We start from the raw sequence: 71,888 nt of genomic DNA on the forward strand, positions 1-71,888 counted from the left end.
ACCCCTGCTATAGAAGGCTCTGTTTGGCAATACACCTGGTTTTTATACAATCAGGTGCAGTGAAAATAAAGTGACATAAGAAGGGACCTCGCAATAGGCCTGATCCCCCCAGGAAGCTGCATTTCTAAGTTGGCATCTCTAGGGTTTATTTATAAACAATGGTTGGATTTTTCTAGCCAGCTGCAGGGTGAAAACAATTGACAGGTTGCCGTGAGTTACTGCCCAGGTGCAAATTTGCCCAGTGCTTATAAAGACCTCAGTCATCATAAAGTATTTTATATAGCCTTAAGAGCAGCTAACAGAGAACACATTATTAATTTATTATCATTTGTGCCAACATCATCCAAACTGCTGCCTTTAGACCTTTATTGTTCTGGAAAGGGAGTGAGGGTGAAGCCATCTGTACTCTTCAATGAATCTCCCTACCATGCTTTACTTGCCCTTTACATGTAATTTTTGCTGTTGCATCCCAGATGCTGATAAAGTTTCAGATCCAGGATCCTTTGAGAGCTTATAACTGTATACAACATGTTCATATAGAACTGAGGTTTAAGGCAACTGGGCATTGTGGGAAAGATCTACTTGCAGGTACTTAGGCACCAATGTTCTATTTACTTGGCCCAGTCAGCCATTCTTTTGTCTATCTGATAAGCAGACACAGAAATGTACTGAAATAAATAATTCATCTTAATGAAATATATTTAAAAATCTCATAGATTCCTCAAAATGGATGTAACGTGCACTTCCTGCAAAACCTCTCATTTTTTCCTACATTTTACTATAGAAAAGTTTGATTGTTTATGTAGCTGAATTTTCTTAGGAAAGTTACTGTGTGTGCAATGGAAAGCAATAACCACAGGAATCTATACAGTGAAACATAAATGTGAGGAATGAGAGTTATTTTAATCGACACCTGAGAAATTATTCCACAACAGATATAACATTTCACTCGATTGTAGATGTAAGAAGAGATGATCCCAGTGTCATGTTTGCTGTTAGGTAATATTTCTGAAACAAACGCTGTTTGTTGTTTTGTGGGACTGGTCAGCGAGTAAATGATGTCCTGCCACCTTACACGAGGTGGTGGTGGATGGGAACAGCCCTAAATAATAACAAACGTCACAGCAGGGCCACCTACCTGGCCCAGATAAAACCTGAGCTGCTGGGGAAGTGCTGTGCAAAGCAGGACATACAGGTGAGAGCTGCCACTAGCTGAGGACTGGGAGCAGTTGAACAGAGAAAGAGGAAACCATAAGGACTGGAGGTAGAAGAAAGATAAGGATAAAGAAAGGGACAGGTGCATATCAAGTACTTCAGAGAAGCGGAATCGTCGTTTTTTTCCTCCAGATCCACTGGTGGAGTCAGGTTTTGATTCAACCTACAGAGGGTGCTTGCTATGAAAAGAACATTTCTACGCCATCAGGTAAATGGGCTGTATCTTTATAAATATCTGCAGATTTACTGTATTTAAATAAAACTGTATGTATGCTAGAGAAAGCAGGATTCCAAAAGCAATGGTGCATGTTACCTTGGTCACTCTGACATCTGTACCTTTCAACTGAACTTAGATATTTGAGAGTCCTGCCAGGCTGTCTAGTAGATTGAATCAGGGTACTGGGAACTGTAGTTTGACAACACTGCTAATGACAAAAGCTGGCAAGAAAATCAGAACTATTGTCCCCAGGATCCTGGCTGATGGGTTGAAGTGTGCAAACAGGCGATAAACTGCATTTTACATATAACTGAAACACTTTATGCATATGTTGAAATTGGTAATAATGGGCAGTACGGTTAGACTATTTCTAATCAAGCAAATAGACCTTGGGTTTAATGTAAAAGAACAGAATTTTGATATGATCAGGGTAACTACTATTTGCCAAGGATTTTGTCTTGAAACTGAAGTTTTGTTAGCGACTGTAATGTAGCAATGTTAAGGAATTGTCTGATCTATTTTTTTTTCTCCATTAAATCAGGAAATCAAGTAAATATTTTGATTGAAAATGTCTGAATTGTGGTTAATTTCGGTGCCTGGTGATAAAACCAACTTAACAGCTTTGGATAGAATGAATACAGTGACTTCCAAAGCTAACCTGTCCAGCAATGCCAAGTTTGTCATACCAGAACTAAAGGTGAGTGGCAATGCAGAGCATCTCATCATTAGAACTTAAAAAATTGTTTTGGGAAGGGAGGGAAGGTCAAGCCCTCTGTCTGTGCCCTCTGAGTATTTTCCTACCATGCTTTACTTGCCCTTTAAATTCTACTATTGCATCCCAGATGCTGATAAAGTTCCAGAATCCCATGAGAGCTTATAAATATAGATACATTTTTGGAGCTGTAGATCAAAAACACATAGTGGACAACGTATTAGAGCCCTAGGTGTTGTAAATGCAGGTTGCTTACATAGTATTTAATGCAACCTTTTTTCTCAATGTTGATTTCATGGCAAGAGATTTGCTGGTGGGCACAGAATGTTTGTTAGAACTTCTTAGGAAGGCATGGTCAAATAGGACAGTGATTTAAAACAACTGAGCCTTGTGGGAAAGATCTACTTGCAGGCCCCCATCTACTTGGGCACCAATGTTGTATTTGCATGGCCCAGTCAGTTTTGCCTATCTGATAAGCAGACACAGAAATTTCTGGAAGATATTTGTAAGCTCTGACCTTAACTCCCCTAGGGCATTTGGTAGAGACATCACAAGTGGTTGGAACCAGCTCTTTCTGAGCAAAGCAGGCAATAACCTAGAGATAAATAAATACATTCTCCATTGGTGAGGGCTATGGTATAGCTTGGTCTGTGTAGGATCATTTCCTATTAACATTTGTTGTTCTTTTATTTGATATATTATATGCACATTTAATTAACTTATATTAATTGAATTAATAAAAACAGTTTAATTATCAGAAAAGAGGGGCTCAGTGTTTAAGTCATAAAGGATACAAATCCTTCATCTACTGGAGCCTAGTATATAATAAGTCAGTGACCCTGAACTTTTCTGTATATTTTGAGTCATGCTAATGTTACCATATGTAATTAATCAGAAAGGTAAACAACACCTTAATAGAACATCTAAATGTTGAGAGAAAACTTTGCATAAACAAATAAATAAGTGGGTAATTTTGAAAATTGAGCCAGGTTTGCACCCCTATAGTATATTCCCCCTGCTCAACAAACATAGCCCTTATATCTATTATGCCCCACAAAATATAATTCTGTTTATTTCAAGCCAGCAGCATGTAGCAGCTTCTAATGTTCTTATGTAGCATAAGCTTTACATAGTATGAACTTAGTGAATACTGTGCTGCCCCATTGTTTTACCTTGTCCTATTTTAAATGCACTACTGCCCTATAAAGCATTTCGGGCTTTATAAAAAAAAATGATATATATTTCAGGTGGGGACTTTGGATGCCCTTGTTGGACTTTCAGATGAATTGGGGAAACTCGATGCGTATGCTGAAAGGTAAAACAACTCTTATTTACTACACACAACCCAGGAGCTGCTTCTGTTTTGAAATATACACCGATCCTGTTTGAGCCAAACGTAGACTTGCCCCTTTCTGGATTTAGGACTAAACAGAAACGGGCAGGTTTGGCCTCAGCTTAGTTTATTGCTGTGTAAAGTAACTACAAATGAACAGCTGAAGAACAATGAAAACCTCATTGTGTTGACAGTATTTCCATTTATTACATACTATCAGTCTTTATTCACTACTAAAGCACAAAGGAGTGTCAGAACAAAATCATATGGTGTACATTTATTGGGTAATATATACCTTTATTTTGTGTATGTTGTGTTATTATCATTGTGTATAAAGGGGAGGTTCACCTTCAGGTTTAATTTTAGTATGTTATAGAATTGCCTATTCTTAGCAACTTTTCAATAAGTCTTCATTTTTTTATTTATTGTAGTTTTTGAATCATTTGCCTTTCTCTTCTCACTCTTTTCAGCTTTCCAATGGGGGTCACTGATCCCAGCAGTAAAAAACCTAATGCTCAGTGAGGCTAAATTTAATTTGTATTTTTGTTACTCTTTATTACTTATCTTTCTATTTAGGCCCGCTTCTAATTTTATTACTGTCACTTGTCTGTCTCAAGTTTAATTGCAACCCTAGCAACCAGATAGCTCCTGAAATTATAAAGTGGAGCGTTGCTGAACAAAGAGCTAAATAAATCCAAAACCACAAATAATAAAAAATGAAGACCAACTGCAAATTGCACTCTCTACATCATGCTAAAAGTTAATTTAAAGATGAACAACCCCTTTAATAAACATAATGGGAGTGAGCTTCAGTGTATTGCCTTTCTGTTGTTGCTGAACTTGTTTGTATTTGTAGTTCAGTGACGACTTGAGATCTACAGGCCTATTATCATTGACATAATGTGTCTCTATAGGGCTCACTTATGTGGGCCATTTGTGCTGTTCCTCACACTGATTTGCATCTAAAAACACTTTCATTAAAGGCAGTTGCGTACAACTGTGCTCAACACACTTCCATATAGTTGCAAGAGTCAGAAGTGCATGCAATCTCAACACCTGCTTGCGTGAACAATGACATGTTAATTCTGGGTAAAAATAGTACATTGGTTAAAAAAATATGTCAGTGGCTCCCGATATTGCACTTTGCTCACTGCATCAGGAAAAGTGAATGTGCCCTAATGTGCCCTAAATGCATTTACCTTTACACAGGGTGGGTGATGCTATATTGCTTGGCTCAGCCTTGGTAGATTTAAGCAGAACAAAGAAATAATTAAAAATGGGATTAAGTAAAGAGAAATTATTCAGTGACCATATCCCTTTAGTGGTTTTCTTTTACAAACTGTCCTCCAAGCTTAATGACCTCTACAATCAGTGTTAATGGTTGTAACACAACCTTTGCCAATAAATGATGTCACTGCGCTGCAGCTTTTGTAAATGTGGCGTATTGTGCTTAATGCATGGTACTGTGATATGGGTTCCAGTCATCCAAAATTGGCATTGCTGAAAAACAGCCTAATGTGTGGTAGGAAAACTTCACATTTACTAGGTAAAAAGGTTTACTATGGAGCTAGGGAGCAAGTGCTGGAGCGTTTCACACCCTAGACAAACATTTCCCACTGGATACCTGTTCCTCCTTTGACCAGCCCTGTGTGTAAGTACGTAAGTATGGGGCTCTTTATTGCTATTCATCCCCCTTTGCTTCTGGCTTGCTTATTCTGAATGATGCACAATTTTGGGGTGTGCCAAGAAAGTGTCTGGAAGAAGAGTGGAATGCATGCAGCTGCCAGCTGGCCTGTTTGTCAGGGTGAGGGTTAATGGCCTTCTCTTATGAGCAGTCACCTATGGATAAGGTATCACATTGCCAGGAAACAGAGCAGACAGGCAACTGAACTCTGCCTACCCTGTTCAAAATGGTTGCAACGAAAGTAGAGTACTTAATATTTCATAAGGCAAATATTCACTGAAGGTCTGTATGTGGGAAGGAGCCAGATAAGGTCCTGGGTTCCATTAAAGTACAGTCCAGTACTACAACTAACGCCCAAGGCCATTATGTATTTTTGGCTTTTTTTTAAGGGGTTGTTCACCTTTAAATTAACTTTTAGTATGATGTAGAGTTTGATATCCTGAGACAATTTGCAATTGATCTTCATTTTTTATTATTTGTGGTTTTTGAATGATTTAGCTTCTTATTTAGCAGCGTTCCAGTTTGCAGTTTCAGAGTCTGGTTGCCAGGGCCCAAATTACCCTAGCAACCGTGCATTGATTAGAATAAAAATATGGAATACAAATAGGTGAGGGCCTGAATAGAAAAATTACTAATAAAAAGTAGTGATAACGATAAATTTGTAGCCTCACAGAGCATTTGTCTTTTAGATGGGGTTGACCCCTCTTTAAAAGGTGGAAATATTTTTTATATTCACTATAAAAAATGAAGACCGATTGAAAAGTTGCTTAGAATTAGCCATAACATAACATTAGCCATAACATAACATACTAAAAGTTGACTTAAAGGTGAACCACCCCTTTAAAGATGAAGACACTTTGTACCCTTTCACTATCACTCCCATTAATTTTCTTTGCCATTTTCATGGCTTTACCCAAGAACTTCAACTTGTTTCACATTGCACGAACAGAGGAAGGAGATTCCCCCCTTAGCAGATCATTTGAGCCCAGGCAGGGATAAGTGCAAATGTTTCAGGTTACTGTCCCTCTAGGGATTTTTACAGAACAATAGCTTTATTAGAACGCTGAACTGACTTATTATGTTACCCACAGTTGGAATGTTCCAGCCTGAAATGTTTTCTAGAAACTGTAGCCACCTCATTATAAGGAATGTATCCCAAAAATATACATTGCTGTTCTGCAAAATGGAGCCAGTACTGATTTTGGGCAGTGCCACAAAGACTTTTCTAGAGCAGCCACTGCAACTTGGTGGGAAGTGGGCAGTAGGTAGACAAGCTCCTCCTAATTATTACTACCTCTTACATTGCCAGGGGCAGTTTGTTATTGGTGTGAGCTATTAATGCCTGATAGTGTGACTTGTAAGAGTAGTGGGAGTTGTACTTTACCAATGGGGTAGAGGTTTGGGGTAGAAAAGTGACAACGATGCAGTATAGTTCTACTTTCGCCTTGTTATACCAGCTATCCATTCCACTAGGTCTGGGATTTATGCCCTGGCATTATAAGTATACAAAGTATATTTATAGTATACAGAGGCCCAAACAGACACTCACCAACCCAATAAATAGAGTCTATGGCATCTTACAGCAGCCCCTCTGACATTTGCCAGAATCCATAGATTACCAGTCTGGGCCTGCTTTCCACTTCTCTTAAGTACCTACAATTACTGTTCTGTAAGCCCGCAGTATGTATAGAGCTCAGGTTAGACTCCCCTGTTTGCATCCCCCCAACAAATGCAGGTCTCAGAAAAGAGAATTTATAATATAACTCTTGAAATACAGGTATGGGACCTGTTATCTATAATGCTCGGGACCTGGGGTTTTCCGGATAAGGGATTTTTCCGTAATTTGGATCTCCATGACTTAAGTCTGCTAAAAATCATTTAAATATTGAATAAACCCAGTAGGCTTGTTTTGCCTCCAATAAGGGTTAATTACATCTTAGTTAGGATCAAGTACAGGTACTGTTTTATTATTACAGAGAAAAGGGAATCATTTAACCATGAAATAAACCCAATAGGGCTGTTCTGCCCCCAATAAGGGGTAATTATATCTTAGTTGGGATCAAGTACAGGTACTGTTTTATTATTACAGAGAAAAGGGAATCATTTAACCATTAAATAAACCCAATAGGGCTGTTCTGCCCCCAATAAGGGGTAATTATATCTTAGTTGGGATCAAGTACAGGTACTGTTTTATTATTACAGAAAAAAGGGAATCTTTTAATCATGAAATAAACCCAATAGGGCTGTTCTGCCCCAATAAGGGGTAATTATATCTTAGTTGGGATCAAGTACAGGTACTGTTTTATTATTACAGAGAAAAGGGAATCATTTAACCATGAAATAAACCCAATAGGGCTGTTCTGCCCCCAATAAGGGGTAATTATATCTTAGTTGGGATCAAGTACAGGTACTGTTTTATAATTACAGAGAAAAAGGAATCATTTTTAAAAATTAGAATTATTTGCTTATAATGGAGTCTATGGGAAATGGCCTTTCCATAATTCGGAACTTTCTGGATAACAGGTTTCCGAATAAGGGATCCCATACCTGTACATCAAATAAAAATGAGTAAGGAATGATGCTAAAGCTTCTAAAGTTTGGAAAGTTCCATTGCAGAATATAGGCTGCCCATTTTGGCCTATTACTGTCAGATACACTCAGTAACTTGGTAGTGTGCAACTATCAGCGCTGTGCCAGCTAAGAATAACTCTGACGGGCAGGAGTATTTAGAGCAAGCTGTGTCCTTATTGTGTGATCTTTTATTCATGTCCCATCTGTCTTTAACTCTGAGCCTTTTTCCATGTCTGCCTTGCTGGGTGGTTTTATCTGTTCTAGTTTAACTTGTGTCTCATACGAATACTGCTTGTGCTTATATATTTGTAGAATATCTGGCATGGGCTGGTTTTAAACTGAAGTGTGAATCCCAAACTGTAGCCGTCTGTTGCGCTGGTTGCAGATGTAGGAAAATATAGGTTTCAAATCCTAGAGGGCCACGGTTTTGATAACCGTGGTCTATAGTGTAACAGGGCCTGTCCAGCCCCCCTTAGAATACAGTATACAGTAAGTAGTAATACCTGCCAGCCAACTTATTTTCTTCATGAAACTGCTTTCCTCGAATTTAAGTGCAAACTATGTTGCCCTGTTCAAAGCGAGCTGGTCTCAAAAAAAGGGAAAAAAAGGGAAACTAAATCTTAAAGACTAATACTGACGTTACTCTATCAGCCAGAGGTTCAGCAGCCTCTAACAGTAATTATCCAGGCCTCCCTCAAAGAACTTTTTTTATGCTTGTGTGGCTCACCAACACGTTATACATCTGAGTGTGGCTCATGGGTAAAAAAGGTTGGAAATCCCTGTTGTTGGGGCCATCTCTCGGATGTTAGTGACAATGCACAAGCTCAAGATGATGTTCCAGGGCTGATTATAAATCATTTCTGGTGGTTTCTATGCTTTCCTGTAACCTGAATTCATTATAATTAATTGGCCAGGTATTTTGAATGTCACCTGGCTGGTAAAAATGATGCTTCATGCCAATTTCATTATTAGAGAAGAAACATAAAAATATAGGAAAGCTGGTACAGGTATGGGATCTGTTATCCGGAAACCCATTATCTAGAAAGTTCTAAATTACAGAAAGACCATCTCCCTTAGATTCCATTATATACAAATAATTCAATTTTTTTTTTCTGTTTTAATGAAACAGTACCATGTACTTGATGGTGACTAAGGAAAAACAATCCTGTTGGGTATATTTACTGATTAAATTATTTTTCAGTGGACAGTAAGGTATGGAGATCCAAATTACAAGATCCAGAAAACCCCAGGTCTCTAGCATTGTGGATAACAGGTCCCATACCTATATTTTACAGAACGCTGGCAACCCAAACTGAAGATCTAAATCACTACAGGCTGAGGATAGCCACTCCTGCTTTTAAGCTGGCTAATCAGTGACACAAAGCAAAATGTTACTGCAGTTAATGATGATGCCACAGGGGTCTGTGGATTCTGGTAAATGCCAGAGGGGCTGCTGTAAGATGCCATAGACCAGTGATCCCCAACCAGTGGCTCTGAGTAACATGTTGCTCCCCAATTTGAATGTGGCTCACGGGTATAAAAGGTTGGGGATCTCTGCCATAAACAGTCACTATTTATTGGGCTGGTGGGCCTCTGTGTACTTGGAATGCCAGGGTCTGTTTTTAAACCCCCATATGGATCTGGATGATGCCACAGTAAAACACACAAAACCAGTGCCAAAATCAGTTAAGATATGACACCTATATACCCAAATACCCTGTTGTATCACAACTAATTATCTGCTTTATTCTGGGTGCAACATTTTACAATTTTTTTCTCTTGCTTTTCAGCTTGATTAAGAAGATTGCCCAATACATAGGAGAAGTCATGGATGATTCAACTGACAAAGCCCAAGAAAATTTGCTGGCAAATGGAGGTGAGCTGCAAATGTATTGGATATTCTGCTCTAATGATACAACATCTATTGCAGATGGGCATACACAGGCCAAGGTGGCCATACACAGACCAACTTTCCATGGGATTTTATGGGGGGGGTCCCGGACTGGGATTCAAAATAGGCCCTGGCATTTCAAGTACACAGAGGCCCAAACAGCCCCCCACCAGCCCACTAAATTGTGACTGTCTATGGCATCTTACATCAGCCCCCCTGGCATTTACCAGAATCCATAGATTGCCAGTCCAGGCCTGTTTATGGGCCAGTCATTGGGATACCATGAAATATTGGCCTGTGTATGGTCACCTTTCCAGTCTGGAAACCTGTGTTATCCCTAGTAAGCCTCTTTGGTAAGCAGAGTCCCATCTCAAAAATACAGCACCTTTCTTATATATCAGATAAGCTACTGAGTTGGTGAATAGGGTGCATCTCCATTACCTGCACAGTTCATTTCTGTTTTAAATATTTGACATTTTATGCCCTGGAGAATTGAGCTTATTTATACCTGTGCCAATCTGATTCCTTTTCCACATGTAACCATGAGCTTCAACCATGATGTTCTTTCAGGGAAGAAGAAGAACAATAAAAACATGCACAGTATGTAAGAATTGCATTTGTTTGTGGTGCATTTATTTTCAGCATGGAATTTACCGGTTCCTTCTTTTCGAGACCTATCAATCTAGTTGTAGGGGTACAGTGATCAGGTTACGATGGATTTCTGAAGTAACGGCCTCGTAACTTGGTCACCATATCCATATGACTCAGATAACTACGCTGTTCTGTCTTATGAAAGTTGCCTTTCTCTCATTGCTGCTCTGCATGTGCCAAAACTGTTACACTGAGTATTTACACCACGGCGAGAACAAAAATAGTTGCTATGTTAGTGACAGAATAGTTTCAAAATCTATCTGTAGTTATATTAAAAAATGAATTGCTCTTAGGTGGACCCCTCTCCAGTGAGGATCTGTCACATACTGGAAAGTTAGGTCTATGGAAGTCATTTCAAATACTATTGTAATTTAATTTCCTTTTTCTTTTCATTGGACTTAACTGTTATAGCCGAGGGTGTAACAAGAGGTGAGACAGACCCCATGACTTGGGCTCAGGAATGCAGTAGACCTAGGGACAGTGGAGTAATTAGAACTAAGTGTGATATCTAATAGGGCTTATTTAAATACTGATTTGGGATGGGTGTAAAATTACGTTAAGCAGGTCACCAAACAAACTAATCGGGCCCTTAAGCTAGATGAATCTCACCTAAACATGCTTTTGATTATTCAGTAATCGGTTCAAAAGAGGGGGCTTTGCAGAGCTGCCGCCCAATAACCACATCAACATTTTGATTCATTGTAAGTTTTCCACCCCATCTCTCTAACAAGGTCACTGATATAGCAGTGGAGGTGGCTATAAACGGGCTAACAAAAGCTGCCATCTAGCTCCCTCCACAAGCCATATGTGTATGGGACCTACCAACAGGTCTGACTGACCGATATCTGGCCAACAATTGTCCAAGTATCAATTTAGCAGTTTTGAATATTACATTGGATGAAGAGAGCATAAGCACATTGATGCTGTTCTTGTCCAGTGGGTCTCCACAGGCCCCAGTCGATGAACTGATCATTGGCCTTAGGCCCAATGATCCGATTAGCCCAATGTGGCCCAGGTTGCAATTGGCCAAATTGGGCCAGGATACACTAATTTGAGGACATTGCCAAGTGATGTATGGCCAGCTTAACACTGGTTTTTCAGACAATACCTAGGACAGCTAATACATTTCATCCCAAAGCTTGCCTAATGTATCTTCATGCTTAGCTTTTTCACCTAGGAAATCAAATAAGCATTCCTCCCAAATCTCACCCCAAATGACCAGGCTGATGCCCACCATCTTACCAGGAACATGAAATCAGTTATAGGAAGGATTAAATGACACTATATATCCTATTTAGTGAAAAATAAATTGTCATCTATAAATCCATCTGCCTGTAGTTCTCTTATTATCTAGGTCTTGTTCCTTCTTCAGTACAGATGAAATTACACTCCTTGGTGAGGCCAGACACTGAAGTCTAGAGGTTGTCCCTGCCCCTTACTAACAGAGATGCTCCGTCACCCTTTACTATCAGTAGACCTGGCGGTATAAGGAGAACACTAGCCCCTATGTGATCCTTAGTTGAATGGAAACACCGACAACTTTCCGCCCTTTGTAAGGGGTATCAGTTACACGGCTTGTAGCACACGAGATGGAAAGTAACGGCTAGAGTTAGTTATCAGTGAGCACAGAGAACTAATATCATGCTCAGTATCCTACACGCAAGGCCTTTATCTGTCCCTTTATATGAAAATAATCCTTCTGCTGTCCTTCAACAACGCTTGTCCTAACCTGTGTCCAGCATGGGCCATTGTTCTATGGAGCACAGGGATAAGCAAGTTGATCCTGTTCCTTAAACACTAAACCATCATTTTCTACTTGAAAATAATCACCGTTCATTATATTTAATTTTTAGGGAGGTTTAGGAAGAAACAAATATTAAATAAATATTTAAAATCCAGGATGCTTTACCTAATCTCAAGGGGGTTGCTGTAAGCTGCCATAGACTTTTTATTATAGGGCCTGTGGGGGTGGGGGGAGGGTAACTGACCATCAGGTTGCCAGAGTGGCTGAGGATTTGTGTAAGTATAGACCAGTGATGCTGAAAAGGCTTCTCAACTTCATAGCTTCTTTATGCTCAGCTGCCACTGTATAGTTGGACCCACCAGAAACCCATTGCCTGCTCCATGCCCAAAGTGATGCTTTATGCAGCTAGATAACATATAATGTACCACCTTTTTTAGTAGTGACCAGCGACTAATCTAGACATTGAGCTCTCTGTGTGTGTACAGCTCCCTCTGTTGGTTGAAATCACTTATTGATACGGTATGTTTGGTCAGCATTTTGTTGCTAAACTTTCCTCTTCTGCCTACAGTGGACCTTATCAGCTACTTAGCTCGCTTTGAGTGGGACATGGCTAAGTATCCAGTCAAGCAACCACTGAAGAACATAATGGAAGTATTAAGCAAGGTAAATGGGAGGCAGGAGATGTCACAACATGCAAGTTTTTACATTCACCCCCACAGGGACCATTTTCCATTTCTACCCACCCTAGGCTGGCAGGGTCATTCAGCCCCAACTTCACCTTGTTCCATGTTGAAGTGATGGATTCTAGGACCTGGACTTGTGGTCCTTTGTTGGATGCCATGCTATCATTATTTAAATGAAATCCATTTCTTAATGTTTTTTTTTATTTTCATAATGATTTACTTAAGACAGGAAGGATGAATCCTAATTATTATTATTTGTTCCTTTTCAGCAAATGTCACAGATAGACACAGATTTAAAGTCCAGGTCTTCTGCTTACAATAACATTAAAGGGAGCCTGCAAAGCCTGGAGAGGAAAACTGTGTATGTATAGCAATTTATGTGAGTGACTTTTATGTATAATCCAATAAACGTAATGTTCATGTAACCCCTGCATTGTGCTGTATAGATATAAGGACTATAGCACACTTGGCATATTTAGCCAGTGGAGAAGCACCTAAACCAAGTCATTGAGCTTGTTGTATTCTTTGACTGGAAGTTTCTGTTAAAACAAATGACAAGTTGGTTTGGGGGCTTCTCCCTCAGTCTGTACAAGCGCCCAAGTATTTGCAATTTATTCATTTCCCTCACTGAGCTTAGTATTTAATGATGTTGCTGCTAGGAAGATCCTGTGGGTAGTTGTTACTGGGGTCGTCAGGTCTGCCTCTCTCTTCTAAGTGCTGTATTTGGGGAGTGGAGTGGGAGCTTCCACCTCTGTGAGCCCTCCAATATACCTGCCTTTGTGTCCCTGCTGATATATTTGCATCGCTTAGCTCTGCTTTTGTTCTACAGGGGCAACCTCTTGACAAGAACCTTAGCTGATATAGTGAATAAAGAAGACTTTGTCCTAGACTCAGAATATCTGGTCACACTACTTGTGGTTGTTCCAAAGTAAGTTACAGATGCCTCTCACCATGGATTTAACAGTAAAGATATATCTGAAGCTGACTATAAATTTGTGTACCTGTCACTAACTGATGCTCACTATAAATATATGTGTGTGCAAGAGAAATCAACTTTACCATGCTCTGAGGACAACATACTTACTGTGGGGCTTCTTTATTCATAGAAGGTAGGGCTGTCCCACCTAGGGCTTGCTGCTGCGCTGTAAAAGTAATAACTCCATTTTCCTTATAGGTCAAGTTATGGTGCATGGCAAAAAACGTATGAATCGCTGTCTGATATGGTGGTTCCACGCTCGACCAAGTAAGTTATATCAATTGAATTTTTGGTGAAAAGGGGATGAAGCAGCCATTTAATCATGTGACTAACTGCATCCATTTTCAGTTCAGTTGTACTTTAATAAACCATGAATCACAAAAGGGGCCCATAAGAGGTCTGTTACCTGAACTACATAGTATCAAGTCAGGACCATGGATGTTACTATTTTCACTTTATTGTGATTTATTGCTGGCATCTAATAAAAATACTTATATTGTCATCTATGTATCCTGCCTGTGTAACCTACTGTATATATAGCAATTTGTTACTGCATGTCTCTAGCCTCACATGCCCTTCTTTCTCTTTACCCATTTCATACATTTTAAAGCAATTAATAAACATATTGTAATTTTATCAGGAAAAACATATCCCTTGCTTGAGCTCTGTTTTGGGACCCCATGTCTACTGAAGTAGAGCAGACTGAAGGCAAAGGGCTTTTGGAGTTTCAGAGAGTTACTTGCTGTGCTTTGCTTTCCCTTTCAGAATGATTGCCGAGGATGCAGAAGGAGGCCTTTTCACAGTGACCTTATTTAGAAAAGTAATGGATGACTTTAAAGCGAAGGCCCGGGAAAACAAGTAAGATTGCCAGTGTGATTAATTAAAGATAACAATAGATAATCTATGAGACCAGTGGGCACCACAATCATCTTGTTCCAGACTTTGGAATACAGTGCATCTGTGCGCATCTCATACTGCATCTGTTCTCACAAAACAAATTCATAAATACTCTGTTGGAAGATGTTGGGTTTTTCTTTAGGAACCCCCAAAGTATGACATAATTTGCCCCCAAAGTGACTATAACCATTCAAGAAGTGCATAGTTTTATATACAGATTAACTGCGTTATGAACCAGTTCTAGTGGAACTTGCTGTATCCCTGTGCAGGCACAATAACAAGCTAACCTAACAATGTGCTCTTTGGCTGTTGGTATCCTTGGGCACAAAGCTTTTTAGGTTTAAAGGAACAGTAACATCAAAAAATTAAAGTGTTTTAAAGTAATTAAAATATAATGTGCTGTTGCTCTGCAAAAAACTGGTGTTTTTGCTACAGAAAAGCTACTATATAAATAAGCTGCTGTGTAGCCACGGAGGCAGCCATTCAAGCGGGAAAAAAGGAGAAAAGGCGCAGGTTATATAGCAGGTAACTAGTAGATAAGCCCCTTATAATGGGGGTTTATCTGTTATCTGCTATGTGCCTGTGCCTTTTCTCCTTTGAATGGCTGCCCCCATGGCTACACAGCAGCTTACTTGTATAAACTATAGTAGTCTTTCTGAGGCAAACACACCAGTTGTAACAATGCAGGGCAACAGTACATTATATTGTAATTACTTTTATACACTTTCATTTTTTGGTGTTACTGTTCCTTTAAAGGGGAAGGAAAGGCAAAGTCACTTGGGGGTGCCAAAATGTTAGGCACCCCCAAGTGACTTTAATCGCTTACCTTGTACCCCGGGCTGGTGCCCCTGTTAGGAGAAAATAGCACCAGCCCGGGGTACCTGGAGCGCAGCGCTTCCTCCTTCCGCCTTCCACTTCCTAAACTGCCGGTGGCCGGGCATGCACAGTAGAGCGAAAAAGCCGACTTAAATGTTTAAGTTCGGCTTTTCACTCTACTGCGCATGCGCGCGCAGCGAAGCCGGAAGGAGGAAGCGCCGGCAGCTACCCCGGGCTGGTGCTGTTTTCTCCTAACAGCGGCACCAGCCCGGGGTAAAAGGTAGGCGGTTAAAGTCACTTGTTAGGCACCCCCAAGTGACTTTACCTTTCTTTTTCCTTTAAGGTTAGAGAGAGGCCAAACTAAAAGGTGAATTATTCAGTAACCCAAGACATAAATATAATTAAAAAAATCATCTTTAAAGCTGCTCAGAAAAATTTCATTTCCAAATACTTATGGCCCTTATTTATAAACTATGAAATGACAGCTAAATGTTGGTGTAACTTGGTCTGCTATGGTCCTCACTGACCCAACTCTGAAAAGGTTTGACTCCTATAAATCTGTGAGGGACCGGACTCCCTTGATGACATTTGATGCAGAAACAGCGAGGAATTCACTACTGTGAAATGGTGCTTTTTCTGAACTCCCTGGATTATGAATTTGCTTAAAGGGAAACTCCAACCAAACACAACTTAAGCTTTTTGACATGTAAACATCATTTCAAGCAACTTTGCAATAGACATCAATTAATTAATAATGTAATAATATGGTTTGAAACAGTTCCCTGTCCCCCTGCTGAAGTAACCCAATAAGCTACCCTAGCCCTTACACTGGCAGTGGAGTCGCCTTGAGTATTACCGGGGCCTGGTCAAATGTTTGAGGAGTAATGTTCTCACATTTTATTTAAATGAATGGGAGAAATGCGTTCCCTGAGTGGGCATTTCCGCTGGCGTTTATGGGGTTAAAGGGGAAGCCGAATCTCCTGCTTGGTGTCTGTAGTTTCTAACAATTTCTTGGTTATTTCAAGAACAATGTCTTTGTCTTTTCAGATTCATCGTTCGGGAATTTCTCTTTAACGAGAAGGAACTGCAGTCAGAAAAAGCTGAAATCGTTAAACTGGCGGCTGATAAAAAACAGCTTTATGTAAGTCATTCTTTATATTTATGACATGAAGAATACAGGCTTTTGTTTAATATTCACTTCTTTCTCTTAAAGGAGACATATCCTATAAAAATGATGAGTGTACCAGTGAATTATACTCCTCTAGATATAGAAGGATTGTGCTTAAAAAGTTGTGTTTCCTGCTGATTTATTGAGAAATTCTACAAAAACCCCACTAGTCCCGCCCATCTGTTGCACTTCCTGCTGGCTGAATTCTCTGAATGAGCTGGGGAGCCGGCGGCCCTCAGCACACTGCACTGTAGGATAGGAACCAATCAGCAGCTAGGCTGACCTGATAGGGAACTAAAGCCTGTCTGTGCTTGTGTGAGTGCAGGGCTGTGATTGGCTCTTCCCCTCCTACTGTGCTTCTGGCAGGGACCGTTAGGACACGCCCACCCCTCATTTGAAACACAGACAGGGACCTAAGAGGATCTATAGGGAGCTCCAATAAAGGGGCCATTGTTACAGATAGGGTTAATGTTTAGCACAAAGGGAAACCAGCACCGTATATTATTCATAATTGCCTACAAAATTAGGGTTTTTCCCATTTATCCAATATGTCTCCTTTGCTTCAATGTCTTTTTTGGCATAGTTAGACTTTTTTTCTTTCAAACTAAGAGGCCATTTATGACCTCCAAGACAGTGTGCAAACTCAAATAGTGTGTGCAATACTCTGTAGGTGCTTTAGGGCACCATTGTATCATATACAGACAGACACACACAGCCTGGCATACGGCACCTCTATGATTGAATTCTCCTTAGTGTCCTTTTGTAGCCAAAGTTTTGAAGTTTAACTTTCTGAACATCTAAATAGCTGTTAATCAGGCTTTTAATCGGTTTTAATGGCCTCTTGCCTACAGAACCCATACAACGTATCTGGCATAGAAGACAGAGGAGGGTTTTGGTTTTAGAACCTCCAGAGAACGTTAAAGTTTCCTTACCACAGAGTTTAGTTAATAAGGAAATAAATATCTTTCAGGGTCCCCTGCTGCGCTGGCTGAAAGTAAATTTCAGTGAAGCTTTCATTGGCTGGATCCATATCAAAGCCCTGCGAGTATTTGTGGAGTCTGTCCTAAGGTAAGAACCAATCAAAATCTTCTAGGAACACTGTTTCTGCTAAAAAGTTAAGATAAAAAAAATCACAACCTTTTCCCTATGGTTTTCTGTAACACTTTCATCTACTACTATCCCCCCCCCACCCCCACTTTATATGTAAACATAACTTTTAACTAAAAATTTGTCCCAGCCCCCACCCCCTGCAAAATAGGCACTTAATGCACTTAATACAATTTTGCCATAGGTAATAGAGGTTTCCACCATCTCATAGCCGACAAATGCATTATTAATAGAAAATTACAATTGTTATGAGAAATTTCCAGAGGAAATAAATTAAAAAAGGCCTTAGTAAATTGCAGGCAAACCCACACGCATACAAAAAAAAGGGGTGCCAAAAATTTAAAGACAAATATTTGTCGCCCTAAATTGGCTTTCAATAATCATTTTCCCCCAAAAGCCACAATTTTGGCTCACATTCCAAATCTCAGATTTGCACCCAAAACTGTACTGAATTCTATTAGATCAACCGCATATAATGTGATATAGAGAAGGGGGTTCAATTTATCAACATATCTACAATGTGAATTAGTTTAGAAATTTAGATGGCATGGAGACATGACGTTGACCTCTTAAATGATTGGTTAAGGTTCTATAACTTGGCTCGAGGCTAATGTCCTGCATATTCTCTTTGGTGAAGGTATGGATTACCAGTGAACTTTCAGGCAGTGGTTCTGCAGCCCAACAAGAAGTCCATGAAGAGATTACGGGATGTACTCAATGCCATCTTTAGGCACCTGGATGAAAATGCAGCTGCAAACATGAAGGATGTAGGTATCCAGCTACAAAGCACCCTGGCTCCTATCTCAGTTTAGCTTGGTGCTGCAATAGCTTTGTGCCAGTCAGTTTGGTAGCTACAGCCAGCTATTATGCCCCAGAGAATCAAGGGGTGCTAATTTCATTTTGGAAACAAACCACTCCTTGTGTAAAGGCGGCATTACACAGGCTGACCCGTGGGACTGATTAACCCAGGGGCTGAAGGGATGAATATCACAGTCAATTTTCAATTTTTCCATTTATTCGGACAATCGCCCAAATGATTGGAAGAGACACTGCTAATCCACCACACCTAAACAGCTATGGTATGGGATCCGTAATTCAGAAAGCCAGAAATCTCTGAATTACAGGAAGGCCATAGAATGCATTTTAAGCAAATAATTCTGATTTTCAAAAATGATTTCCTTTTTCTCTGTAATAATAACACAGTACCTTGTACTTGATCCCAACTAAGATATAATTACCCCTTATTGGGGCAGAACAGCCCTATTGGGTTTATTTAATGGTTAAATGATTCCCTTTTCTCTGTAACAATAAAACAGTACCTGTACTTGATCCCAACTAAGATATAATTACCCCTTATTGGGGGCAGAACAGCCCTATTGGGTTTATTTAATGGTTAAATGATTCCCTTTTCTCTGTAATAATAAAACAGTACCTGTACTTGATCCCAACTAAGATATAATTACCCCTTATTGGGGGCAGAACAGCCCTATTGGGTTTATTTCATGGTTAAATGATTCCCTTTTCTCTGTAATAATAACACAGTACCTTGTACTTGATCCCAACTAAGATATAATTACCCCTTATTGGGGGCAGAACAGCCCTATTGGGTTTATTTAATGGTTAAATGATTCCCTTTTCTCTGTAATAATAACACAGTACCTGTACTTGATGGTCAGTGAGCAGCATGAATCCTTGCTGCAGAACAATCCTACTTTGTAGACCTTAGGTATGGTGATCCACTTTAAAGAAACATCCCTAATCCAGAAAACCCCAGGCCGCAAGTATTCTGGATAACAGATCCTACACCTGTACCAGCTGCCATAAATTGCTGGGAAGTATGTTTGAAACCTGGGTGTGTTTGGCCAGCGTAATTCTCCTACTCCAGGCACCATAAGCAGTCTCTGTGGGCAGTAGAAGGGAGGACTGTGTTTTCAGACAGGCTAGCCATTGGAAATGTCAGAAGAGTGAAATTAATAGAGGAAGGCACAATTTAATGGGATATATATATATGTAACGAATGTAGTGTTTTTGTTTGTCTAACTAGTTGGGTAAAATAGGACCTTAGACAACATATGACAGATATCTCAGCCGCAGGGGTTGTACTGGCACCAAGCCCATGGAACAGTACATTCCTCCAGTATCGCATTGGACATGTTCCGCCCTAAAATTGTTTTGCCCTCAGGGCCCACTTCGGTCAGCTATATCATGGAGTGACTACATTATCTACATTATTACTTGGGACATCTAATAGTTCCAATGTGAGAACCAGGAGCTAACAAGCTACCCCTAAAGGCAAGTTGTACAGCATTTTTCACTTTGTCTCTCTTTCTCCCCACAGATTGGTATGGAGATTCCGGGCTTGCAGCTCAGCAGCCAAGATTATTATCCCTATGTCTGCTTCAAGATAGACCTGACTAATCTGGACTTTTAACTGCTACAGCACTTGTTCATTACTTGTACCTGTATTTATATGGTATTAACGTGCCCACATTATGTTATACATTGCTTACACTGGGCTTGCTTGGAGACAAATACACCCGTGTTGTATCCCAACACACAATGACTTCTCAATGCTTTCTCTAACACTGACCTATTTGATTTATCTATGATCTATAACCTGTGGCCCTCCAAAGGGTGTTGGGGAGGAGGGAACACTGGGAGTTGTAATCCAGCAATAGTCTGTCAGATTCCTGTTTTGTAGAGATCAAGGGTAGTTATTGCGCTGCCCTACTGCTCCCAACCATTCACATATCATCTCAAGGAAAAGTCAGAGCTGCTCAATCTGAGGCCCCACCGACATCATGATTTTATTATAATCAGGTGCCAGAATATCATGTGATACAGTGGATAAGCAGCCCCCTGGGACTACTTTAACCATTCAATGCATAGTAAAGTTTTTTTCTTTTATCTTAGGGGTTGTTCATCTTGTTAACTTTTGTTAACAAGATGAACATCTAATTAACTTTTAGTATGATGTAGAGAGTGATATTCTATAACATTCTAAAAGTTAACTCAAAGGTGAACCACCCCTTTTAACGCATAATAATGAAATGTTCCTAATAATTATATATGGGGTTTGCTGCATATAAGCATCATCATTAATAACTATTCTATAACTTTTTATCTTGCCATTTTTTAACAGTGAGGGTTACAGTGTCACGTTGGAGGAGGAATGGGGGGGATGTATAAACTAGGGCAGGGCTGCACCACTGAAGGCCTTTGGGCCGGATGTGGCCCCCCAGCCTGCTCAGGGGTTCATAGGTTATACCATGTAGCATTGTCATTTTAACTGAATCCAGCCTTCCAACATGCATTATGAGATGTAATTGGCTCACTGCATGTTGGCCAGCACTGTAATAGGGCAAATGAATTAGGATGACTGCGCTAAAGCTGAGCATATAGATCTATTAGGCAGATACACAAATGATCCTATGATATGAACATAACGCTTTATAATGTATAATTGGGATGAATTCAAGCAACTTGAGACTATTACTGTCTGTACATCAGTGCATGTAGCCAAGCTGCCTGCCTGCATAACCTTTACAGCCTGCACAGGAAACAACTAAATATGCAATATTAAACCTACGTTAAAATATATGTAAATGGAGTTATTAATGCCTTCTACCCTTAACTAATTATACAATCTCTACTAAATCTGTTGATTCAAGTTGCTGTGCAGAAATCACATTTCTCTATGTGGCACAGTGTTTAGCATTGCAGCACTGGGTGCAGGGTTCGATTCCAGCCAGGGCTTCTCCCCATGTCTGAGTGGGTTTCTTCCTGACACTTGGCTTTTTACTTACACTCCTAAACCATACAGGCAGGTTAATTGGCTCCTGATAAAACTGACCCCTGCAAAGGAACCTTAGAGCGTAAACTCCACTGCAATAGTGAATGCTGTATAATGTCCGTACATTACATTGCCTGTGGTATATAAAGAATAGTATGGGATCCCTTATCCGGAAACCCATTATCCAGAAAATTACGTAAACGCCATCTCCAATAGACTCCATTATAAGCAAATAATTCTAATTATTAAAAATGATTTCCTTTTTCTCTGTAATTATAAAACAGTACCTTGTACTTGATCCCAACTAAGATATAATTACCCCTTATTGGGGGCAGAACAGCCCTATTGGGTTTATTTCATGGTTAAATGATTCCCTTTTCTCTGTAATAATAAAACAGTACCTGTTCTTGATCCCAACTAAGATATAATTACCCCTTATTGGGGGCAGAACAGCCCTATTGGGTTTATTTCATGGTTAAATGATTCCCTTTTCTCTGTAATAATAAAACAGTACCTGTACCTGATCCCAACTAAGATTTAATTACCCCTTATTGGGGGCAGAACAGCCCTATTGGGTTTATTTAATGGTTAAATGATTCCCTTCTCTGTAATAATAAAACAGTACCTGTACTTTATCCCAACTAAGATATAATTACCCCTTATTGGGGGCAGAACAATACTATTGGGTTTATTTAATGGTTAAATGATTCCCTTTTCTCTGTAATAATAAAACAGTACCTGTACTTGATCCCAACTAAGATATAATTACCCCTTATTGGGGGCAGAACAATACTATTGGGTTTATTTAATGGTTAAATGATTCCCTTTTCTCTGTAATAATAAAACAGTACCTGTACTTGATCCCAACTAAGATATAATTACCCCTTATTGGGGGCAGAACAATCCTATTGGGTTTATTTAATGGTTAAATGATTCCCTTTTCTCTGTAATAATAAAACAGTACCTGTACTTGATCCCAACTAAGATATAATTACCCCTTATTGGGGGCAGAACAGCCCTATTGGGTTTATTCAATATTTAAATGCTTTTTAGCAGACTTAGGGATCCTTTAGCAGGTTGCACCAATAACCACCACAGCCTTGCACCAAGTAAACCCACCTCCAATGCCATCATTACAACTCTGTACTGGATGTGACGCTGTTCCAACACAAATGCAGGTAGAAAAGCGTGCGTTGCAATTTACACAGCATACAGGCACACTCATATATATCTGTATTTGTGCCATCCCAGGTGGAAGAAACACACTGCAGTATGAGTTAAGAAAATTAAGTTATACTTAAGAAATATTTATCTTTTAGATTGTAAGCGCTTTTGTGCAGGGCCCTCCATTCTTTTTATCTGTTTTTATGGTTGCTTTGTATATAATTATGTATATTCAATATATAAAAAAAAAATGATTGTACAGCGCTGCAGAATATGTTGGCTCTTTATAAATACATAATAATAGTTTGGGGCCAAAAATTGCAATTGACACATTACACTGTCTTTGGAAGCCAGCCCTTGTCACCAGCAACCTGCATTAAAAAAAAAAAACCCGCGATATGTCAAAAAATATTTTATTCATAAATTGAGTCAAGCTGATCAATTTGCAAATGAAAATACCCAAAACATAAAAATACACAAACAAACAAACTGTCGTGTCAGCCAAGATGTACTTCCCATTAACCACAAGGAAGTACAGTAAACTCTCCGGCTTATTCTTCAGCACCCCCAAATCCGCCCCCCCAAAAGGTTTATGGCATTTCCCCCTTCAATATGTAAAGAGAATACAGTGAAATTCACAGAATTTGTCAGTGTTCTCCCGAGAAGGCCTCTCCATAGGTCTAGATAAAACCCTTCTCTCCATGAGTGCACATTCATTAATTTGTTTTAAAACAAAAGAAAAATCAGGAGGGTTGGGGAGGGGGAACCACTGAATCCAGCCGATTGCCAGGGATGGGCTGGTGTCCGCCAGCTGCAAACTCCCCCAAACAGAGGGATGTAACAATATCACACAGGGTGCAGAATCCTCACAATTCATCTTTCTCAAAGTCGTCCAGCTCCACATCACTCAGATCAATATCATCCTCTGCTGGCAGCTACAAGGCAAGGGGGAAACTGCATGTTAGCTCCATCTCTACATCTCTTATCAGCCAGCAAAGGGGATGTAAAGGAGAACTGTTGCTATCATCAAAAATAAGTTTACTAAAAACTTTATTTGATAGTATTATTCTTAAAGTTGTTTAGATTAATTCATGTGTGTGTTAAAATGACAAGAAAGTAGTTACAATTCTTACAGGGGAATTAAACACCCCCAATCAATGACAATTTGTGAAGAGAGCTGAGCACTTCGTTTTCAAGCTGTTAGCCCAGTAATTTAATGGATTTGAAACCATAGCGCCCCCCTGCAAGCCACCAATCAGATAAGTAAGTTATTTTGAGAGTTTGCAATTAGTCATTTTTTTTCATTTGCATTTTCTGAATTATGTAGCTTTTGTTCTCCAGTTTGGAATTTGGGCAGCTATCTGGTTGCTAGGGCCCAATTTAAACTAGGAACCAGGCAGTGGGTCGAAAGAGACGGGAATATAAATAGAGGAGGTTCTGAATTGTAGGATAAGTAGGATAAGAAATAAAAAGTAACAATAATAAAATTGTAGCCTTGCAAAGCAATACTTTTTTGGCTGCTGGGGTCAGTGACCCCCATATGAAAGCTGGAAAAAGGTAGAAGAGTAGAAATAATTTAAAAGCTATAAAATTTAAGACCCACTTTCTGTCACTCCCTGTCTGATGGCTGGCCAGCATAACAGAATAGAATGGAGTGCTGCCATTTCAAAATTTATTGGTGGTGTAAAACTCCCAATATCTTGCAAACAAAAAATAATGTAACTTGTAAATGTGCTCAGTTAAGAGTGTTTGGTTCCCATTGGCTTACTTAACAGCAGTGAAGGAGTAATGGAAGCATCAGGAAACAGGAATGGCATGAAAATATAACCTTACCTCTCCATCTTTTCCATCCCAAGGTACCACTGTATTGATTTTAGGAATTGCTCCTCCACCCACAGGTGATGTAGAACCACGACCAAAAGAGAGCTCCCTAAATGGAGATAGAAACCCAACGTCAGAAAGGTCATAACTAGTGTAAAAAAAAACCATTTTTTTTTTTTATTAACAAGATGCAAGCTCAATCACACAAGGATGGTGCGGAACTTACCTTAAGAATTCATTAATGCCCTGCTCGCTGAAGGAACCTTTCAGAAGTGCGAATTTCATTTTTCTTGCATTGATGGCAGCCATGGCAGGGTACCCAAAGCCTCCAATTCCCAGTGAGGTTTCCAGATCCATCTGAGCACCAGCCTCAGCCCACAGCCACCTTATAACAATTAATAAATCATAAAGCAACATGAACATACTAAACAAGACACTGCTTACAAACAGCATTAAAAATGTGTAAATAAACACGGCTTAGAATGATATTTTCTTTCATTATGAACAAAGACAGTTTTTGGGTGTCAACCCACTACCCCACCCACCAGTAGTCTGGGCAAAATCCAACCCACACTTTGATTTGTGCCACATTAGCCCTGAAAATGCCATCAGTCCCGGAGGTTAATTTTCCAAAAAGAGATTAAGTTTTACTTAAATAAGGCCCCCCCCCTCTATGTGCAAAAGCAAGAGGCCCATTGACCACTAGCATGGGGACAGGTCCAGACTGAGCTCCAGAACAGGACCTGGCATTTGAGGTACAGAGGCCCAAATGGCCCTCCCAAAGCCTCAATAAAAAGTAACTGTATATGGCTTCTTACAGCAGCCCCTCTAGCATTTGCCAGAATCTACAGATTGTCAGGCGGGGCCGGATAGGTTTCAGGTGGAAAAGCCCTGATGTACCTAATTGATTGCTTTGCAGAAAACTGACCCAGTTTTAAACAATGGTTTAAAAAGTTTATATAAATAAAATAGAGTATGAAAGTAGCAATCCTTACCCCCACATTTTCTTTTTGTACTTGTCTGCCATTTTCATCATTACGTCCAAGTAAGAATTTCTTCCAGAAGCACCTGGTAAAATAAAACAATAAACATAAAACATAAGGGCATTGTCTCTAACACAAGGCCAGTGTTGCTTATATTGCCAAAATGTTGTTCCTAATTAGCAGTACACGGAAAGATCATTCAATAATCCCCTATATTCTGTTTGCTTACCTGTGTCAAGGATATGTGGCAATACGGCAACAATACACAACTGATGCTCATCGCAGGTCTTCTTCACTATATCTCCATTCAGGATCTGAACAACAAAAACCATCATAAGCCAAGCATGGTAGCTACAAGGATCAAACAGTATAGAGATTTGCCTTCCCGCCCCCCAAAAAATACACACACCTGCATGAGATTTAAAAAATGAAAGAATAACCATGAACATGGAGAGATAAATATAAAGAGCAGTACCTCATAAATCTCAGGGGGTGGAGCATTCTCTGAGAACAGATCAATTGCACGGGCAACAATGTCTGCCTTAGTCCTTCCACCATCATAATCCACAGGATCTTCGCCTTTTTGGAATATCTTAATTGTGGGGAAGCCTCTTATCTATGACAGATAAACAAAAACAGCACGTGAAGGAGCAGTAAAATTACAAGCAAGCATACTATTTTGCTTCTTAACCTTTTAATATTTATAGATTTAGTTTATAGTGTATGAAATGTTACACACACCAGACAAGTGACACATGAGTAGGTCCCTTGCCCATCACAGCCTATGGGAAATCCCAGGTATTTGTTTCTGATCGATACAGAGTGTACCACAAATGGCCCCAAGGCCAGTACTAGGGGTAGGTAGACAAGGAACATGTTATAGATGCAGCATGAGGTGAGGGGGTGCAAATGGCAAGGAAGCAAGGCCCCCCATAACAGAAATTGGAAGAAAAAACAATAAGGATTTGCATGTACAGCATCTTATTACACAATAGTAACTTTTTGTTCTACTCACCCCATAACGACTGGCCAACACCTGGCTGACAGTGGCATCTACAGCAGCCAACTTTACTTTTCCATTGGTTTGTTGCTTAATCTCTGTGGCAGCAGCGGCCCATTCAGGCTCTAGACTAAAAAACAAACATGACAATTCATTTGATGACAGAATAAGTGGGTCAGTGTAAGGTTAAAAAGACAGTCTGGTGAGTGGAGGAGAGGTCATAATACATACTGGGCCATAAGGAAAGACATACAGGATTATGAAGCAGATTATAGGCTTTGATAAAGCAGGTTCAGTCTTAGGCAGGGGTGGCTTAGCATGAAGCGTTAGTCTTGCTTTAAACTGCCACTGGCTTGGGCCAGTGTGGCTAAGGTTGCAGTTTTAGACTCTTCTTAAGCTACCACTGGCTTGCACAGGCTGGAACAAACTGGGAGGCTGTAGTAGTCCATTACAAAGAAGCAGGAAGTAAGACATGTAATGCAAATAAAATCCATCCACAGATAACTAAAATGATTTTCAAGTTTACTGTTTACAAAGGGTCAGAGTTCATATCTAATTTTCTAAATTGTGCTTATTACAGGAGGGGTAGCCTATACTTATAACTTTACGGCCTGACTACTAAGGGTGAAGACACACAGAGCTACTTAGCAGCAGCCACTTGTCAATGCTACCAAATGCCAGAAAATACCCTGCCATAGACAATACTGGTAAAACAAACAGAAAATTATCAGTAACTAATCAGCATTGTCTATTTCAGTAGCTGCTACTATTAGCTCTATGTGTTTTCAACCTAAAGGAAATGTATATACCATACAATGGGATGTGGCCGGCCAGTCTGAGAGACTGGCAACTAGAAGCTCAGCCAGTAACGCCTCCATAGTAGCTAGGAGTAAAAATTCTATATTTATCTCTATAAGCCAATCAAAAGTAAATAGTGGAGGTGATTTATAAACAAAATTAATTGTGGTATGATAATGCTGGTTAAGGCAGGGCAGTTAGTTTTTGGCAAGAAGGTTAAGTAATGTTTATGGTTGCAATCAACCTTGTTTGTGCCAAGGCATGGCAAGACTTACTTTTTGCAATGGCCACACCAGGGAGCATAAAATTCAACAAACCACACATCATCGCTATTCAGTACATTCTTATCAAATGTGTCGTCCGTCAGATCAATAACGTCTTTTTTACTCCCACCACCGCTGCTATAGCTCTGTAAAATAAACACAATTATGTTACTATACCGGTAGGAACAATGGTTTAATGGCAATGATAATATTCATTTAATAAAGCCATAAAGAGAGCTTATGATGCACTCATTAAGTACATATCTGCATTTTAAAAGTAAGGACTTTCTATATTTCTTCTGTCAGCTGATATATACTTTGTATGCAGCCAAGAATAGCTACCCTAGATACACACAGACTCAGTAAATATGTCACCGCTCTCTCTGACATTGAAATGCAAAGATGGTAGGCTTTGGGCACACAATAAGCAATATTTGTACTTTAGAATTTAAGTAAAGAAAATTGAATTTATCTATAAATGGTGTATAATCTGCATTACAGTTGTAAATACTATAGTCAAAAATAAGAGTTTAGTAGGAACACAACTATCCAATTTAGAACAATCCCAGTGTTGGTTGTTGCATGTAACCACTGAAACCCACCTGCCTTCCTGAATCAGATCCACCGCTCCTTCCTCCAAGCCTGTCCTTAACAAATGAACGAAGTGAGCTTAATGCGGCATCGATAATGGCATCGGCTGTCCTTCCACCTGTGAATCATTGCAGAAATGTACACAGAGATTAATGCAAGGGGCAAAAGAAGAGCGCAAGTAAAAGTGAATACGACACTCTGGGGGTGCTAACAATAATAAGTGAAAGAACGATCAATCATGTTACAGAGAACTGGCAATATCAATAACTGTCCCTTGGCAGGATGTGGGTTCTTTTCTGCACGGTACTATCCCTAAACCTTTATTATTCAAAATCACTTTAACCATCAATTCTCCTGCTGGCCTCTGACATTTCCAGGCATTCCCTTCCCTAGCAGCTGGCAATAAGTGGCCAAATGGAACCAGGCAGCACTAAGTATGCCACCCACAACAGCATTTAATTAATCACCACAAACCCATAACCCGCATTGTGTCTACATCATACACTGTGAGAGAGTACTATGGGGGGGGAATGCAATTCTATCTTTATGTATTGGTCCCAAATACCTTGATAATCATCTGGTTTGTTCTTATTCGCTCCAAATACTTTGATTGTTGGAAAGCCTCGCACTCCATACTGCCCACCCAGTGACTGATGCTGATCAGCATTAACAGCTCCAATTTTCACCACTCCCTGTAACAAACACAAAATATCTAAATAAGTTTTGCACTTTTAGCCCAGTAGGCAGGTGTTTAACCAGCTCTTTGCTTTGGACATTGGAAAGCAAAGAGAAAAAAAAAATGTGTGGTATTCTGTAATAATACACTGTAGGGCCAAATATGTGAGGACACCACTTCTAATTACCGGAATTGGCAATGATGGGTGAGGCATAAATAGCCAACACTTGTGCCACCATATCATACAATGATATTCTTGCTTCTTATTTTGTGACAGCAGTTTGGGGAAGGCCCTTTCCTGTTTCAGCACTATAATGTCCATATGCACAAAGTACGGACAGTAGAGAAATAGTTCATTGAGATGGGAGTGAAAAAAAACTGCACAGAAACTGGACTGCAACACAACTGAACACCTGTGGGATGTACTGGAATTCAGATGCGTCAGTTCTGATTGTCAGTGGCCAAAACTTTGACGGAAGCAAATCCTATCAACAATGTGGCAACACCAAGTGGAAAACTTTCCCAGAAGAGGAAAGGCTGTATATATTAATATCGCTGGCTGTGGAGAAAGATGTTGGACAGACAGGTGTCCCAATGCTTCTGGCCATAATGGGTTTTTATTCTCTGTGCCCTGTGTTGTGAGCCAGACTGAAAGCTAGCTTGAGACAAGGAAGGTACAGAGAGAACACATTTTATCCACCCATCTGGCTCAAGCGGCACCCCCATTCATTTCAAAAGGAAATGGGTGCAGCACTCTGTGCCTTAATTTCAAGTAGAATGTGCTCAATACAAATATAAGGAACAATTTGCTGCTACTTTACTTAAAATATTTATGTTTACCTTTAATGCCGTGGCGGCTTTCTTCCAGTCTGGGGTCAGCCTCTGGCAGTGTCCACACCTTTTTGAAAACAAAAAACTTGTAGCACAAATGTTCTACGGTTTTGTCACACCAGCCACTACTACAGCATTCATATAATAAAGTCTGGGCAGTGATCAGTGCTGCAGCCTCCTCTATTACTACAGTTGACATTTTTTGAGGTCCCATACAAGCAATTGGCATCTTTTTTTACCCCTGGATTTTTCATTTGTTGAAATGTAAACCCTTTTTGATGCCGTCACCTGGGGAAATGTAACATTTGGGTTCCACAGTGCATTCTTTGTCTTTCAGATTTTTTCCATAAACGTACATTGGAAAGTTGTTTAGAATTACATTTTCTATCATTATGCAAGAAATTGTTTTGGGTGGAGTTCCCCTTTCTTAAAATGCACCAAAACTGTAACATTTGCCTCAATTTCTGTCTCTTGGCACAATAAACAAGACAGATGTTAATGATATAACCCAACCCAAATCCTGAACTACAGCTCCCTACAGACAAAAAAAAGATTCAAACTGGCCAGTTCCCCACCACGTGTTCCCATCTCAAACCATAGCAGTGATCATTTAGGTCAGGGAGGCCAAATACTCACCAGGGGGCATAAAACTCCACAAGCCATAAACTGTCACTCTGGATAACTTCTTTATTAAAGTTGCTGGGTGTCAACTCGATCACATCGTCACTGGGTGAGTACATGGCACTTGCAGCCATAAACAGTGTGCAGGCCACTGCACCTACATGAAAGGGACAGGGGAACAATTTAGTTTCAAAGAGGTTAAATGGACCTTATTCAGCTTGCCAATAAACATGCTACACACATTCACAAATCTTTCTATCAGATGCCGATTACAAGCAACTCAGTACTGATAAAGGGCAGGTATAGATTGCTAGCAATTTAACCTCAATCTGTTGCTGAACCACAGCTTCCAGAACTGCAGAATATGTTGATGTTTTATAAATACATGTTAACAATAATGTCTTTACTGCTCTTCCCTCCCAACCATGTGTATTATGGCAGTTGTTGATGAAGGCTGTAATGAACTGAAGTGAGGAGTTTCCTTTGCATCCGACCTGTTTCTCATTGTTTGGACACAGTATCACCAGGAAGTGCTGGCCAATTGCTTGCAATTAGTATGTTTAGTTAAGGCTGCCTCCTAGCAACTTATAATGGGACAGTGCTCCACAAACAGGATCATTCCATCTTAAAAACACTAAAGGGAGTCTTGTAATTATTAGAGCATGTGTCAATGAATTGCACTGGGTCTCTCTGTGGGGTTGCAATACCTCACAGCCAATGGAAAGCACTGCGTTCCCAACTTGATACGTCAGGGTAACTCAGCATTCTAGCCAGTGTCACAACTAGAGGTTTCTGGGCCCCACTGCAACATCACTTTAGGGCCCCATTTACATATGCTGAAACTGCTAATCAATTAGTGCCCAACTGACCCCCTATACCACTTGGAACCCCAACAGTCAGAGTCTGCTTCATCTACAGCTGCACCCATGATTCTACCAACAAGACTACAGTATGAGAATGGTCAGTACTTCAGCCACCAGTTCTGTTTCACATGATCCAATACAGAACGGGCCCATTTCCCATGTTCCATACAGAACAGGCCCATTTCCCATGTTCCATACAGAACGGGCCCATTTCCCATGTTCCATACAGAACGGGCCCATTTCCCATGTTCCATACAGAACGGGCCCATTTCCCATGTTCCATACAGAACGGGCCCATTTCCCATGTTCCATACAGAACGGGCCCATTTCCCATGTTCCATACAGAACGGGCCCATTTCCCATGTTCCATACAGAACGGGCCCATTTCCCATGTTCCATACAGAACGGGCCCATTTCCCATGTTCCATACAGAACGGGCCCATTTCCCATGTTCCATACAGAACGGGCCCATTTCCCATGTTCCATACAGAACGGGCCCATTTCCCATGTTCCATACAGAACGGGCCCATTTCCCATGTTCCATACAGAACGGGCCCATTTCCCATGTTCCATACAGAACGGGCCCATTTCCCATGTTCCATACAAAACGGGCCCATTTCCCATGTTCCATACAGAACGGGCCCATTTCCCATGTTCCATACAGAACGGGCCCATTTCCCATGTTCCATACAGAACGGGCCCATTTCACATGTTCCATACAGAACGGGCCCATTTCACATGTTCCATACAGAACGGGCCCATTTCCCATGTTCCATACAGAATGGGCTCATTCACATGTTCCATACAGAACGGGCCCATTTCCCATGTTCCATACAGAATGGGCTCATTCACATGTTCCATACAGAACGGGCCCATTTCCCATGTTCCATACAGAATGGGCTCATTCACAGGGGCAGGTAACTATAGAGAAAGCAGACCCTGTGACTGCTGAGGACCCAGGGGGTATTGGGGGTCCAGTTAGGACACAGACTAATGCTCAGTATCAGGCAAAGTTAATGAAAAATGCCCTAAAATGATTTCTAGTTACACCACTGACTGTGCATGGAAAAGGCCCCAGAACATTTGCTGTCTATAGTAAGATACTGTATGGGAAAGCAGCCCAGCCATTTAATGCAAGTGAATAATGAGAAATAGGTGCGCCAGAGCCCGGCAGGCTAGCCTGTTACTCTCCCTGCAGAGTTAAACTTTAACTCCCAGGCCGTAGGAGGATGCCGGCACTCTGAAAGCTACGGTTACACGCTGCTATGGGGTTACCTAACTGTATGTACCGTGAGAATGAATCCAGTCTCTTACCAAGAACTGCCCTGGCCATCCTTGCACCTTGCCCTGTGCACTTCCGCCGCTCCTGCTGCTTCTATCAAGATCCTAACCCTCCGCCGGCTCTCGCTTATCTGCCCTACACCGCTTCACAAGCACAGAGCTAAGCGATCGCCTTCCGCCGTGTCCACCTCCTATTGGTTCCCCCGGAGGTACCATTATTAGGATAAACCAATCAGGAGCCGACGGGTAGCGCAGCCGCCGATGACTCTTTTCCCTGCGCTCTTCGGCCAGAAGGACCTGGAGGAATGCTATTGGTTGGCTTCGTGTGACGTAGTTAATGGGCTGAGCCTGAAACCTCCTTCCTGAGCCGGGATCTGTCAATGTACAGAAGTGGAAGCGATTTAGGAATGGTGAGTGAGGCGTGGCCGTTGCTAATGTAAAACTCGTAACTACCAATCTGCGCTTGGCTTAGGTATTTGTACTAAGCATGAAAGCTGATGTCTGATTGGCTAAGAGGGATAATGTACTGGTTGCGCTTTCTTTGCGTGAAATTTGCCTTGAAATTAACTTGTTTGGCGTACCCAGCAGAATTATAAGGTAGATGGATTGCAGCTAGCCTTTTTTTATGAATTTTTGGGGGGGATTTATATACAATTTCTCTCAGGCTTGGAATTTAAACTTTTACCTGGTTGTTAAAGTTAATAGAGAGCTGGAAAGTAAGTGTAGCAATAAAACTGAAGCCGAGTCAGCGAGCACCATTGAAACCATATAATATAAATAAACCATTGGAAGAGTTGCTTAGACTAGACCCATCTGACATAAAATGCTAAAAAGTAATGTAAAGGTAAGCTTCCCCTTTAAATACAGACATTCAGCTTGACATGATTTTTTTGTCTATGCTTTTGTGTCCCTAATGGTAAGGGCAGTATTCCTGCTGTAGGACAATCTGTAGCCATTAGTAACTGCATTAATCATTTCACTCTTCGCTACTGTCTGTATTGAAAGCCCAATAAATGTGCAGCATCACTGGTTCTCTTTCCCCCATCCAACGCCCACATTGTTCCCGAGGTATCTATAACGGTTAACAATTCTACCATCACCCCATCTTCCCAGGCCCGGTGCCTTGGGGTTATCCTTGATTCTGCCCTGTCCTTCACTCCTCATATCCAATCACTTATCAAATCATGTCACTTTCACCTAAGAAATGTCTCCAAAATACGATCATTTATCACCCAAGATGCTGCCAAAATACTTATTCTCTCTCTTATAATATCCCGCCTGGACTACTGTAACTCCCTACTAATTGGCCTTCCCCTCCAAAGACTGTCCCCTCTCCAGTCCATAATGAATACTGCTGCCAGGCTCATACACCTCTCCAACCGCTCCTCCTCTGCCGTGCCACTCTGCCAATCCCTGCACTGGCTTCCCCTACCATCCAGGATAAAATTCAAACTAATGACTCTCACATTCAAAGCAGCCCATAACTCTGTCCCACCCTACATCTCTGAACTAATCTCTAGGTACCATCCAAGCCTCTTGTTACGCTCCTCTACTGAACTCCTCTCTCATTCCCTCCTCACACACTCGCATTCAAGACTTTGCAAGGGCTGCCCCCCTTCTCAGGAATTCGCTCCCACAAACTGTCAGACTTTCTCCCAATCTCTCTGCCTTCAAGAGATCTCTAAAAACACATTTATTCAGAGAAGCCTACCCTAATCTAGTTTAGCAATACCCTGTACCTCTCACAACTCTGGTCATGCCCATTCCCACACCTTGTGTCTCAACCCTTTCTCCTTGTAGATTGTAAGCTCTTTTGGGCAGGGCCCTCTTCACCTCTTGTATCAGTTATTGGTTGCTTTATATGTTACTCTGTATGTCCAATGTATGAAACCCACTTATTGTACAGCGCTGCGGAATATGTTGGCGCTTTATAAATAAATGTTAATAATAATAATAATCAGTTCATCACCTAGAGAAGATTTTCGGGGCTGTGGTTCCCTGCAAAGGCCAAGTGAGTCGTGTGATTATTATTATTAACATTTATTTATAAAGCGCTAACATATTCCGCAGCGCTGTACAATAAGTGGGGTTTACACATTGAGGAAAACTCTGTTTTTAAATGGATTAATAAAGACCTGTTCTTAGCATCACTTCTTTGTCTGGAGCGCGTGGAGTTCTTTTCATTTTTGTGTATGACGTTCTCCTCCATCTACGGGTTCGGGGCCCCGAGCACCCGGACCACTTCAGGACTTTGGTGAGCGTGTTTGACTCTTGATTTAAATTTTGACTTTTTACATGCTTCTGGATTCATGATTCACTTGTGAGAGGTTCGGGGTTTGCACACCCGGGCCTTGATGATTTATCGGGTATGAGCTATTGCCATTATTCCTAACAGAAACTGTCATAGCTTATTCCTTATGTTAATAGTTTCATCTTTTTGATTCATTCAATTTGGGTGTTTTGGGTATATTGAGGGTTCATACATTGGAGATACAGAGTAACATATAGGGCCCTGCCTAAAAGAGCTTACAATCTACAAGGGTTGAGACACAAGGCATGGGAATGGGCAAGATCAGAGAGGTGTGGCACGGGTTATTGTTTTTAGCAGCACACTGAGGTTATGTTAACCTAGATTAGGGTAAGCTTCTCTAAATAAATGCGTTTTTAGAGATCTTCTGAAGGCAGAGAGAGCGGGAGAAAGTCTGACAGATTGTGGGAGGGAATTCCAGAGAAGGGGGGCAACCCTTGCAAAGTCTTGAATGCGAGCGTGTGAGGAGGGAATGAGAGTTGAGGAGCAGGTCAGTAGAGGAGCATAAAAAGCGGGTTGGTTGGTACCTACAGATAAGTTGGGGCAGAGTTATGAACTGCTTTGAATGTGAGAGTCATTAATTGAAATTTTATCCTGGATGGTAGGGGAAGCCAGTGCAGGGATTGGCAGAGTGGCACAGCAGGGGAGGAGCGGTTGGAGAGGTGTATGAGCCTGGCAGCAGTATTCATTATGGACTGGAGAGGGGACAGTCTTTGGAGGGGAAGGCCAATTAACAGGGAGTTACAGTAGTCCAGGCAAGATATTATAAGAGAGTGAATAAGTATTTTGGCAGCATCTTGGGTGATAAATGATCGTATTTTGGAAATATTTCTTAGGTCAAAGTGACATGATTTGATAAGTGATTGGATATGAGGAGTGAAGGAAAGGGCAGAATCGAGGATAACCCCAAGGCACCGGGCCTGGGAAGATGGGTGATGGTAGAATTGTTAACCGTTATAGATACCTCGGGAACAATGTGGTTGTTGGATGGGGGAAAGAGAACCAATTCAGTCTTAGAGAGGTTTAATTTAAGGTAAAGTTGGGACATCCAAATAGGGATAGGGGACAAGCAGGAAGAGACACGAGTTAGGAGCTCTGGTGATTGTTCTAGATGTCCCAGCAGCAAAGTGGGTGTAATGGAAGTGTGACCTGCCCAAAATGAAGTGAGCAAAGTGCAATTTCAAGTGCAGTTGCCATGTTTTTTTCTCACAGTGCAATGTTCTTTCCCAGAATCTGCCATCATTGCAGTCGCAAAGGAACTATGCTCTTGATGCAGTTGTGCAGCGCCTACTACAATTACATCCGATTTGCCAAAATTAATGCAACTGCACGTGCAGACTTTTGCAAAATGGGTATAATTCCACTGAATATTGTCAAAGACTATCTGCCGTCATTTGTGGTGTTTGATGTGCAAGTGTCATGTTCTTTCTGTGCAACTGAACTGCAGCGATTGATGTAGGGCACTGAGAGAAATAAAATGTAGCTACAATCAACCTGGCCTATCCAACAGTTTATCCTTGACACCCCGAAACTACCTCCTGGTCTGGAGGTGGCAGGAGCTCCAGGGTTTCCTTGCATCAATAGGTGCCAAAATGTTAGGTATCCCACAGTCACTTTAATCACTTACCTTTTACCCCGGGCTGGTGCCCCTGTGAGAAGAAAACCGCCCCAGCCCGCGGTACCTGCAGTGACTGTCTCCTGTTCCTTCTTCTGTCTTAACGCACTTGCGCAGTAGAGTGAAATGGCAGCTCTTTCACTGTACTGTGCATGCGCTGGCCCCGGGATTCAGAGGAAAGAAGGAAGAGGAAACACTCGCTGCAGCTACCCCGGACTGGTGCGGGTTTTTCCTACCAGTAAGTGATTAAAGTCACTGGGGGGGGGGGTGCGTAAAATTTTTACCTTTCCTTCTCCTTTAAATTTAATAGACCATTACTTCCATTTGGGGGAGGAGATTGTGTGAGCTTAGTAAAATAAACAACTCAAAAGAAATAGGAGAAATATGGCTTAAATGGTGTAAACAGACCTTTCATATATAGGGCCTCATTTACTAGCAAACACAGACCAATCAGGTGACCATACATAGGCCAACATTAACTGCTTGCTCAGACGCTCCAGTGGACAGTAGAATTAACCAGCCTTGCCAGTAAGTTACCAGCTAGGGGACAGCACTGGCATTAAAAATTTAGTAAATTTGTAATACTCAATAAATTCCTTCCTTTCATCACCTTCTCCACTGCCAATCAGCCTTTATAGTTACAGGCCCACCTCTGCCCTGCCTATTTCCCCACCCAGTTCGTCCATTCGCCCATCCGCACCACCCCCCAAATGACTTTACATCCAGCACCCAACCTAAAGGCCTGTGCTACAAACAAACCCTAGAGGACAGTTGGGCTCTCATTGGCCTGTGTATGGGTCCTGCTTACCGTATATACTCGAGTATAAGCCGATCCGAATATAAGCCGAGGTACCTAATTTTACCTAAGAAAACTGGAAAAACTTATTGACTCGAGTATAAGCCTAGGGTGGGAAATGTAGCCACTACTGCTAAGTTTTAATAATCAAAATAAATACCTATAAAATTACATTAATTGAGGCATCAGTGGTATATTTTTCAATATTTATTTCAAAGAAAAACAGTAAACTAGCTCTGTAAGTGGAGAAGAGGGTCAACAAAAACAATATGAGTACTACCCCATGCTCATTGCACATTGGCAAACTGGCGGCAGACCCGGTCCTGGAGGACACGTAAGGGGGAATAAGTATTGCTAGTGGGAGCCTAGGCCAGGGCACTGGAGGGTCTGGTTGCGGGGGGCCTAATTTGCACACAAAGGAGACAGGGTGCTAGTCTAGAAGGACCCATGGCACCCGACTCAAGTATAAGCCGAGGGTGACTTTTTCAGCATATTTTGGGTGCTGAAAAACTAGGCTTATACTCGAGTATATACAGTAATTGATATCTGACTGGGGTTTGGAAAGGTTAGAATTGCTAAAGGTGAGGACTGCATTGGGCAGCTGATGTGTTTTTTTCCTGTGGGTTTGTATAACTTATTTTTATGATCCCATAATTGACCCTGATCAGAGCAACCTAGTTTGTACCTCCAGAGAGGCACATGGGTGCCCTATACTTTATACTTCGGCCCGCACAGGGGTGCTGAGTTCTGCTATGGGCTGTCCTGTAGTTGGCAATACATTGAATTAGACTGAGCTTTCAGTATTTTTGTACAGTAAATAAGTAAATATTTGCTGTGTACGTGGTGTATTTGCTGTGTGCACTGCGTGTCTGTACGTCATATAAAGGGTATACAAACAGTAAAGAAGGGAATAGCCAGTTGTTAGTCCTATACATACAACTGCCTCCATTAGGGCATACAATACTAACTGACAGTGATTTCTGAGGGCAAACTGCACCCCGCTCTGCAACACAAGGGGACTGAAAGACACTTTGTTATAAAGTTTGGTAAAACCAAGTTGTTTGCTATTTGCCCTGAGAGTCTGGAGGCCACAGTTTCATCGAGTCTGTTTGGATCCCACCAATATTTACTAAGTACAGAATCACTTTAACATTTCACATTAAAAAGTGAAAGCAATCATTTTTGTGCAGTTACAGAGGATCACTACATGTAAAGTCTTTACATCTGGTCATGAGAGACACTATGTGCCCCGCAACCTTTCATGAGAAAGAGACGCTATGTGCCCCGTTACCTTTCATGAGAAAGAGACGCTATGTGCCCCGCAACCTTTCATGAGAAAGAGACGCTATGTGCCCCGTTACCTTTCATGAGAGATACTATGTGCCCCGTTACCTTTCATGAGAGATACTATGTGCCCCGTTACCTTTCATGAGAGACACTATGTGCCCCGTTACCTTTCATGAGAGACACTATGTGCCCTGGTACCTTCCATGACAGACACTATGTGCCCCGGTACCTTTCATTAGAGACACTATGTGCCCTGGTACCTTTCATGAGAGACACTATGTGCCCCGGTACCTTTCATGATTGACACTATGTGCCCTGGTACCTTTCATGAGAGACACTATGTGCCCCGTTACCTTTCATGAGAGACACTATGTGCCCTGGTACCTTCCATGACAGACACTATGTGCCCCGGTACCTTTCATTAGAGACACTATGTGCCCTGGTACCTTTCATGAGAGACACTATGTGCCCCGGTACCTTTCATGATTGACACTATGTGCCCTGGTACCTTTCATGAGAGACACTATGTGCCCCGTTTCCTTTCTTGAGAGACACTATGTGCCCCGTTTCCTTTCATGAGAGACACTATGTGCCCCGTTTCCTTTCTTGAGAGACACTATGTGCCCAGTTTCCTTTCTTGAGAGACACTATGTGCCCCGTTTCCTTTCTTGAGAGACACTATGTGCCCCGTTTCCTTTCTTGAGAGACACTATGTGCCCCGTTTCCTTTCTTGAGAGACACTATGTGCCCCGTTTCCTTTCTTGAGAGACACTATGTGCCCCGTTTCCTTTCTTGAGAGACACTATGATATGATACAGTACCTCACAGAAGGTTAATGATCAAATTGAGGAATATTGGCCTAGAACATAATATTTGTAATTGGATAGAGAACTGGCTGAAGGATAGATTACAAAGAGTGGTGGTAAATGGAACATTTTCTAATTGGACCAGTGTGGTTAGTGGAGTACTGCAGGGGTCAGTCCTTGGTCCTTTGCTTTTTAACTTGTTTATTAATGACCTGGAGGTGGGCATAGAGAGTAATGTTTCTATTTTTGCTGATGACACAAAATTGTGCAAAACTATAAGTTCCATGCAGGATGCTGCCGCTTTGCAGAGCGATTTGACAACATTGGAAAACTGGGCAGAAAACTGGAAAATGAGGTTCAATGTTGAAAAGTGCAAAGTTATGCACTTTGGTAGAAATAATATAAACGCTAACTATCTACTGAATGGTAGTGTGTTGAGGGCATCCTTAATGGAGAAGGATCTAGGCGTTTTTGTAGATCACAAGTTGTCTAATTCCAGGCAGTGTCATTCTGTGGCTACTAAAGCAAATAAAGTGCTGTCTTGTATAAAAAAGGGCATTGACTCAAGGGATGAAAACATATTTTTGCCTCTTTATAGGTCCCTGGTAAGGCCTCACCTTGAGTATGCAGTGCAGTTTTGGGCTCCAGTCCTTAAAAAGGATATTAATGAGCTGCAGAGAGTGCAGAGACCATACCCCCCAACTGTCCCGCTTTTCGCGGGACAGTCCCGCTTTTTATGGCGCATCCCGCTGTCCCGGATAGTTCCATGAATGTCCCGCATTGCGGAACATTCATGGAACTATCCGGCACAGCGGGATGCGCTTGCTGTGCCGGATGTTCACGCTTTGTCGGCTGCTTCGTTATGCCTCTCCTTGTGCAGCGCGACAGTCCCTTTTATAAGGTTGCGCCTGTGGGTGTGACGTCATTACGCACGGGGCGCAACCTTATAAAAGGGACTGTCGCGCTGCACTAGGAGAGGCATAATGAAGCCGGAGCGCCTATGGGAGGTACTGTGAATGGGGGGCTACTGTGATAGGGGGCTACTGTGATAGGGGGACACTGTGTGTTGGGGGACACTGTGTATTGGGGGGCACTGTGTATTGGGGGGCTACTGTGTATGGGGGGCTACTGTGTATGGGGGGCACTGTGTATTGGGGGGCTACTGTGTATGGGGGGCTACTGTGTATGGGGGGGCTACTGTGTATGGGGCAGGCTACTGTGTATGGGGCGGGCTACTGTGTATGGGGCGGGCTACTGTGTATGTGGGGGCTACTGTGTATTGGGGCACTGTGTATTGGGGCACTGTGTATTGGGGGCACTGTGTATTGGGGGCTACTGTGTATGGGGGGGCAAAACTGGTACTTAGTTATAACTCACTGCCTTCTCTCTATATTTGTATTTATATGTAGGAGTTGCTATATTGTTTTCCTTAGGTCGTTCAGTATGAGGGTATAGCACATTTTCGTCTGCTCCCGCCATATGATCTATATAAAAGGGGTATTTTTTTTAAAATGGGGTGTGGTAATTGGGGCGTGACCACAAAAGGGGGCGTGGTCAAAAAAATTTGCCGCGCTGCGCGCGCCAAATCTTTTTGTCCCTCTTTTCATTTTTCAAATGTTGGGAGGTATGCAGAGACGTGCAACTAAACTGGTAAAGGGGATGGAAGAGTTAAACTATGAGGTTAGACTGTCGAGGTTGGGGTTGTTTTCTCTGGAAAAGAGGCGCTTGCGAGGGGACATGATTACTCTGTACAAGTACATTAGAGGGGATTATAGGCAGTTGGGGGATGTTCTTTTTTCCCATAAAAACAATCAACGCACCAGAGGTCACCCCCTTTAGATTAGAGGAACGGAGCTTCCATTTGAAGCAGCGTAGGTGGTTTTTCACAGTGAGGGCAGTGAGGTTGGGGAATGCCCTTCCTAGAGATGGGGTAATGGCAGATTCTGTTAATGCCTTTAAGAGGGGCCTGGATGAGTTTTTGAACAAGCAGAATATCCAAGGCTATTGTGATACTAATATCTACAGTTAGTATTACTGGTTGTATATATAGTTTATGTATGTGAGTGTATAGATTGGTTAGTATAGGTTGTGTGCTGGGTTTACTCGGATGGGTTGAACTTGATGGACAATGGTCTTTTTTCAACCCTATGTAACTATGTGCCCAGTTTCCTTTCATGAGAGACACTATGTGCCCCGTTTCCTTTCATGAGAGACACTATGTGCCCCGTTACCTTTCATGAGAGACACTATGTGCCCAGTTTCCTTTCATGAGAGACACTATGTGCCCCGTTACCTTTCATGAGAGACACTATGTGCCCCGTTACCTTTCATGAGAGACACTATGTGCCCCGGTACCTTTTATGAGAGACACTATGTGCCCCGGTACCTTTTATGAGAGACACTATGTGCCCCGTTACCTTTCATGAGAGACACTATGTGCCCCGGTACCTTTCATGAGAGACACTATGTGCCCCGTTACCTTTCATGAGAGACACTATGTGCCCCGGTACCTTTCATGAGAGACACTATGTGCCCTGGTACCTTTCATGAGAGACACTATGTGCCCCGTTACCTTTCATGAGAGACACTATGTGCCCCGGTACCTTTCATGAGAGACACTATGTGCCCCGTTACCTTTCATGAGAGACACTATGTGCCCCGGTACCTTTCATGAGAGACACTATGTGCCCTGGTACCTTTCATGAGAGACACTATGTGCCCCGGTACCTTTCATGAGAGACACTATGTGCCCCGTTACCTTTCACGAGAGACACTATTCGGCTCCAATCATTTCATGACAGGGAGGTCTGATGTTGCAGCACCAGCGTTCGTCAGCCTACTGAGCAAGGAGTTGAATGGAACAGGCAGGGTCTCTCCTGTCTATGACACCACAATGGGCACTGTATTCTCAGCCAGCAGGAAGCCAAATGCTAATTAGTGGTGCTTGCGAAGCAAAGCATCACTACTGTCATCTCAAAGGCTTATTTTTCTTCTTCTTCTTCCGTACAAAAGTTCGGCGCATAACTAGTCCCGCACCGTTTGTCGTAGACCCATGAGTGAGGTGTCAAACCGTGCGGCTTATTCGGGAATGGGGTGCAACGACTTTTCTAGGGGGTGGGCGGTTAATTGCCCCAGCATGGGGCAATTAACCAAACTGAAGGAAACATTGTAATATTGGGGCACGAGTTTTGCCACGGCAAGCACCACTCACATTTTCTTCTGGAAATGTACCTCTCTAGTCATTATTATTGCTCCAATAAAATCCCGTTGCAAAGAATATAGGAATTCTGCCCATTTTGACAGCTTTAAAAGTTATAAAGCAGGTAAAAGTGGGGGCTAAATAAATAGATGGCTACACACTAATGCTGGATGCTGACACAGGTACATGGGGCAGAAAGTGGGGGCTAAATAAATATATGGCTACACACTAATGCTGGATGCTGGCACAGGTACACGGGATGGAAAGTGGGGGCTAAATAAATATATGGCTACACACTAATGCTGGATACTGGCACAGGTACACGGGGCAGAAAGTGGGGGCTAAATAAATATATGGCTACACACTAATGCTGGATGCTGGCACAGGTACACAGGGCAGAAAGTGGGGGCTAAATAAATATATGGCTACACACTAATGCTGGATGCTGGCACAGGTACACGGGGCAGAAAGTGGGGGCTATACAAAGCTCTGCAAAATTCAGGGGGGTTTGTGGCAGGTTAACGGGGGGGTGGCGGCGGCTATACAAAACTCTGCAAAACTCGGGGGGGTTTGTGGCAGGTTAACGGGGGGGTGGCGGCTATGCAAAACTCAGGGAGGGTTGTGGCAGGTGAACGGGGGGGCGGCGGCTATACAAAACTCTACAAAACTCGGGTTTTTTTTGGCAGGTGAACGGGGGGGGGAGGGCGGAAGCTATACAAAACTCTGCAAAATTCGGGGGGGGTTTTGGCAGGTGAACGGGGGGGTGGCGGCTATACAAAACTCTGCAAAACTCGGTGGGTTTGTGGCAGGTGAACAGGGGGGCGGCGGCTATACAAAACTCTGCAAAACTCGGTGGGTTTGTGGCAGGTGAACAGGGGGGCAGCGGCTATACAAAACTCTGCAAAATTCGGCGGGTTTGTGGCAGGTGAACGGGGGGGGCGGCTATACAAAACTCTGCAAAACTCGGGGGGGTTTGTGGCAGGTGAACGGGGGGGGTGGCGGCGGCTATACAAAACTCTGCAAAACTTGGGGGGTTTGTGGCAGGTGAACGGGGGGGTGGCGGCGGCTATACAAAACTCTGCAAAACTTGGGGGGGTTTGTGGCAGGTGAACGGGGGGGGCGGCGGTTATACAAAACTGCAAAATTCGGGGAGTTTTTGGCAGGTGAACGGGGGGGGCGGCGGCTATACAAAACTCTGCAAAACTCGGGGGGGTTTGTGGCAGGTGAACGGGGGGGCGGCGGCTATACAAAACTCTGCAAAATTGGGGGGGTTTTGGCAGGTGAACGGGGGGGCGGCGGCTATCCAAAACTCTGAAAAACACGGGGGGGGGTTGTGGCAGGTGAACGGGGGGGGTGGCGGCGGCTATACAAGACTCTGAAAAACTCGGGGGGGTTTGTGGCAGGTGAACGGGGTGGGGTGGCGGCTATACAAAACTCTGCAAAACTCGGGGGGGTTTGTGGCAGGTGAACGGGGGGGGGGGGCGGCCACTATACAAAACTCTGCAAAACTCGGGGGGTTTGTGGCAGGTGAACGGGGGGGTGGCGGCTATACAAAACTCTGTAAAACTCGGGGGGGGGGGGGGTTGTGGCAGGTGAACTATACAAAACTCTGAAAAACTCGGGGGGGTTTGTGGCAGGTGAATGGGGGCGGTGGCGGCGGGTGGCAGCCAATAAGGATGATTAGAGAGCGACCAATCAGGAGAATGGGCGTAGTTGATAGAGTTGCAATGCTGGGAGTTGCAATGCTGGGAGTAGCAATGCTGGGAGTTGCAATGCTGGGAGTAGCAATGCTGGGAGTTGCACTTTAACAATAGTCGCAGAGCAAGAGGTTGGCCATTATTATGGCGAGTTTTGAAATTTCCTTGCTTTCAACCCCCTCCCATTCTAGTGCAGGATTTGGGCTTCCATCATCAACAGCCTTACAGATATAGCAAAACATTGTTATAATATCCACCCTAGTACAACTGTAGGGGTATCCAGGGCAGGAATTCAGCGCGCACCCCAAACCTCCCTGCCACGTGGGGTCTCCCTATCCATTGCCTGGGGCACCCAGGGGGGTGGCAGAGCAACCAATTGGGAATCCCTGCTTTATACTGAACCCTCCAGCCCAATGAAAAGCTCTATGCAGGCAAATACTAGTTGCCAGAAGTAGTGGGACCTGTGAGCACCCCTCCACGTGATTAATGGTTATAGAGATAGAAAGAATATAAAGCTATATAAAAATGATACAGGTTGCCATAAAATGTGCCAAATGGTCACTTTGAAATGGAACTGTAAGGCCTATAGGCAAATTTTCAATAAGGCTAGAGGCTAAGTCTCCCCAAACTTGCTTGGCATCTTAAAAGAAACAAAAAACCTCACTCCCTTTCTGCACTGTCCTGCAAATCATCTCCTGTTCCTGCAAGTTCCGTTCTGATTGGATCTTTCTAATTGTGGATTCTTCAATCAGAGCACAGCTTTCTTGATAGACAGTAAAACTGATCAAGGCACAGATGCAGACAGGGCTCGGGAGATATTACAAACTGGAGGCAGTGCAGAAATGAAGCCTGAAAATAAGAATCTGCAGACTGTAACTTTACCTGAGAAGCAACTCTCCCTCTCCCACAGGTACTATACACTCATACTATATGCAGGTACTATACACAGGTACTATACACTCATACTATACACAGGTACTATACACTCATACTATACACAGGTACTATACACTCATACTATACGCAGGTACTATACACTCATACTATATGCAGGTACTATACACAGGTACTATACACTCATACAATACACAGGTACTATACACTCATACTATACACAGGTACTATACACTCATACTATACACAGGTACTATACACTCATACTATATGCAGGTACTATACACAGGTACTATACACTCATACTATACACAGGTACTATACACTCATACTATATGCAGGTACTATACACAGGTACTATACACTCATACAATACACAGGTACTATACACTCATACTATACACAGGTACTATACACTCATACTATACACAGGTACTATACACTCATACTATACGCAGGTACTATACACAGGTACTATACACAGGTACTATACACAGGTACTATACACTCATACTATACGCAGGTACTATACACAGGTACTATACACAGGTACTATACACTCATACTATACGCAGGTACTATACACAGGTACTATACACAGGTACTATACACTCATACTATACACTCATACTATACACAGGTACTATACACTCATACTATACGCAGGTACTATACACTCATACTATACGCAGGTACTATACACAGGTACTATACACTCATACTATACGCAGGTACTATACATAGGGACTATACACGGGTACTATACGCGGGTGCTATATGCGGGTACAATATGCGGGTACTATACACAGGTACTATACACAGGCGCTATACACAGGTACTATACACAGGGTACTATACACAGGTACTATACAGTCTCTAAAAGCTGAATCTCTAGCTGAAATTAAATTGTTTTTTGTCATCTGACATCTATAATATCCCTATCCCCTATCCTAACAGATGGATGGTCTTTCCCCCTGAAAATGCTCATTGTGCTTTTATATATTTGTTGTTGTTTTTTTGCACTTACTACATTTTTTTACTTCTGTCATTGTTTTGTTCATTTCTAGTTACAGTGGGGCCAGTGCTGTGTATCAGTGCCAGTGTTACAGTGTCTATACTCCGCCTATGTGTAAGGCTGCCAATCCCTATCCAAATCTGGGCAATGTGCACTATCCAGTGACTGTTTATATGTGGCAATGGGCTGCTTGGTCCTGGGGCCCCTGGAATCTGGGTACGGACCCCACATAAGATGTCGGTTTGGCTCAGTATAAGTATTGCTAAATTAGCCAGAGATGCACTAAGGCACTTCTCCTCCTGATCACTGTAGAAAATACCTCTGACTCCAGTAATTCTGGCAGCGAACCTGGAACTGGCAATTTTCTCTGCTTTATCCAACAAAGCTAAAAAAGTCACAATGCGCTCCTGCTGCTCTGGCTCCAGCTTTTCCATGAGGGTCTCTAATCTTTCCTCTGAGGGGCAGAGATGGTCACAATAACAACACTGAATTTCAGACAAATTGGCTTTCAGTATCTTTGCTCAGACTTTGCACCAGGAATACACAGCGTAGTTAGAGTGAATGAGAAATTGGGCCAGTAAAGCCAATAGTAAGGGGGAAGGAATCACACAAACTTTCATGAACATACAGGGAGTCATAGGGGAACAGAAGGAATGGCTCTAAAATGAGCACATAACCGAGCCAGTGGTTTCTGAAAATGTTGCCTTTCTTTTGCACTTTTTTTTTTGCTTCCAATTTGCACATATTTGCCCCCCATATTGTCAAAGGACAAACATAAGGTGGAAATCTTTTGAACCATAAGAAGCCAATTAGACATGATGATTGGCTGATATGCTAAGGGGTTAATTATTACATTTCACTATAAACAAATGTTAAGAAAACACAATCTCCAATTTTTTCAAAATTACATTTTTGGAACTTACATTTTTAAGATTGATCAATCAAACAAAAAATGGCAAATTTAACCCGTCCGACCTATATAGAAGTCAATGGATTTTGTTTACATTCAAGCAATTTTATTTTACATTATATTTGTTATTATTTTTATATAACATTTTTGCCGATTGAAGATGAATGGAACAATGTGATTTTCATTTGCAGTCTAATGCTTCCGATTCAAGTTTTTTTCCTAAATACGCTAGAGACTGAAAAGAGAAGAAATTGTGATGGCTAATAGAACCTGATTCGGTTTAACCAGGGAAATGATATTGACATGCGTTTTACAGTTTTGTTTTTTTTTGCACCACTTTTTTACTCCATAATTTGCTGCTTAATTCATCCGATTCATTTGAATGGGTTGCGGCAGGTTATACATTGATTTAGGCACATTTATCATTAATTTACACCAAATTTGATATATTTTAGAAGGTAAATCAATTTTAAACAGCTTGCCCGTTTTGCCAAAAAAAACCCCAACATCCCTTTTTCCATCTGTGGATCAAAGAGCAAATTTCATCAAATTTCCAATACAATGAGTCTGGGAATTTTTTAATAAACAGGCAAAAAAAGATCCAAAAGGTACTATCCAACCTCCCTTTTACATTTCATCAAACTTCTGATAGAATGAGTCTGGGAATTTTTAATACATAGGCAAAAAAGATACAAAAGACACAAAATTCATAGAAAATACATTTCCAGTAAAACAGAATTTTCAAATGAAATTCAAATAAAAAAAGTCACAATTTTTAGACTTTTAAAAAAGAAGTTCTAGTGTAGCCGCCAGTGGCTATAAAAATAATAGAGAGAAACACTGATCCCAGCAAGTTGGTGCCAATAAGGAGATGCCATGCAGATTATATTCGTTAGAAGGAGCCACTAATTACATCCCCCAGGTTATCTAGTGATATCTATTATCCCATGGTACATAGTGATGCCACCAGAGATGGGCAAGGGGGGAACATACCTTCACTAAGCTGCAAGTTCTGTGCCATCAGTGGAGAAGACCTCACTTGGCGAGTCACAAAAGCAATGGTTGCAATAATTAACCCAAGAATTGCCAGTCCGTTCATAATTGAATTCCCTATATTAGCATCTAGCATCATGACCGGGGCCAAGAGGACCCCAATCAAATTCCACTTTCCTCGCTCACATTGGTGACATTTGGCTATTTTGTGTGGTTTGCATTGTGCCTTTCTAGTAATTGAGTTTCCAACGTCAGAGGCCCTTTCTCTGCCTGTGCAAACACATTAAATGTGTGTTATCGCTGCTTGAACAGAAGAATCCCCCAAATGTGTAGGCAAACTTTGGAAAGGACTCCTGTCTCAGCTATCTGGATGTCACAAACAAATCTCCCCGCTGCCATTGTCTCCGGCTGCATGTTAATAAGAAAGCTAATTGAAAAAAGGGATTTGAAGCATGCCATTGACGTGGGTGGTTGGCATAGCAAACGTCCCAACAGTGCAATACATAACTTAAAGTCATATAAGTTAGCCACAGACGTATCCCTGAACAGCTGCACGGCACATATTGTTCTTTCTTACATCATACATATATATATTGGATGATGTACCCCCTACTGTAAATGATAAGGATATTAAAAGTCACTGAGGGGTCTGTGACCATATAAAGGCACAAGGCTGCAGACTGAGTTATACAGGGAACTCTGAGTATCACTCATGTATTATAAGGGATAATGTACCCCCTACTGTAAATGATAAGGATATTAGCAGTCACTGAGGGGTTCTGTGCCCATATAAAGGCACAAGGCTGTAGGCTGAGTTATACAGGGAACTCTGAGTATCACTCCTGTAGTATAAGGGATAATGTACCCCCTACTGTAAATGATAAGGATATTAGCAGTCACTGAGGGGTTCTGTGCCCATATAAAGGCACAAGGCTGCAGGCTGAGTTATACAGGGAACTCTGAGTATCACTTATGTATTATAATGGATGATGTACCCCCTACTGTAAATGATAAGGATATCAGAAGTCACTGAGGGGTTGTAAGACCCTATAAAGGCTGAGTTATACAGGTCCAGGAACTCTGAGTATGACTAGTTAGTATAATGTTTTAAAAATTAAGCAAATACATTTTTGTTGCCAAAATGACCCTACTCACTAAATGTTATCTATTGGTTAAAGCAGCGCCTGATTGGTCATCAGGGTGCCCCAAGGCCGCCCCCATTCACACTCACCCCCCGCGCGTGCGCATTTGCATGTTCATTTAAACTTACATACGAAGCAGTGGAGAGAGGGCCCCATTGCTCCGTATGAGAGCAGAATATCAGTGCGCCTTGGGCAGCGTGCCTTTGTAGCCGCACCACAAATCCGGGCCTGGGTTTAAGGCATAAAATATTTTCTTATGAGTCCATTTCAGTTGTGGAAAGGTACGAAACCACATAATATTATAGTGATCAGGCCCAGACTGATTGGGCTGGGGGGGAGCTGCTTGGGCTTCTGTGCACTTGAAATGCCGGGGCTGATACTGAATCTATACTGAATCCCAGTCCGGGCCTGATTATGACACACACCACAATTTTTCAGTCATTACACATGTGCCGATCTCCAGATCCAACAGCTTTTGGTTCCAATGAACTTACATTTATGAGCCTCATAGTGCTGGACCCATGGCAGCTATACTGTGTGTCTTGGAATAATGACTGCACCTTCACCTTAGTGACTGTGAGCTGCAATATTATCATAGACGGAGGGTGATATTTGTTTGGGGGGGCTAAAGAGGGGCCGTACACAGACTGACCTACAGCTAATGTGAGACTTAGTGGATTCGCTGTTGGTGTAAAAAATGAACCTCCCAACTGCATATTGCGGTTCCCACTGACTCCCAGGGATACTGCGCAGAAGTGCGGGTGGGAGTGGTATTTTTTTTTACCCTAAATGCTTAGGGTGTAAAAGTATTTATACAGGCACTTCTGTTAGGGGTTCTCCATACATTTGTGTTTGGGATCAGTTAGCTTAAAGGGGTAGTTGACCTTTAAATTAACTTTTTATATGATGTAGACATTGATATTCTGAGACACTGATATTCTGGCACTATAACACTGGCACTGATTACAGCAGAATGAAGCTTGCAGGAACAGGAGAAGATTTCCAGGACAGTACAGGTTTGGGGAGGCTTTGCCTCTAGCCTTATTGAAAATCCACCTATGAATATTATTATTCTCTTCTTGCTTTGATTCCCCCCTAGGTTATATACTGTATATATATATATAATAAAGGCTAACTAAATATAAGTTTGACTTTCGCAAGAATTCCTTCTTGTACATATGTGGTGATTCTAATACTGATGGATGGCTAGGTGTTTTTGGCTACCTTGTTACCTATGGGAGTTTCCATCTTGGGGATACAGAGTGGGCATTAGAGATAGAGAAAAGTTATTTGCAGGTTTCTAAAGGCTTGGGCTTGCACAGATATGCTCTGGGGTTTGGCTAGATAGTGGCTATTTGGGAGTGGCTGGGGCAGATCAGAGGCATGGCCATTCATTCTGCGGGGCATTTTTTGTCCTGTTTTATGTGTTATTACAGGTTTGCTAAAAAAAGGTAAAATTGCCCTTTAAGCTGCGAGTCTCAGTTCCCCCAAGAGACCTGTTTAGCTTATTAGTTACAATTGTATCTCAGTGCAGAGGTAGCTTGTTAATTTTTCTGGGCTCTCTGCAAAAAGCTACTTATTATATTAAGTTTGACAAACATTGTATCATTTTTAACATTCAGTGCAAGAGAAATGAGGGACTTTTCAGTAAGAATCCGGGACTGTGGGTTGAGCTGTTAAAATTGGGACAGTTGGAACCTGTATAATTTGCTATTGAGTACACATTCACAAGATCCCTTACCATACACCCAAGCATGGCATAAGGATCTTAATACCACGATTACTGATGAAAGTTGGACCCAAATATGGCAAACTACAGCCAGCTGTTCTAGAAACACTTCATTGTTGGAAACCACATACAAAGTTCTTATGCGCTGGTATATGGTCCCCTCCCGCCTACATAGGATAAACCCCCAATTTAGTAAGGATTGCTTTAGGAGATGTGGACAAACTGGCTCTATGTTTCATATTTGGTGGGAATGCCCAAATGTCCAGAGATTCTGGTCTAGAATATATAATATTATTTACTCTGTAACACAAATAAACCTGAGGAAAGACCCTCAAAACGCTCTCTTGAACGTCAGATTGTCTAACCTTCCCAACTATACTAGACTACTAATACATTTTATCTTTCTGACAGCCAAAATAACAATTGCCAAATTTTGGAAAACAACCCAAATGGTTAACCCATGGTTAACGAACGAATAACTAGCATACTTGCGGATAGACATGACAAATTTATGAAGGTATGGGAACCGTGGTATACCTACTCTTTCCCGAATACAAGTAACCTATATGTATTTTCATCTTAAAATAAAAGACAGAATAATAGTAAGAGACATAAGAATAAAAGGAAAGTTTATTTGGTTATACATGAACCAAACTCCCACAGACGCTAATCATTTTGAATTATGCTTACATTATGGGACCTCAAAGGCACTATTACTTAAAGATTATTGGATCTAACGATTAAAAGAACCGTCAACTCAATGTTTAGTTCACATGTTTATTGTGCTATTTCTTTTTATTCACCCTTTAACCCATTGTTTATTAAAATGGGATCTTTTTCTTCCTTCCTTCTCTCTTTTTTTTCCATTCTCTCAGGATATGTCATTTATTATGAAAATGCTTTACCTTGATATCCGTTCTGTAAAAGTTAAAAAGCAAATAAAAACTATTGAAAGAAAAAAATTGGGACAGTTGGGAGGTAACGTGTGTTTTTTTAGGCCAAGTATGAAACCTTGTTGATGACATCCTTTCCTTGGTGTGGAAGAAAATGAAATGTGAAGGGGGAGCTGTTTCCCTATCCTGAATTAAAGTATTTTTGGCAGTTCAGCAACCAGCCATGAGCTGTCAGGGTCTTAGTCTTTATAAGGGGAAGCCAACATGTGCTGGGCCTCTCTAGATCCCACCTGTTGGAGGGGTGGATGGTACCAATTGATTTAATCAACCCGGGAGTTATAGATAAGATATAGATAACCAATCCCAGAGATAACGAGTCAAATGTTTGTTTGTACTGTGAGCAGAGAGTTCCTGGAGCATACAGCACTTCCATTTAACTATAGGCTTACACATATAAAATATGTAGCTAAATACTGGGCAGATATTTGTAACTGTATGTTTTGGTGTTCCATGGAGAATTTTGAAGACAACCATTACTTATTCCCCCTTTGTCAGTATAACGTAATAAGGACTAATGGGCAGGGCAGGTTCTGGAGGCAGAAGAGACTATTCACACTTAAGGGGGGGGGCAGAATTCAAAAGATAAAACAAATGTAACTGTATGCCCTGAGTCTTCTGTGGCTTACTTTAAAGTCCAGAAGTAATCCGCTGGATAGCAATTTCTGTTAAGTCTAGCAATGGCTATAAAGGGCTTGCTGGGTACCAGAACCAGCAATGTTCCTGCTCTTCTCGGCTCTGCTCAGTGCCAATTTGGTGCATTGTAAGAACTTGGTGCCCACCATGAAACCCTGAATCTCACATCTACAGTGGCTTGCAAAAGTATTCGGCCCCTTGAACTTTTCCACATTACAGCCACAAACATGAATCAATTTTATTGGAATTCCACGTGAAAGACCAATACAAAGTGGTGTACATGTGAGAAGTGGAACAAAAATCATACATGATTCCAAATATTTTTTACAAATAAATAACTGCAAAGTGGGGTGTGCCCCCTGAGTCAATACTTTGTAGAACCCCCTTTTGCTGCAATTCCAGCTGCCAGGCTTTTAGGGTATGTCTCTACCAGCTTTGCACATCTACAGACTGAAATCCTTGCCCATTCTTCTTTGCAAAACAGCTCCAGCTCAGTCAGATTAGATGGACAGCGTTTGTGAACAGCAGTTTTCAGATCTTGCCACAGATTCTCCATTGGATTTAGATCTGGACTTTGACTGGGCCATTCTAACACATGGATATGCTTTGTTTTAAACCATTCCATTGTTGCCCTGGCTTTATGTTTAGGGTCGTTGTCCTGCTGGAAGGTGAACCTCCGCCCAGTCTCAAGTCTTTTGCAGACTCCAAGAGGTTTTCTTCCAAGATTGCCCTGTATTTGGCTCCATCCATCTTCCCATCAACTCTGAGCAGCTTCCCTGTCCCTGCTGAAGAGAAGCCCCCCCAGAGCATGATGCTGCCCCCCCATATGTGACAGTGGGGATGGTGTGTTCAGAGTGATGTGCAGTGTTAGTTTTCCACCACACATAGCGTTTTGCATTTTGGCCAAAAAGTTCCATTTTGGTCTCATCTGACCAGAGCACCTTCTTCCCCATGTTTGCTGTGTCCCCCACATGGCTTGTGGCAAACTGCAAATGGGACTTCTTATGGTTTTCTGCTAACAATGGCTTTCTTCTTGCCACTCTTCCATAAAGGCCAACTTTGTGCAGTGCACGACTAATAGTTGTCCTATGGACAGATTCCCCCACCTGAGCTGTAGATCTCTGCAGCTCCCCCAGAGTCACCATGGGCCTCTTGGCTGCATTTCTGATCAGCGCTCTCCTTGTTCGGCCTGTGCGTTTAGGTGGACGGCCTTGTCTTGGTAGGTTTACAGTTGTGCCATACTCCTTCCATTTCTGAATGATCGCTTGAACAGTGCTCCGTGGGATGAAATCTTTTTGTAGCCTAAGCCTGCTTTAAATTTCTCAATAACTTTATCCCTGACCTGTCTGGTGTGTTCTTTGGACTTCATGGTGTTGTTGCTCCCAATATTCTCTTAGACAACCTCTGAGGCCGTCACAGAGCAGCTGTATTTGTACTGACATTAGATTACACACAGGTGCACTCTATTTAGTCATTAGCACTCATCAGGCAATGTCTATGGGCAACTGACTGCACTCAGACCAAAGGGGGCTGAATAATTACGCACACCCCACTTTGCAGTTATTTATTTGTAAAAAATGTTTGGAATCATGTATGATTTTCTTTCCACTTCTCACGTGTACACCACTTTGTATTGGTCTTTCACGTGGAATTCCAATAAAATTGATTCATGTTTGTGGCTGTAATGTGACAAAATGTGGAAAAGTTCAAGGGGGCCACATACTTTTGCAAGCCTGGAATTGCTTTACCCGAAGGTACGAGAGGAGATTTCCAAGAAACTAAAGAGATATATTCCATTACATATTTATAATAAAGCATTTCCTCTGTAGCGTGCAACCAATGAATAATTAGCTGAATTGCCTGATGATGGCTGTGCTTATTCTGTTCGGTACAGAAATAGAAGCCTTGAACGATAAGAACTCTGCAGTCTGTTGTGCTTTCTGTAGCAAAATGAATTGAACCCCCAGCTTTAATGAGCAGAAAAGGAAGGAGCAGTGGGAGCAGTGGGTGGTAGGACTCATACACTCTTTTCGGTGCAGTTTAGTATAAGAACAGAGACCTTGGTTTCTGAATGTATTTGCACACAATAACCCAACGTCCAGTAGGACTGACACATGTTTCGTGTGGTCAGGGTGATCTCGGGAGGGTCCAGGTAGAGGTCATTTCTAAGTTGTAATGGGGAGATAGCAGGTTTAGTAGGACAAGATAGAAACAGTAACACATTTTGTTGAGGGCTATTGAGTGGTGATGAGAATTGTGAAAATACTGTATATTGGCTTAACCAGTTACTCCTATTCCATTTGGGCCGGCCATTGGGAGACCCTCACAGCAGGCCAGTAGTTGGCAGCTTCTCGTGGCCTCTACATGGCTAACAGACACCTAAAAAAAGTACAGGATACCCAAAAAATAAAGGAGAAAAGGGGATATATAGCATAACTCAAAATCCCCCTAATCTTGTAGGCAGTAATGAATAATATATGGTGCCGGTTTCAGTCTGAGCTAAAAATCATTATGTTTAAAAGTTACCCCATAGATCCCTTATGGTCCCTGTCCTAATGTCCTAATTCAAACAGTCGAATGTGAGTAGCCAATCACAACCCTACATTCACACAAGCCAAGATAGGCGGTGGTTTCCTGTCAGGGCCGCCTAGCTGCTAATTGGTTTCTATCCTATAGTTTAAGGGGCTGATTTATCAAAATGTGAGTTCAGAGCTTAATAAATAAAAACTCACCGACGTTGTATTCATTCCTATGGGGTTTTTAGAAGTGTACAGTATTTATCAAAAAGTGAGTTCTAACTTTCACCCATTGATAAATACACTTCTTAAAACCCCATAGGAATGAATAGAACATGGGTGAGTTTTTATGTATTCAGCTCTGAATTCATATTTTGATAAATCTGCCCCTAAGTGCTGAATGCCACTGGGCCTCCATGCACAGCTAGGGAAAGCAGCAAGCAGGAAGTGAAAAAAGTGGGAGTGGCTAGTAGGATCATTGGAGATTTTTCAATAAAGCAGCTCAAAGCACAACTTTTCTCAGCACCTCCCTTCAATATTTCTAGGAGTGTGCAATTTTGACACATTGTGTCCCTTTATGATCATAATAAACCAAACCAAAATTTAAAGGTAAAGTCAAGCCATATTTTCTGAGATTTTCTAGTTTTCAAGTTCTATTCGAGTTTGTAAACTCAAAAATGTGAGGTTTTTGAGTTTTTTTATTCGAATGAGTTTACCACATTAATAAATAAGCGAGCCTTTGATATGCAAGTTTATTTGATTTCGAAATACAAATTCAAATTCACAGATTATAATAATATTGATAAATAAGTCATAGTACAAAGAGTTATTTGGTCTTTCTTCTCGACACTAAATTAAACCTCTGACCAGGTGCCTACCTTTGACTGACCATATTGCCCTTCTCCTCCATATGGTTTTCTAGTCTGGTTATGTCTTTATTCTGTTATTCTGACTTCTTGTATGCAGTCATATCCAGGGCCAGAACTAGGGGTAGAACACTGGACATTTCAACACCCCTGCATTTTTAAGGAGTCACCCTGATGTAACCCACCCTGAGAGGTGTTGCCAATATTCACGGGGAACTAAAGAGCACATAAGGGATTGTGCATAATAGGGGAAAGCACATAGATCCCATTTCCAGTATTCCTATAAGAAGATCAGAAAATTTGCTCTGCCAAGTCAGAAATATTTACGTTCTACAAGATAATAAAAAATATTTTCTCGGGCATATTTTATAATCCATTTTCAGATACACATATCCATTTCCTTTTTAATTAGTGAAGTTTGGAAATGTGAATGTGTTCATTAAGACAGTTGTCCACCAGGGGGCACTGTGTCCTTTTCCGTTAGAAGCTGTGCAGAGGAGTTATTTTCCAGGCAGAAATTATAGGCAGAAGTTGCTCAGAATTCAGAAATGTCAGAAGAAATGTGTATTTCACTACCTAATAGCAGGGGACAATTGACCATTGGAATAAACTCAGAGGAAGATGGGAGCTGCAGAGTACCCACTGGAGCAGTAATAATAAACTTATGTTACACAGAGTCAGCTCTTTGGCCCCACAGAAAAGAAGCTGAATATAATAAGAGTAAGGGCAGATAGTAGATATATGAGAAAAGGGGCCCTGCATCAGCCACCACTGAATGGTGCACGACACTTGCCCAACAAGTTCTGCTGGGCCAATACAAGGGCCACGGCCCCATGATAACAAAGGACAATGTTGGGAAAGTCCAATAGGACCTCTGTAGTATAAATCATATAATTCTTAAAAACGTAGACAGGGTTTTTATTTTACATATCTGATTGGGTTGACCAAATCCCAACCAATTGCCATTAAAACATGATTTATGGCAGAGAGGCATTCTGCTGCAAGAGATGCTCATTGCCATAGCCACGCTGTGATTTAGCGTCACCCTATGGTGCGCCCCAGCCAAATACCATTGATAGGAGAAAGCATTCCAGTGGTTCTTCACAGGGATTAATATAGATCTATAGCAACGCCCACTCAAAGCTCCCTTTGTATAAAGGTGTCAAAAATATAAATCAGGCTGGGGCGAGAGCTCATTTATTGACTGAAGTATCTCGTTTATCTATTCACGGATCTTAATTAGCCATTAAATCTTTGCAGAAAAACCATCTGCTTGTGGGAGGAAGATGTAAGATCAGATTAACCTTACTTTGGAGAAGTTCAGTATAACTGCTGGCTGGGGAGGGTGGGGCGACCCTGGTCCTTAAATATCTTATTTGGTAGTAAGGATAAAATAGCAATATGAGATAAATCCACGTAGAGAATAAAGTGCAAGGGAACAGACTTAAAGGGGTGGTTCACCTTTAAGTTATGTTATGTATATTACAGATTGGCCACTTCTAAGCAACTTTTCAATTGGTCTTCATTATTTATTTTTTGTATAGTTTTTTAATGATTTGCTTTCCTCTTCTGCCTCTTTCCAACTTTCAAATGGGGGTCACTGACCCCAGCAGCCAAAAACTATTGCTACAAATGTATTGTTATTGTTACTTTGTATTCATTTTTTTATTTTTATTCCAATCTTTCATTAAAACCACTCTCCAGTTGGACCCTAATTTGGACCCTAACAACCAGATAGCTGCGGAAATTCCAAACTGGACAGCTGCTAAACAAAAAGTGAAATAATGAAAAAACTACAAATAATAAAAAATGAAGAAATGTTCTCAGAATACTACCCTCATACTAAAAGTTAATTCCAAGGTGAACAACCCTTTTACTGATAGTGGGGCCGGGTGCAACATTTACAAACAGCTGGGCAGGGTGCAAAATGCAATAAATTGTGTACTTTGCACCTTTCACTGAAGGTTCTTGTGTGCAGAATGGAGTTGTGTACAGGAACCTGTGCTTCTTTATAATGGATCATGCGTACAGGGCTCCTTAGTGGCTGTCAGCCCTGCACTGTAGGACACTGCACAACAGCTAGGCACAATGCTTTGTGTATGATGCACTAAAGGGCTGCTGTTTTCTGACCATTAATAATGAACCTTCATTTGTTTACACAAGGTCTAGTATCCCATAGCAACCAATAAGTTGACCAATGAATGCTACATGCTAATTTGTTGCAGTGATTTAGGTTTTGAGCCTTTTATTATCCTCCCCAGTTACATGGTTTTAGAAGGGCACTTTCATTTGCATCTTAGACAGAAGGTCCAAAGCAAAAAGGAACCGGGTCAGTCTGTGATGGTACATATTCATCTGCGCCCAGGGACAGCTAGACCCTTTCTACCCAGCCATTACTCGCAGAACAAACAGGCTCCCTGTAAGTGTATACCTGCTGAATAATTTACACTGAGAAATGCAGGTCCCTAAGTGAGAGCTGCCCATAGAGTGAGATGTCTAGAAGCGGATTGCAAGGTGTATGACTGCACTGTTTGCACCCTTTACAGTGCAGCCCCCCTCACCTAGAGGTTAACACAAGTACTGAAGGGCCCACCATCCCTTGGGAAGATTTTGTCTCACACTGGGTAAAAGCTGTGATTTCTGACCATTTCAGTGTTCCTGAACAGAAGATTTTTGCTTTTCATTTACTTTGAGAAGCGCTGAATTCAAATGTATCTAATGTCGGCCTATAGCTCTGGGCACACTGGTGCTTTGGCATGTCCTGTGCTACCCTGCTAAATGCAACTGACCAGTGCTTCCTCTGCTTAAATAGAAGGATAAGCAAAATCACTGGGGGTGCCAAATGTTAGTTTTTTTATTGATCGTTGTGTTAGTGATTATAATCACTTACCTGATACCCCAGGGGCCACTGAAGAAACGGATGAAGAAGATCTCTCTGTGGTGGCTGCTCAGAAGTACCAAAGCCAGTGCAGTTTTTTGCCCAGGGTATCAGGAGCTATAAGAAGCACCGGCCCAGGGTATCAAGTAAGCAATACTAATCACTGGGGGGTGCCTAACATTTGGCTCCCCTCTCAGTGATTTTCTGCTTTTAAGATTAACCTTTTAAGTCCCAGTGCTGGAGTAGATTGCAGGAAAGGCAAGCAGGCAGTCAAGGGACACACAGAAATAATCAAGTAAGGGGGGGTAGGATGACATAAATGCACTATGTGAAAAAATAAACAGTTGAGCATCAGAGAAATAAGTTTTTCCACAAAGAGAAGTTTTTTCCTTTTGTTTTTTTTTGCAGAGGGTGGGGCGTGAGATATGAGCAGGGCAGGTGAGAACCTTGCTTCAGGCGACAGAGAGAGGCTAGTTACCAGGGGTGGCAAAAAGACAAATTTCCGTTCCATTTTCCATATGAGGAAGTGGAATGTGTCGCAGTCCTAATAACACCCAGTTTATGCTCTCCAGAAACAATGGTCGACAAAACATCCTATCTGCCATTACACTTAGGGGCAGATTTACTAAAACCCCATAATTTCTCATTTTTTTTATTTTTAAATTCAACTAAAATAGTTTTCCCAAATGTCTAATATTTACTAAAAAAAAGTCCCAAGCAAAAATCGCTATGAAAATCCCTGGAGTTTCAGACAAAACCCAGCGAAATCTAAGTTTTGAGACAAAAGAAAGAACTTCATGGAAAGGGACCTTTACCATTGACTTCTAAATGAACTCGGCAAGTTTAAATTGGCGAATTGTCGAATTCGGATTTTAAGCCGTTTAGACTCACAGTAAATCTCGGAAAAGTCGCAGCATTTTTCCCTGTGACTTTTTCTAAAAAAATCCGAATTGAGTTTAAAATAAAAAAATCGATGGTTAGTAAATGAGCCCTTTAATGTCATGTGACATTAAAGCACTTGTCAAATAAAAGTATTAATTTTATTTCAAATGCAAGTTATTTTTGGAATTTGGATTGGCATGTATCTGAATCTTTTGCCAAGGAGGCAATATTTGGGCAAATTCTAAAATGATAATTTTAGTGCACCTGTATTTTTAAATGATTTATCTCTTGTGTTGTTGCTTGTTCAGATGAGGAGTTTCTTCCAGGTCAGAGGCTAATATGTGTCTGGGGGGATATATACTGTAGCTCTCTGAGGTTAAAATAGGAATATAGATGGGCACAGCCATAGCATGAAAGAACATTGGATTAATATCACATTTCATGTTCAACTGAGGGTCAGGGCTGGACTGGGCTGTGAGAGGCCCACTGAGGCTGCTTCTCTACAAGCCCTCACACCCCTTCAGGGGCCACAGACTGCCTGCTTGCTCACTGCCAGCCCTTTTTCCCCCAAGGTGTCTGTACCTTATACTTCACCGCAAATAGGGGAGGGAGGACAGCAGGGGAGAGACAGCAGCAGGGAGCAGCAGGTGGGGATCGGGTGTGGGTCCCATCAGGTTTCTTCCCGGTGTCTCACCAGCCCAGTCAAACCCTGCTCAGGGTAAGAAACAGTTACAGGTATAGGATCCCTTATCCAGAAACCTGTTATCCAGAAAGTTCCAAATTACGGAAAGGCTATCTCCCATAGACTCCATTATAAGCAAATAATTCTGATTTTTAAAAATGATTCACTTTTTCTCTGTAATAATAGAACAGTACCTGTACTTGATCCCAACTAAGATATAATTACCCCCTATTGGGGGCAGAACAGTCCTGTTGGGTTTATTTCATGGTTAAATGATTCCCTTTTCTCTGTAATAATAAAACAGTATCTGTACTTGATCCCAACTAAGATATAATTACCCCTTATTGGGGGCAGAACAGCCCTATTGGGTTTATTTCATGGTTAAATGATTCCCTTTTCTCTGTAATAATAAAACAGCACCTGTACTTGATCCCAACTAAGATATAATTACCCCTTATTGGGGCAGAACAGCCCTATTGGGTTTATTTCATGGTTAAATGATTCCCTTTTCTCTGTAATAATAAAACAGTACCTGTACTTGATCCCAACTAAGATATAATTACCCCTTATTGGGGACAGAACAGCCCTATTGGGTTTATTTAATGGTTAAATGATTCCCTTTTCTCTGTAATAATAAAACAGTACCTGTACTTGATCCCAACTAAGATATAATTACCCCTTATTGGGGGCAGAACAGCCCTATTGGGTTTATTTCATGGTTAAATGATTCCCTTTTCTCTGTAATAATAAAACAGCACCTGTACTTGATCCCAACTAAGATATAATTACCCCTTATTGGGGACAGAACAGTCCTATTGGGTTTATTTCATGGTTAAATGATTCCCTTTTCTCTGTAATAATAAAACAGTACCTGTACTTGATCCCAACTAAGATATAATTACCCCTTATTGGGGACAGAACAGCCCTATTGGGTTTATTTAATGGTTAAATGATTCCCTTTTCTGTGTAATAATAAAACAGTACCTGTACTTGATCCCAACTAAGATATAATTACCCCTTATTGGGGGCAGAACAGCCCTATTGGGTTTATTTCATGGTTAAATTATTCCCTTTTCTCTGTAATAATAAAACAGCACCTGTACCTGATCCCAACTAAAATAATACAATCCTATTGGGTTTATTCAATATTTAAATGATTTTGAGCAGACTAATGGTATGGACATCCAAATTACGGAAAGATCCCTTATCCAGAAAACCCCAGGTCCTGAGCATTCTGGATAACAGATCCCATACCTGTACCAGCATTGAAGGAATGGTAGGCTCTATATGTATTCAGCACATCCTTCCTCTCACTGGGACTATTGCTGCGGCCACACAGGGCACAGGTGCCATATCATACCCAGGTGCTGCCACATTTAACAGACTGTAATAGAAAGCAGAAAGCTTCTTGGAAAAGAATTCATGTTTTTCTGAAACCTGAACTGCGAGGCTTGTGCTCCACATAAATGTCACTTTGTGTCCCCTGAGGGTGCTACTAATGTTATTCATGTCCGGCTTCTCACCTCTCAGACTAAAGCAACTCCATGTTGGGTGAGACATTTAAGCACATTTGCACTCATGTTTTTACGCCTTTATGAGTATTTCCCTCTATTCTGCCTTGATGCTCTTACTTTGAATTATTAATATATTGTGTGATAAAAAGCATTTGTGATCTCTGTGCATGTACAGTATGGGATACACTCTCCAGAAACCTGTTATCCAGAAAGTTCTGAATTACAGGAATGTTGTCTCCCATAGACTCCATTATAATTAAATAGTTTGGTATTTAAAAACTGATTTCCTTTTTCCTCTGTAATAATAAAACTGTACACTTGATCCCAACTACTTACAAGTATTGAGATCCAAATTATGGAAAGGCCCCTTTTCTGGAAGTCCCAAACATTCTGGATGACAGGTTCCATACCTGTACTTAATAGGTTTATAGACTTTTAGATGGCCAGCTTTCTCTTTACCTGATATATCAGTCAGTATTTGTATGTCACTTGTATGTTTCATCAAGGGTGTAACAAAAGGGGCCCCCTGCAAAACATTTTTCAGGGCTCCCCCCCCCAACAAAATTGTGGCACAACTCATTGCCCTCTCCTGTGGGCCCCCTTCTCTCCTGGACCCCCTGCTGCCATGGAGTCTGCACCCTCTATAGTTTGCCCAATGTGTTTGATACATACACCCATCTAATACAGTATTGTAGAATATGTTGGCACTTTATAAATATATGTTGAAAGTCATATTATCTTAAGTCCCACCACAAGGTAAATAATCATAAATATGAGGCACTAATTCAGCCATAGGAATGGCATTTTCTTATCTTTAAATATGGCTCATATTTATGCTTGATGTTTCTATAGTGGATACTGTATTGCCCAGTATTGCCTACTGTAATTTATTGTGTATAGTCATGTAACTCCTCGGTGCCTTGTAATATTTTTATACATTTTAATGGGGGGGGGGGGGGGGCAGTGTTCATTATAATCTACAGCTGTAGGAGTGGCTAGGGCACAGTGGGGATCTCAGTTATAGAAATGAATGGCCTTAAGGGAGATATACCGTAACCTGACACAGTGGCATTTGACATGAAGGCAAATAGCAAACTGAGCTATAAAACAAGCAGCCGACTTTCCTTTTAATCAGAAGAAGTGGCTGCGTGTCACATGGTTACTTGAATAATAATAAATCATTGTGGGAAAGTGACCATTACATTAAGTAGGGTCTGTTGAGTTACCATCGCTTCCCTAAGTGTGTTTTTAGGGCAGCTGCTAGACAGTGTAAGTCTGCTATGGAAAGACCCCCTCCTGGGAAACGCAGTAGCTCTGTGGGTAGGAAGGAAGGTAGAAGCTGGTGGCGTATATCCACAATGGAACAGTAGCATGCGTGCTTGCTCGGCGGTTGCCTACTGGGGCCAGTCATTTTTCACCCCCAAAACTATTTTGCTCTGTGAGCATAATAATTATTGCTACTTTTTATTCCTTATCATTCTGTTCAGTCCACCTCCTGTTCATATTCCATCATCTCATTCCATCCACTGCCTGGTTGCTATGGTAATCAAGACCTTAGTAACGAGATAATTGCTGAAATTCCAAACTGGAGGGCTACTAAACAAAAGGCTAAATAACTTAAAAAATATAAGGTGAACAACCCATTTAAGTTTCTTTGTCCTTTTTGAGAGTGTGTGACTAAATACCTTCTGTATGAAAATGTATAAACCTTTCCTTATCTCTTGGTGTCCTTATCTACATTGTGCATTTCCCTTATTAAACTCAGAGCAAAACTATAGTAAAATTAAATGAAACAGGGAAGTCTATGGAGCCCTTGTGCTGTCCTGGGGTGCTGTAAGAATCCTTTGAAGGGACACAAATGACACCCCTGCTCTAACGAACCTAATAACAGTTGCTGTCTACATAAGACAGTGATCCCCAACCAGTGGCTCATGAGCAACATGTTGCTCCCCAACCCCTTGGATGTTGCTCCCAGTGGCCTCAAAGCAGGAGGTTATTTTTGAATTCCTGACTTGGAGGCAAGTTTGGTTGCATAAGCACCCAGTATAATGCCAAACAGGGCCTTCTGTAGGCTGCCAGTCCATAAAATGGCTATCACATAGCCAATCACAGCCCTTATTTGGCACCCCAGCATCATTTTTCATGTTTTTGTTGCTCCCCAACTCTTTTAACATTTGAATGTGGCTCACAGGTAAAAAAGTTTGGGGATCCCTGACATAAGATGAGACTCAGGCCCACAAATCCCACATGAGGTTCCCAGTATGTTCTGCAGACTGAGAACTGAGACTGCTTGGGAATCTCATTTTGGATAGTTAAATAGTCTGAATATCCGCAGTCCCTTCCAATCTTAAATTCTGTGGTGATAGATGATGATGGAATTCTCCATTATCCCCTCCAGAGCACAGCCATTCATCACAATTACAGATTGGCAAGTTATTATATAGGGAAGCAATCTGTAATAGCACCGTGCCATGTGAGATTAATGCCGTGCCACCTGTGGAACAAACTCCAATTTTTGCCATTCTTATCCTTTGCTTTGGAACAGGTACAATACTTATTTGGGGTCATGCATTCCATATGCTTTTGGCCATTTCTTTTCCTGCAGGTTTTTCTCTGGTGGTGCGAGGGCTGCCCAAAATGCAAGGGATCTGTAGGCCGGGCAGGTTTGGGACAGCCAATTACACACCCAGCTGTCACAGGCGGGGTGGGGGTCAATTTCTGCCCTGTGTGTTCCCTACACTGTCATTACCACCCTGCTCAGCTCCATCTGATACTTGCTGGTCAGTTTCTTTTAAAAACTCATGTTTACCCCGGCTCCTAATGGAAGATCAGACATGAGTAGGTGGCACAGATTTAAGGTATATCGGCACAGTGGGTCAGACTGGGTTTGAGAGGGGGTGGGAGCGTGGGTACACTTTGGTGCTGGTCAGTACATTACTGTGCTGTCAGATACTGTAGTTAATATGGATATACCCACCGATGTAACAATGCAGGATTGCTCATCTAAGCACTTTTACAATTTACATTCATTTTTAATTTTAGATTTATTATATGGACTAGTGTTGTGTAGGTTTGGGGCAGCATCCACATAACTTTTGCAGGGGGTCCTGGCTGAATTTTAGCATGCACTCACCCCACACACAACATTACTATGCCCCATTTCTACAAAACGGCCAAAAATCAGAAAAAAGAGAGAAGACAGTACAGAACGTCTGTACTGTCTTCTCTCTTTCTCTCTCTTTTTCTGCTTTTGGCCATTTGTTTTTAAAGCACACTATTTTTAGGCCCAGATGCACACTCTACACATGACTATTAGCTGAAACAGTATTGTAATACTTTATGTGATATTTGCAATAATGTTTCATTTTACGACATTGTATATACTGCACACTGATGGCATCACAGGGAGTGGGTTTACATAAACAAGTGGCTACTTTAGGTTGGGATCCTGGTTTGTTTGGGATCTTGAGAAAGGTTCTCTTAGCACAGGGGTCCCCAACCTTTATTACTCCTAAGCCACATTCAAGCGAGTTGGAGAGCAACACAAGCATGCAAAAGGTTCCTGGGAGCAAAACATGGGCTGTGATTGGCTATAGGTAGCTCCTATATAAACTAATACCATACAGAAGGCTTTGTTTGGTACTACTCATGGTTTTAAAGCAAATTAAGATTGCATTTTAGCAAGGAATTTAAAAATAAGCACTTGCTTTGAGGCTTTGAGGGGTTAGTGAGCAATATGTTGCTCACGAGCCACTGGTGGGGGATCACTGTCTTAGCAGGACTGAAATGCTGACAAACTAATAAAATCTTTTTCACTCATTTGTAAGTTGATATTCATTCCTCTTGGATGCACCTAGGCCATTTTTCCCTATATTGGGAGTGCATTACAATCATTTTGTTATTTTACTATTACAGTGAAGAAGGAAATCATTTCTAAAAATGTGATTTATTTAATTAAATGTTGTTCATTAGAGACAGACTTCCTGTAATTTGGAGCTTTCTAGATAATTGGTTTCTGGATAGCAACTCCCATACCGGTATATATGAGGAATGTTAAACCCATGGGCCGGGGCTCACACAAAGGGGCCCTTGGCCACCTCCCCAGCAAAAATATGTATTTCACCATTGGTGTATATTGGGTGTATATTTTGATAAAGCTGCTGCAAAAATTTACAGTGAAAATTTTTCTTGCAAAAAAAGCCCATAGACTCCAATATGTTCTGCACACAAAAGTGCCATAAACTCCAATATATTTTGCATGGAAAAAGTAGCCGCAATAACATGCTTCTTGACCATTTCACAAATTTTTCCTGCGGTCTCACAGATATTTCAGTGAAGCGAAACAGGAGAGATTCACTTATTACTAAACTAGAAATTAGGAACAGAGAGCAAGTAAGTTTAAATAAACAATACCTTCTGTACATACGCTGTCTGACAGCCACTTACAGAGAAAATTTCTATTAATAAAATCTGTTCTGACTTTGAGCTGTTGCTTAGTAACAACTGGTAGGGTGTAGGAAACGATCTATTAGTGTCATTAACATACCTGGGGTTCCAGTGCTACAGGGCAGTGGGTGCTAAGAGACAAGATGGTTCCTCATAAAGCCTCTGTCTGTGGTATCTGAGAGGAAGTTTATATGAGGGTAACAATGTTATAAACATGTTGATTATAGATATGCTTTTCCTTTCAATAGCAGTGACTAATTGCATGCTAGTATATGTGTTCCTAATATGAATAGTGTCTCTGCTGCATCTGCAGGCTGTTTTGGCTGTCAAGTGTTTTCCAACCCTCTGTTCCCCTCACATAGTAATGTTCTATTTAGCACAAGGTCAAGTAGCGAGAACTCTTCTATATAATCATAATGGGGCAACACAGAACAGCAGTATATAGCTAATTTGCAAATTTAGTGAATTACTTCTTAACTGTCCAGACAACTGAACACTGCCAGCAGTAGCAGTAATAACAGTGGGATAATAGCCTCTGGGAAGGGACTGTGGGATAGCAGGTATAGTAGGGAGAGATGGTGCCTATAGTAGCAGTGGGATAATAGCCTCTGGGAAGGGACTGTGGCTGTGGGATAGCAGGTATAGTAAGGAGAGATGGTGCCTATAGTAGCAGTGGGATAATAGCCTCTGGGAAGGGACTGTGGCTGTGGGATAGCAGGTATAGTAGGGAGAGATGGGGCCTATAGTAGCAGTGGGGGGATAATAGCATCTGGGAAGGGACTGTGGCTGTGGGATAGCAGGTATAGTAGGGAGAGATGGTGCCTATAGTAGCAGTGGGGGGATAATAGCCTCTGGGAAGGGACTGGGGCTGTGGGATAGCAGGTATAGTAGGGAGAGATGGTGCCTATAGTAGCAGTGGGGGATAATAGCCTCTGGGAAGGGACTGGGGCTGTGGGATAGCAGGTATAGTAGGGAGAGATGGTGCCTATAGTAGCAGTGGGATAATAGCCTCTGGGAAGGGACTGGGGCTGTGGGATAGCAGGTATAGTAGGGAGAGATGGTGCCTATAGTAGCAGTGGGGGGATAATAGCCTCTGGAAAGGGACTGGGGCTGTGGGATAGCAGGTATAGTAGGGAGAGATGGTGCCTATAGTAGCAGTGGGGGATAATAGCCTCTGGGAAGGGACTGGGGCTGTGGGATAGCAGGTATAGTAGGGAGAGATGGGGCCTATAGTAGCAATGGGGGGATAATAGCCTCTGGGAAGGGACTGTGGCTGTGGGATAGCAGGTATAGTAGGGAGAGATGGTGCCTATAGTAGCAGTGGGGGGGATAATAGCCTCTGGGAAGGGACTGTGGCTGTGGGAAAGCAGGTATAATAGGGAGAGGTGGCGTCTATAGTAGCAGTGAGGGGATAATAGCCTCTGGGAAGGGACTGGGGCTGTGGGATTGCAGGTATAGTAGGGTGAGATGGGGCCTATAGTAGCAGTGGGGGGATAATAGCCTCTGGGAAGGGACTGTGGCTGTGGGATAGCAGGTATAGTAGGGAGAGATGGTGCCTATAGTAGCAGTGGGGGGATAATAGCCTCTGGGAAGGGACTGTGGCTGTGGGATAGCAGGTATAGTAGGGTGAGATGGTGCCTATAGTAGCAGTGGGGGGATAATAGCCTCTGGGAAGGGACTGTGGCTGTGGGATAGCAGGTATAGTAGGGAGAGATGGTGCCTATAGTAGCAGTGGGGGGATAATAGCCTCTGGGAAGGGACTGGGGCTGTGGGATAGCAGGTATAGTAGGGAGAGATGGTGCCTATAGTAGCAGTGGGGGGATAATAGCCTCTGGGAAGGGACTGTGGCTGTGGGATAGCAGGTATAGTAGGGAGAGATGGTGCCTATAGTAACAGGGGAAAAACATTCTAAGAAGATATATTGAAATCACTCATTAGTGTATTATTGCCCCCCTTACATTCCTGCCCCCCCCCCCTGCAAACGCAGGGTCTTCTTCCTTTGTGGTTATGTCCCTAGTTTACCATCAGTTAGCAGTTAGAAACTCATTGGCCACAATGGAACCCTGTACGCTAAGTTATCTTTCAGTATGTTATAGATCAGTGATCCCCAACCAGTGGCTCAGGGGCGACATGTTGCTTCCCAACCCCTTGGATGTTGCTCTCAGTGCCCCCAAACCAGGGAGTTATTTTTGAATTCCTGACTTGGGGGCAAGTTTTGGTTGAATAAAGCCCCTGTAAGCTGATAGGGTGCATAGAGGCTGCCTAATAGCCAATCACAGCCCTTATTTGGCACCTCCATGAACTTTTATGGTGCTTGTGTTGCTCCCCAAGTCTTTTTACATTTGACTGTGGCTCCCGAGTAAGAAAGGTTGGGGATCCCTGTTATAGAATATTATGCTCTACATCATACGAAGAGTTAACTGGATTAACTCAACCCCTTTAAATCCAGGGTTGCTTTTGCAAATGTGCTTTTTTCTCTTGACCGATGGAGGGAATGAACAAAAGTGCCCACACCCCATGTTCATGTCAGTGCCATATTAGTTCAAATAAAATGTGAGCAAATTGCTATTTCCAAGGTAAAGTAAAACTATTTTTTCTCCTGCATCTGTAGCCCATATTACATATTGTTTCCAGGTAGAAGCAAACACTTTCTTATCCTGCCAATAATATCCCTTTAGGGTAAAGACACACGGAGCTACTAGCAGCAAGTATTTGTTGTGGCTACTAAAATAGACAATGCTGATCATTTATTGATAATTGTCTCAGCGTGTGGTTTAGCAGAGGCAGTTCTCATTATTGTCTATGACAGGGTATTTTCTGGAGTTTAGTAGTTGTGAAAAAGTAGCTGCTACTAAGTAGCTCTGTGTGTCTTCAACCTTAAGTCAGGTTGCATTTGAATCAATAGACCTTTCTGACTGAAGAGACTGACAGCTGATTCGGCACTGCCCTACATTGGTCTTTAGCTCTGACATTTGATCTTTTGAATTGTAACTAGAATAAGGCAACACTAATATAGCCTACAATTACACACATATATATATATTATTATTGTGAGAATTAAAATTAAAATGGGTCATGTGCTTTAGAGGATGTTTAGTTGAGCATTTCTGGACATGGCAGTGAGCTGATAGATTTCCTCTGTGCAAGTGAAGATGGTTAATTTTATCTCAGTATCCAGGGAATGTATCAAATATTTATAGGTAGTGGTCTGAAATTGTCACATTGCATTTCTGTCCGAGTGCTGTTGGGGTGCGCTCAGGCGGAAGGGAAGCACTCATCTCTGGGCAGCGTCCAAAGCCAAAACCAAGAGAGGAACGTCGTGGTACAGTCTGTGTGTATGTGCGGTTATGTTCTGCCACCCTCACTCAGTATATACCTGCCCTGTGCCAAGGTCAGTTAAAAGGTAAGTTAGTTTAAAGGACAATGAAAGGTTAATATAAATTAAAAGTAAGTCTAAAGGCATTCTTTTTAAGTACTTACTGCATGTCTAAATTCCCAGATCCCTGCTTACTTCTCTGAGATATGGTGCTGGCAGCCTACAGCAGTGTGAAGACTACAGTGACATCACTGAAATCTCTCTCCCCTTCCTGTAGGTGCCAGCGGCAGCCTTCCTATTCTCTGAGCATGTGCGTAACTTGATCCTGTCTCCTGTTCTGAGCTACACATGCCCACCAGCCAATCAGAAGCGGATCTGGCAGAGGGGAGGGGGGAAGGAATGAAACACATGTACAGTATGAAGCAAGGAGGGAAAGGAAGGGAGAATACCATTTTAGAGATGGCTGCCTGTTCTAGAAAATGTGAAGTAAGTGTGACTGAGTAAATATGTGATTAGGTGAGCCAAAAGTGTGGGGTTTTTACTAAGCAATAGGAGGACTATTGGGCAGTATGCTTTTTTAAATTTTGACTTGCATTCTCCTTTAAAGGTATAAGAGGCCATAAGAGGAACAGATAAAAAAAGAAATTTATGGACGACTGTTCAGGAGTGGGAGCCCATTCAGTTATCAATAGCACAGAAAAAGTCTATGTGGCTTAACTCTGAGGTAAAGAAGTTAATAGGGAGAAAAAGGAAAGCTTTTAAGAAATACAAGTCAGAGGGGACAGTAGCTGCGTTTAATGATTATAAACACTATAACAAGTGTTGTAAAACAGCAATCCGGAAGGCAAAGATAGAAAATGAGGAGCGCATCGCGGCCGAGGCCAAGACTAACCCCAAAAAGTTTTTTAAGTATATTAATAGTAAAAAGATGCAGGTTGAGGGTGTGGCCCCATTGAGTTATAGTAACAATATGGTTACAGCGGATACAGAAAAGGCAGATGTGCTTAACCAGTTCTTTTCTTCTGTGTATACAGTAGAGGAGCCAGTGGGCCAAGTCTCACCCAATAGCTTCACTGTTGCCTCAGCTCCAACTACACAGTGGTTGGCACAGGATATGGTGCTTAAAGGGCTACACACGATAAATGTAAACAAGGCACCTGGGCCAGATGGAATACACCCTCGGGTACTGAGAGAGCTAGGGGCAGAATTGCAGTGGCCCTTGTTTCTTATATTCTCAGACTCTCTTTCATCAGGTATGGTACCTAGGGATTGGAAGAAGGCGAATGTCATTCCCATATTTAAAAAGGGAGTAAGATCTCAGCCTGGCAATTATAGGCCTGTAAGTTTGACATCCGTGGTGGGCAAGTTATTTGAAGGCTTGTTAAGGGATCACATTCAAAATTATGTAGTGGAGAATGCCGTTATGAGCAGTAATCAGCATGGCTTTATGAAGGACAGGTCATGTCAGACCAATTTAATTGCTTTTTATGATGAGGTAAGTAAGAAGCTGGACAGTGGGGATGCAGTAGATATCATCTATTTGGATTTTGCCAAAGCATTTGATACCGTTCCCCACAAACGACTGCTTTCTAAGCTAAGGTCTATTGGTCTTAGTGAAGCCGTTTGCACATGGATAGAAAACTGGCTACAGGATCGGGTACAGAGGGTGGTTGTTAATGGCACATTCTCTACTTGGAATAAGGTCCTCAGTGGGGTCCCTCAGGGTTCTGTACTGGGTCCACTTTTGTTTAATTTGTTCATAAATGACTTAGGGGAGGGTATTATGAGTAATGTATCAGTGTTTGCAGATGACACAAAACTCTGCAGACCAGTCAATTCTATCCAGGATGTGACATCCCTGCAGCAGGATCTTGACCAACTGGCAATCTGGGCAGCTAAGTGGCAGATGAGATTTAATGTGGATAAATGTAAGGTCATGCACCTGGGATGTAAAAATATGCAAGCCCCGTATACCCTTAATGGGACTGCACTAGGCAAATCCATAATGGAGAAGGACCTTGGAGTCCTTGTAGATAATAAACTTGGCTGTAGCAAGCAATGCCAGGCAGCAGCTGCAAGGGCAAACAAGGTTTTGAGCTGTATTAAAAGGGGTATAGATTCACGGGAGGAGGGGGTTATTCTTCCCCTTTACAGAGCGCTGGTAAGGCCCCATCTAGAATATGCTGTTCAGTTTTGGTCTCCAGTGCTCAAACGGGACATTACTGAGTTAGAGAGGGTCCAGAGAAGGGCAACTAAGCTGGTAAAGGGTATGGAAAGTCTCAGTTATGAAGAAAGACTGGCCAAGTTGGGTCTGTTTACACTGGAGAAGAGGCGCTTAAGAGGTGACATGATAACTATGTATAAATATATAAAGGGATCATATAATAACCTTTCTAATGTTTTATTTACCAGTAGGTCCTTCCAACGGACACGAGGGCACCCACTCCGTTTAGAAGAAGGG

The 71,888-nt window shown here is 41.8% G+C and overlaps 2 protein-coding genes across 2 annotated transcripts; one reads left to right on the forward strand and one right to left on the reverse strand.

The window, feature by feature from the left end:
* The first annotated feature begins 1,128 nt into the window (after window positions 1-1,128).
* On the forward strand, window positions 1,129-21,265 carry atp6v1c2 (ATPase, H+ transporting, lysosomal 42kDa, V1 subunit C2). Its single transcript, XM_002940121.5, has 13 exons — window positions 1,129-1,423; window positions 1,974-2,129; window positions 3,392-3,459; window positions 9,523-9,608; window positions 12,587-12,681; window positions 12,971-13,062; window positions 13,531-13,629; window positions 13,876-13,944; window positions 14,443-14,535; window positions 16,438-16,531; window positions 17,529-17,626; window positions 18,303-18,432; window positions 20,004-21,265. The coding sequence occupies exons 2-13, from the start codon at window positions 2,001-2,003 to the stop codon at window positions 20,094-20,096; spliced, it is 1,146 nt and encodes a 381-aa protein (XP_002940167.1). The 5' UTR covers window positions 1,129-1,423; window positions 1,974-2,000; the 3' UTR covers window positions 20,097-21,265.
* A 1,753-nt stretch (window positions 21,266-23,018) lies between these two features.
* On the reverse strand, window positions 23,019-32,485 carry pdia6 (protein disulfide isomerase family A member 6). The gene is given in 13 exon segments (NM_001007973.1): window positions 23,019-23,557; window positions 24,456-24,552; window positions 24,670-24,828; window positions 25,439-25,511; window positions 25,656-25,740; window positions 25,902-26,042; window positions 26,442-26,556; window positions 27,500-27,633; window positions 28,090-28,196; window positions 28,644-28,770; window positions 29,595-29,652; window positions 30,222-30,363; window positions 32,384-32,485. Coding segments are annotated over 13 exon segments (1,326 nt in total). The 5' UTR covers window positions 32,403-32,485; the 3' UTR covers window positions 23,019-23,488.
* Between the last annotated feature and the right edge of the window lie 39,403 nt (window positions 32,486-71,888).

The sequence above is a fragment of the Xenopus tropicalis genome, chromosome 5, assembly GCF_000004195.4.
Source record: "Xenopus tropicalis strain Nigerian chromosome 5, UCB_Xtro_10.0, whole genome shotgun sequence".
Classification (NCBI taxonomy): Eukaryota; Metazoa; Chordata; class Amphibia; order Anura; family Pipidae; genus Xenopus; species Xenopus tropicalis.

Coding starts and splice junctions, on each gene's coding strand:
- atp6v1c2 (XM_002940121.5), top strand. CDS start 2,001: ATGTCTGAATTGTGGTTAATTTCGGTGCCTGGTGATAAAACCAACTTA. Junction 2,130..3,391: donor TTGTCATACCAGAACTAAAG/GTGAGTGGCAAT, acceptor TATATATTTCAG/GTGGGGACTTTGGATGCCCT. Junction 13,063..13,530: donor AGCCTGGAGAGGAAAACTGT/GTATGTATAGCA, acceptor TTTGTTCTACAG/GGGCAACCTCTTGACAAGAA.